At 41.1% G+C, this 72,089-nt stretch overlaps 1 protein-coding gene across 1 annotated transcript; it reads right to left on the bottom strand.

Moving 5' to 3' along the window:
• Positions 1-17,343: 17,343 nt before the first annotated feature.
• LOC143346388 (uncharacterized) lies at positions 17,344-65,662 on the bottom strand. Its single transcript, XM_076774443.1, has 5 exons — positions 65,212-65,662; positions 59,181-59,446; positions 40,066-40,260; positions 29,488-29,645; positions 17,344-20,619 (listed from the first exon to the last, which is right to left on the bottom strand). Exons 1-5 carry the CDS (start codon positions 65,214-65,216, stop codon positions 20,071-20,073), a joined length of 1,173 nt encoding a protein of 390 aa, XP_076630558.1. The 5' UTR covers positions 65,217-65,662; the 3' UTR covers positions 17,344-20,070.
• Positions 65,663-72,089: the final 6,427 nt, after the last annotated feature.

Raw genomic sequence — 72,089 nt, 5'->3', positions numbered from 1 at the left:
TGGTAAAAGTCAACATTAAGTAAAATAATTCAGTTAAGATTGAGAGTCCACTCAAGGGTTAAGAACAACGAAGACTGGAAAAGGACTTGAGAAGTCTGAAGAAGACTCTTCAAACGATCGATACAAGAATCAACGAATCGCCACTCCCCAAATAATTGTTTCGTTATACAATAAAAAAAAGGAATTGGTTTTTATCTAAAGTCAACGTACGAAGAACGTCGATCCTCGAAAGGAAGAGGTCGAATTTTGCTTCCGGTAGCGGGATAGAGGAACGAGGAGGCACACCACGACACTACCTGCTCCGTCGGCTGCCCTTTGTCGGCGGAGGCTCATTGTTGCCACAGTGGAAAAACGTTCGATGATTCCGTTTCGATCAATGACACGTCGGGTGCCCCCCTGGCCACGATCGATTGAGTTTCCTTTTTCTCATTCATTGCCCTGAATACGTATCGAGCGCGGAGAACAAGAGGGGCCCACGAGAGAGGGATACGGAACAGAATATTATTTCCTTTTTTCCTTCTCTCCGATCGAACGAACCCTTTCTGGACGCGAGGGGGCCCCCGGATTCGCCAGATAAACAATCCAAACTCTCTCTCCCTCCGTTACATCAGGATTTATTTCTCCTTTGTGAGGAAAGGAGGCCAGTTTTCTTGAACGTTCGACACGCGCGATAGAATTCGGTCGGCGAACGTTTTCACGGGCGTTTCAACCATTGGATAATCGATTCGATAATGGCGAATTACACGCGTGAACTTTATATTCTATTTTATTTCTCCCGAACGATGCTTCCCTCGAATCGGAATAAAATATTAATTTTTGGTCGTCTGTGCACCACTTTTGTTTTATTTGGCGAATAAAAGTAAAGTATAAAAGCACCTCGTTACGATAGTCTCGAATACAAAATATTACTATAATTTAAGAAAATTAAAACATTTTGTTTTCCCGTGTCTGGAACGCGGTATTTGATCTTAGAAAGGGCTCGAAATGATTTTTATCCGCCCATCGAAGTCCTTCTGCTTTATTTTAAAGTTTTACACCTCCATATAGACTGATATTATATTTATATCGAACACTCTGTATTCTGTTCTGTGCATGAAACGCTACTTACACGCAATAATTTCCTAATAAAGAGTGAACCTTGACAGCATTCAGGGTTGGAATAATCGTTCTAATTTCCCATTAAACGAAACCGTCGAAGGAAAACACAGAAGAGTCGGAGTCGAACGAATGCATGGGTTCGAATAACGCAGCGCGTTGCGTTTCAGAAATCCCGTGAACGTCTGAACGAGGTATTGGCATTGTCCGTCGACCCATTAGAAAGGAACAAGTAGAAAAAAGAAAAGGGTGGTCGGGGGTGTACCGTCGATGGAGAGGGTGAACCGATCGAAAGATTGTTTAGCGGTACGCGAAGAACGAAGGAATCGAAGATGGATATAGCGCGCGAATAGGTTCGCTGGCTGCGTTCATTAATCAGGAAAGCCCCTTTTGCATCCGCCAGTGCCATAGAGATATCGATTGCCTCGGTTCAGCGGGGTCTATACAGCTACTTAGTTCACCTAGGAGCGCCTCGAATGCGTCGACTGAGTACGCCGGATTTCCAATAAACGTCATTAACACTCGGCGAATCCGCGCGTTTATCGCGAACCTGACGTGTAAAATTTGCTGGCTTAGACACGACCAGGGGAAGACGAACGATTGAAAATTAATCGCGGGTCCATTCGACAGAAGCGAAACCGAATTATCCGCGTCAATAGCGCTCTCGAACTTCTTCGATTGGATCGAGACGCGATCGGCTCGGTAAAAAAAAATATTCGAGGATATTCTGTGCGTAAAACCGAGTCGAAAAGGTGGTGTAAAATTTTCTCGTGGGACGCACCGTTTTTGAGAAAATCGATCCTCAAACTTTTCGGGGCACGCGTTTGCGAACGCTCGACAAACTGCGGGAAACGCCTTTCGGTGTTTCGAACGCACGTTTAATGAACGAAGAAGTTTGGTTCCCGCACGGGTGGTGCGTTGAATATTCGAACCTTCGAGTTGAAAGGGACAAATAATTATTTTAAAACCTAGAACTCTATTTCCTTCTAATTTATATTTTAATCGAAGAAAGCGATTGTTTAATATATTCTTAAATCACTGTTTCAAGTGTATGTAAAATGTGTGTCCGGAAATATAGGTATCTGTAAGAAATAATCAAGAATATTGTTAGGCTTTAAGTTTCCATTATAAATTTTACATGCTTCGAAATGTGTCCAAGCCCTAAATTCGCGAAACACAATGCTAGTAAATCTTGATTGGAACAAAGTTTGCGTCCCACAATTTCGAACGAAAAACGAGCAGAATGGTTATAGCGAAAAGGGTTACAAGGCCTGGCAGTTCTCCATAGAAGAAGAGTGTCCATCGATCGTGGAAGACCCAGGACAATCTTCACGGACACCCCCCCCCCCCCCAAGTTCATCCGTAGTTTTGCATTATCCCCATTACTGCTGATTCACACGTCCTCCTTTGTGGGCTTTGTGCACCGCGACAATACGGGACGGGGCTCCTCTTCCTCTCTTTTTCTCGCGCTTAGAAAATACGAATGGCCCGTAAGAGCGAGCCGGATGACAAACGACGCCCCGACCGTACCCTATCGACCTGATATAATATGCGACTTCGTCCTGGATCGTCCTCCGATCCTCTTCTCTTTCACGCTTTTCTTTTTTTTTCTTTTTTTTTATCACCCCTGCAGCTCCTAGCGCCTCTATCCCGAATTAATTGTAATTAGCGACATTTGTTCGCGAACAAAATCACGGGAGATGCTGGCGATAGTTTTAGACGCGTCCAACAAAATAGCGGTGGCCACAGAAATCGCATATCTCCTTCGAGACATAAGATTAGATCATGATTTAGTGTACTAAATTCGTTTGATAATTGTACTAGACTGAAGAGTAAAATTTACTCGTGCAAGTCAGTAATAAGTAAGATTTCTAATTTTGTGAAAATTATCAAAACGTCAGTTGTTTGAATTCGTATAAAAAGTTTGTATTGAGAATGTGTAAACAATCGATCGTCAATGCTCGATATATGTATATTATAGTAAAGGTATGGGATCACGAGATATCTTGCACGCTATTTTTAAAAACATAGTTTCGAGAAAAATGCTTTTCTAGTTTTTAATTTTGTTTTCTTGCCCACTGCTTAAATTTTAGCCTCTTAGAAGTCCGATCTAAGAGATAGGCGATTCGACCTTCTCTGGAACTCTTAAACGTTCGTTTATTGGCTATTCGTATCTTTTCTTCGTCGAGCGTGTCGCGTATTGCAGCAGCTGGCTTTATTGTTATATTCATAATACTCGTAATTAATAGTACACTATCAAAACCTGTTATAAATACTGACAGTAATGTAAGCAGCAATTTTTGCAATGTCTCTACGCAAATTTTTTGAAATTAAATAACATATTGTTCAAACTCTTTGATTCTACTAACTTTTGTAAGAGGTCAAATTTTCTCTCGTACAACTTTTATTTTCTTTTCCCTCGCATATTAACTTCTTTTTGTACTAAAGTATTTTAGTAAATGAATAAATGTATTAAAATACAGAGTACCTATCTCGTTCCCCTGTACAGGTGGTCTTGCCGGAATATCCCCGACAATCAAGTATCGTTATAAACTCTGGTTTCGATCGTCATCCTACGAGTTTCGTTCCTTTAGCGTGGACTCGTTTTGTGCTCTCCCGCGTCCATAATGACAGTAACTTCGTCCTTCCTTCTTGCTCGTTGTTTCTCTCTCCCTTTCTCCCGTTTCCTTCTCTCTCGTCTGTTCATTTTCACCGTTGGCCTATCCACTTCTCTTCGAAGCGATCGTGACTCTGCGCTACGATTGTTCACCGTTCGATTGCACCCAGGTGGCCGACGACTACAAACGATCCGCGTTTACGCGATTACGAAACAAAGTTTTCGGTTCCTGTTACTCAACAACGCTCCTTCTGGCCCTTTTCCAGCCTGTAATGAACAGAGCCCTACCCGAGAAGGTATATAAGGCCCCTGGGCACAAAATACGGTCCATATGGGTCCCGGGGACCACGATTTCACGCGTGAAACTATTTCCCCGTTTCTTTTCGTTCTCGTGATTCACAGAGAACATTGTAAATAAGAGACTGTAGAGCTAGTTTTTGGAAGAATTGTATGATTTTGTTTCGTTTTATTAGGTTTGGTTGAGATTTAGTTCACATCTGTTCACTTCTTTCGTATAGCATTTCGAGGAGCAGGAAAAAGTTCACAATTCACGGAATCACGGTGTCTAGGGAGTTCATTTTGTGAATCATCACTCATAACACACGTTTGTGAGCGCAAATAGCGAACAACAGAGAAGAACAACAAATTCTTCGTGGAGAATCGAGAAGAGAAATCCTCATTTGCAATATGGCGACATGAATCGTAGAAAGAAGCGAGTGTTCCGTCCTGAGCCTTCTAGTGGACTCATCGATAAAAAGAACAGTCGAGGAGCGTGTCTCTTCTAGGTGGTCCGTCGAGTACTTGCGAGAAAGTTAAAAGCGTGGCCCTCTGTTCGCGAGTGCGGGAAGCTTCTCGACGAGCTTCTGCTTCGAGAATCTTATTAAACTCGCCAAACTATACAATTTCGACAGCGTTCTTTGAAACGCGGTCGTTTTTCGGATTCCGCGTCCTTCGAGGCGGAATGAAAGTCAGCTGAATAACACCGGTGGCCTTCGCTAGACACCCACTGAGAGTTATTAAACGGTCCACAATGCTTGTTGCTGCGTCACCCATCTCTACCGGCATCCGTACGAAGCCGCCACGGCACCTTCAGAAGCCGTAATCAAATTCGTCGGTCGATAATTCGACGAGGCTCGCCGCAGTGAACGAAGAAGAAACGCAGGCACTCCCGCTGATCGCGTTCCCCGGCCGCTTTGTTGGGCCCCCCCTGCGAAAATGGGCTTCTGTTTCTGTTCCGGGGCAACAATGAGCCCAGATACGCCGATAGGTGACGAGTGGAATCGCGTCTGGTAAATTAACGCTTGACCGCTGCCGTGGAACCGATAGACATTCACGTCGAGAGCATTTTTAGGACGATTGATGGGATTGAAATTATAAAATCGAACTGGTCAGAGTCGGATTTTTTCACTTTTTTCATTTATTTCACGAACTCTTGTTTTCGAAACTCTAAATTTATCTGAGAATCGAACGAAACTGACTCAACTCCATGCAGGATCTTTTCGAGATAAATTTATTATAAATTATACAGGGTGTTCGGCGACCTCTGGGGAAAATAGAGGCCAAAGTAAGACAAAAATCACGAATACCAATTTGTTACTTGAGGCTTCGTTGAAAAGTTATTAACGTTTACAGTTTCGCCTGTAGATAGTGGTTCTCTTACTTACTGATGCATCGACAAGCTTACAGTTTTCTGAGTGAGAACAACTATCGCTTACACGCAGCTGTTCTACAGGCGAAACTTTAAACGACAATAACTTGTTAACGAAGCCTCAATCAACAAATTGGTATTCTTGATTTTCGTCTTATTTTAGTCTCTAGAATCACCTATTAAAATTTTTCCCAGTGGTCGAACATCCTGTATAATTTGAATTCTTTCGATTAGATGAAATTGGAACCAAAGTAAAGTCGACTTCCGCCGTTCTTCGTCCCACGCCCTCATTTAGCAGCGAAACGTTTGCGGAGTACCACGAAACACGCGCCCATTCGCGATAAACAGAAACTTTCAATGCGTCTACCCTTCGAAAATTCGTTTTCTACGACCCAACCCCCCGCGGGCAGATATCGTTGCGTCGGTGCACGAACGATCGAAAGGAGGGTGTCATTGTTGCCGGCCGTGCGAACAGCTTTTAAATCGCGAAAGGGCCTGCCGCCGCTCGCGAATTCAATAAAGTAACGATTCACGCCGTTATCTGGATCCCGCAGATTGGGGTTCCGCGCGTTGATCTGCTCGATACGTGTGGCCGGATATAACGAGAACCGTTATGCACTTACGCCCCCCTCGTTGTTTCGAAACAAAACGGGAAAACGCGCGATGCCTTCTGGACAAAAGAGAGAACCGTGTTCGCTCGGAGCAAGATACGGAACGTTCTTAAAATAATTCTAAACAATTTCTGTTTTGGTCGTCTTTTAACTTTCGGAGAAAAATTTTCCTTTCAACGAGGATACAGTAGACCGGTGATTTTCAAACTTTTTACGAAACGCCCCTTCTAAAAGGAGAAGATTTCGAGGTCTGAGATGATTATTTACTTGTCTAGTACGCGAAACTACTAGTGCTTTATCTATATTTGAGCCATCGTAAGAAGCGGCAAACCTTCCTCTTTAAAATGGTTTTCGGTTTTTGTCGATGCGACTTTACGTTTTCGAGAGATCGTAAGTTATGTAAAAGGTATTTTTCTTCATTTGATTATCTCTGTCTCCGTCTGACGCGTCGTGTCGTATGTCTTTGTTGCACGTGAGTCGTGACCAAGTGACCTAGTTTCGGCGTAGTATGTTTACTATTTTCACGCGCGCGAGTTCATTGATCTCAATGAACGTAAACAAACGCTTCGAACCCTTATATCTCAGGAACTAGCCACCGCATCAACTTGAAACTGAAATCGCTATATCTCCGGAGCTAATAAAGCTATCGACTTGTTTCGATGCTCATTTTAAAGGGCATTTCATCCTCTATCAGATGACTATACCAACGACTATAATTTATGCTGCCTTCTATGTTTATTTTGTCATTTTCTTTGACTCTATGCACCCAAAGAAATTTCAGCAAGAAAAAAAGAAAGACTGGTCATTTGACCGGTCATGGTACGACTGAATATACATGAACTATCGGTAGGTTTAGTGTTAAAGTTCTTATATCGAATTTCAGCTGACTGGGATATAAACGGCGTACGTACAGTTGTTGGAGGCATGGAACTATAATAACTCGTTGGACATTATGCAAGGATTCGCGGAGTCCGTGATTGTAAATATCTGAATAGAATTAATTACGCGTTAGTTTGCAACGTCGCTTCGTAGATTCTCGATTAAAGGATTCCGAGGTTCGCGAATTCTAAATCGACCGTCGACGATCGCGTCGGTTCTATCCTATTAACTAAGCCAGTTCGTTTGTACGGTCACGTGCGAGGCATCGATCCCTCTTTTTCAATCCTTCATCCCCCGACAACGACCGATCCTTCGAGGATGAGTCACCGCGTTGCGATGTCGATTCGTCGCTGCCCGCTCGGTAATCGACTCGGCAATCGATCGTTTAATGCGACAGAACGGCAATCAATAATCGACTGGACAGCTTAAAAAATTCAGCAGAGAGAGAACGAACATGTCCCGCCGACCTAACAAGAGGTTGTTATTGTTCGCACCTTTTGTGGATAAAATATTCAATAAAACGCCGGCAAAGGCTGCGGTTTATCAAATTCACCGGGTTCGTCGGAAAGAATAAAGCGCACATATCTCGACTATTTCACGCTGAATTTATCTCGCGACCGGAGATCATTTGTTCGATATTAAAAATCCAGTTCACGACGATCGGTACGAAATTGTTTTTCGTTATTAATATTTTTATCGGCGTTTTCTTTTGTATATAGAACTCGCGAATAAAATAATTCAATTAATTTGTTGTTCGAATCTGACCAAACAACGACAAATAATATGGAATTTTCTAATACATTTACAATGCGTACGTTTTGCACGATTCTGCAATCCTGATTTGAAATTACAAATAATCCTGACGGTTAATCGTGGTGTAGCCATACTTCGCCACACTGTTATCGGTAAATACCGTTCGCCAGTAGCGGGAATTAATTCTATCGATCGTATCGTATCGAATCTATCGCTGGCTAGGTGGGTCCACGCGTTACATTAATATAGATTCAAGGTTTGTGTGTCACTGGAGAACCTGCTGCATTGTGCAGCTACATTCCACCGACGGAGACCTCTTCGAGCCCCTATTCTCCAATTTACCTTCGTACTTTCGGCCCCCGCGTTCTCCATATCTTAATTCGACGTCCATTTAGATGGAAATTAATGTTTCGAAAAAAATTCTTTCGCCGGATTTACGACTCGATCAGATCCCTTTTTATCGTTTCGTGTTATTTTATCGGGGAGGTTAAGGAGTGGACGATAGAATATTAAAATGAATTAAAAATCTACGATTTTTAATAACCGCGTTCGAAAATTTAATGGATCGAGAATCAAAATACTTTAAAGTAATTTGTATACAGTAGGAGAATTCGATGCTTATTTAATTTCATTAACTTGAAAACAGCAAATTTGTTGATAGAATTGCTGGCAGAAATATATTAAATTTAACGGAGACTATTTCGATTGATAAAGATTCATTCCAACAAAATTGTAGTAATTAAATGTTTGCCATTTCATCTGCAACAATCAAGTAACCGATGGACGGACTATTTGAGCCAAAGAAACGTAAACCGTGGTGGAAATTATTCGGTATCTCCGAACACGTGCTAAAAATTTAATATATTATATAATATAACGTTATAAGAACCACACATCTGATATTAAAGAACGAACGAGATTTTAAGTAGACCTTGCACAGTCAGAAAATGAGATTTTAGTTTCGAAAGCATGTTTGGTCGTTAAAAATAATAAAATATTTCAACACGTTTGAGAACAAAATTTTTAAAACTTATTCAAACAAAAAGTGACGTATGCACGCGTCTATTCTTCGTTTTAAAATGCTTTGTAGGAGACTTGGAATTGGTACTAAGTGTTAGACAAAAATTACAACATACTGTATCGTGAAAAACAGAGTTTGCAACAAAACATTCCCAATCGAGGTCGATTTTAAACGGCATGGAAAATGATATCGAACGATTTGGAGGAGCGAGAAAATGAGACTCACCTCCTGGTCGCGGTGGATGGCATCCACGTACGAGCATCCGTGCAGCGGGAGGCCACGACCAGGTGTACTGGTGTGAATAGGCCACCGGCTAATTTACATACACCGAAACCGGCGTGCCGGCTTCTCGATGGCCTGGAATTCCCGCCAACAAAGCTCCTCCGTTTTATCCGGCGGGTGTACTTTACCCGTCGTCTGGAAAAGAAGAAATTCGCTACCTGTTAGTTTCGTTGAAAAAGGACAGCGCTCCTCATTTCACCGCGCCAAATTTCTGTCGCGCAAATTGCATCCGAAATTTTCTCCCACTTGGCGCCTGATAATTAAATTTATCTTGAAATTACGATTTAAAATTAATGGAAATTCTATCCATTAAACGTTACAAGTTTGTTCTTTTCTCTCGTAGAATAAGAATCTGCAAACAAAAATATGGATTTCCATTTTTAAAAACAAGGTTACCCCTCATATAACCTTGAAAGTGAAATAAAAAATAAATAAAATAGTTGTGTTTCCCCCTTGAAACCAAGTAATTTTTCTCCTTAACATTTTCAACCCATGTAAATAAAAACCCCCATCCTGTATCTGCCACTGTACGAAGCAGCAGAATTTTCGATCCGTCAGGCTTTCGTATCGACGAGAAAAAGTGAGATTTTTGCCCAAAGGATCAGGTGTACGTTTGTAATTCGCGATCACTGACATTTTTTCGCCCTCCTCCCCCTCCCCAGTCGGTTCACGGTCTCTGCTTAATTCGAATTGTCACGCACGTGTCGTGGATCGCCGCCATAAATCGCGAGTTCAACACACTCGTCCACTGCGCGCAGATAAGAATGTAGGCTTATGCAAATGCACTCCAAAGATAAAAAACTTTCCACTTTCCATCTCGATATTTCATTATGCTTCTCGGTCTCCATTAACTACTGCTGAGTACGCGGAACACCGGAATTAGTCGCGCGAACAGGACGTTCGACGATTCTACGTTTCCTTATGTAATACTGGCGCTCGGTAAACACGATGTTAAATACGAATTACGTTGATACGTTTGGTTAGTCGTAATAAGATCTTACGCGTTGTTCTACACTCATCAAATATTCAGGAGTCTTACCCACCTACTAGTTTCTCGCACGCGTCTCTCGCTTTAACCATCTTCGACGTTCTCTCACCTGTCTCGTATTTCCCTCTTGCAGTTCCCTGGCATTCAGATGTCGCAATTACGCTGTACGGGAACAAGTAGATCACGAACTAAGTATTTTTGGTAATGGACAAAATATTGGGAAACAAAAGAGTAATATGAATTCACTTATTTTTGTGTAATTATCTCATTGGGTTGATATAGATACACCTGCTTGTTATTACAGACTTCGATTGCACTACTTTTTTAATATCTTCACGAAGATTCACTAATAAATATTACAGTTGCAAACGAAAACGATCGATATGAAAAACTGCGTATCCTTTATGTTCGTCTATCGTTTCGAATACAAAAATAAATAATAAATCAGTTACGAGCCAACACAATTACAAACAATCCAACTGTAGAAAAAATGAATTCTGCGTGGCTACGATAAATTGAAACTGAAAAATAAAGTTTGCTTTTAAGACAAGCTTTTTACAAGCGTGAGAAAGATTAATTGTCCCTCGAGTGGATCGTGTTGTAATCGATCCGGTGGTACAAACGATCGATATGCAAGCATCCCCGACTTCATGCCAAGCGACCAATTCCCTGGGTTACTATTACTGTCGATTAAGGGCGGCGAAGCGCAGTTATGGCAAATGTTTGCGCATCGATGAGCCCGCGGCCGCGTTGCTGCCGCCAGCGACGATTGACTCGCATAAACAACCACCCGGAACGGATTGCCAGCTCCGACGCCCACCTGCTCGAAATAATTACACCGCAAACAACCGGACGACCGCTCCGCTTTTGCCGAGATTAGGCGATAATTCGTTAAGCACGCCCCGAGTATTATTCCGGTATTGTTGACCGTCTGGTCTCTTCTGAGAGAGTTAAGTTGTCACAGAGCTCGATATTACAACGATGAAACAAACAAACAAACATTTGACGAGCAAATAGTTATCTGAAAATTCCAGTGCTAAGAAATAACAGAGATTTCATTATAATATTGAAGCCAAAATATCAAATCTTGTCCCAAATCTTGAAACATTTCCATTAAAGACTATTTTCGATGAGTACTAAAATATTGATTTTAGAATAAGTTACGAAATATTCCCTACTGTGTCAAACGATTCCAACCCCTTCGCTTCGTTTATCGATTAAAACAATCTTTTCACTCTGGAGATTATTTTTGCCTTCAATATAAGTAAGTCTATTTCTGAGAGAGTTATGTTGTCAGATTATTCGAGATTACAAAAGATGAAACAAATAAACCAGCTGACGAGCAAACTAAACGATGACGTTAGTTATCTGAAAATTCCAGTGCTAAGAAATAACAGAGATTTCATTATAATATTGAAGCCAAAATATCAAATCTTGTCCCAATTCTTGAAACATTTCCATTAAAGACTATTTTCGATGAGTACTAAAATATTGATTTTAGAATAAGTTACGAAATATTCCCTACTATGTCAAACGATTCGAACCCTTTCGCTTCGTTTATCGATTAAAACAATCTTTTCACTTTGGAGATTATTTTTGCCTTCAATATAAGTAAGTCTATTTCTGAGAGAGTTATGTTGTCAGATTGTTCGAGATTACAAAAGATGAAACAAATAAACCAGCTGACGAGCAAACTAAACGATGACGTTAGTTATCTGAAAATTCCAGTGCTAAGAAATAACAGAGATTTCATTATAATATTGAAGCCAAAATATCAAATCTTGTCCCAATTCTTGAAACATTTCCATTAAAGACTATTTTCGATGAGTACTGAAATATTGATTTTAGAATAAGTTACGAAATATTCCCTACTGTGTCAAACGATTCCAACCCCTTCGCTTCGTTTATCGAATAAAACAATCTTTTCGCTCTGGAGATTATTTTGTCTTCCAAAATAAATAGATCTGTTTCTATAATAGAAGCTTCTGTATAGTAACGTTCAGGATAATTCGGCTAGTTGTAAGGGATACGTACAAGTTTCGTATTAATTTACGTTAATGTTTATCTCCAACGATAACAACATGAGAAACAAGATGGAAATCTTATTATGGAAAAGGGTGAGAAGCCCGACCTAGGGTACGGTGTTTGCCATACACTCTAACGCGCAATATCGCGGATGTAATTTCTTCCGGTGGCACCCCTGGCACGCTGAAAGGAACCAGAAAAAATAACGGGAGAAGGAAGAGAGCCGATCGAGTCGATTCTCGAGTGCAGGGCTGAATCCGGGCGACGAGGTTCCCGCCAGCCTCCGCGAACAATGGTCAACGATTAATTATACCGTTCGAGGCTCGTATCGAGATCGCTCGTGTAAAACGACGCGTTCGAACTGCTGCGAAGCGCCAATCAAGAAATTACGCGAGCAAAAAGGGTTGCACGATTCAGCGTCGCTTTGTTGGCTTGCTGGTGCAGGCTACGCCAGAAGGAAACGCGAACCGTTTTGCCAATAAATTTTTAACTCGATCGTCAAAAAATATCATATTTCTGCCTAAATGCTCTGTTTTTAAGTTTTAAATTTCTCAAATGCTAATATTCAGGGGTTGCACACAATCGAAGTATCGATTCCGGTTCTTTTATGTTTTTTTTTTTCCTTTGCGAAACTGTAACGAAATCGATATAATATTATGAAGCTTGAATTTTAAAAATTTTCTCGCTCAAAAATTGGATATACAATTTATAATCAAACTTTTGCTTTCCACGAAATAATTTTCACTCTTCAAGTTCCAAATATTTCGATGATGTCCTTTCCCGAAGTCTAATTACAATCCTTATGAATTTTCCAAATTTAAAACAGAGAAACAGAGCAAACTTGTAATTTCCGTGGTTCCCTTTAACGAGAAGAATATTAACCGTTGCTTGGCTCCGCTATAATTCGCTCCAAGTTCGCGGCAAACATTTTTTAGCTATTTCCCCGCGCATGGAACGGCAACGACAGACCGCTGTAAGCGCCTAACGCGATTACGATTCTAATTTTTCATCTTGCTGATAGCTCTCGAGGACAAAGGCGCGCTCGTTGGTACCCCGATATTTAAATTACGCGATCTCGAAAGTAATTAATCCGTTAGTGCGGTGAAAGTTCGAGTCGCGTTCGCGCGCAAGATCGGAGAAAAATCGTCGACCGGAAGTAGAGGATTCGTCGACGCGGTTGCCACGACGAACGGAAACACGCAAAAGCAGGCTTGGAGATCCCGATGGCGGAACCACGTTAATGAGAAGCTGCGAGGTGGTGGACGAGCGCTGCGACTGATTTACATTCCGGTTAAGTGATTTAAGGTAACCGGTGAAAGGCACTCGTTCAGCTCTCCTCGTTGCTCATCGTTCTATAATGAATTTAATGAGAAAACCGTCCGCAGCATCTTTCTGAACGCGAATAGGAAAGAGAGAGACGAAAGTGGGAGGACCCATCGAGGTTGGCTGCTGTCGGTCGATTTCGATCCCGATCTCACGGAACTGACGGAACGTATAATTAGTAATTAAATTATTCGTCGTTACCGTCGAGCACCGGTAGCCGAATCGTAGACAATCACCGTCGATTTATAGCGATTCAGACGGAACCTGTTCCACGTGGACGATGACGTTGTCGGGCTACGTCTACTTTATTGCTACTTTTTTGGCTTCCCAAGGACCTTTAGCACGGATGTCTCTTATCGAGTGTTGTAACTCGTTTCGATAATCTGACGGAGTCGTACGATTTAAATCGTGTATCGAGTGTCTCGCGAATTATAAAATTCCCCTCGCAGCATATTTTCGTCTAACTCGAAGAAATAAAGATTCTCGCCAAGAGTTTAGGGGCCCAAGAAAAATCCAGAGCTTCGACGAATCACCCCTGAACGCGAAACCTTACGAATCTCTTTTAAGGAAAGTTTGCACGGTCCACTTAAAACTCCATCGACGACGAAAGTTCCCCGGAGTCCCCTCGATCAAATCTCTATCAGCTCGTCGGTAATCGGGAAGCCCAGAAAAAACGAAATCCAAACGGGGTTTCGAGAGAGCCTAACACCTCTGGCAGCGGGCACGGGTCCTTCTATGCGGAGCATTCCAAAGTCAGCAGGTACTAATGAAGTCGTGAGAGGTTGGCCAAGAAACGGTGCAGCGCGGTTGAACGTCCGCTCGAAGGCTCGACCGTGGCCGTAGGATAGAGAAGGAAGGGCCCCGCGGCTGGATGATTTAGATTCCACCTAAACGATCTGTCTAACCGGCGGAGGAGAAGAGGCCCCCGGCTGACGTGCGTTCGGGTCGAGTTCATCGCTGCTCACTCGGTATAATGGATTTAATGAGAAGGTAGCCACCACCTTCCGGCCGTCCTTCCTCCTTCGGGACTGCTACGGGGGAGCGTGTCCCTTGGCGTGTAAACGCGTACGCGTGCTGTCTCGGAGCACCGACAGCATAATGGCTCTCCGGAGATCAGAAACAATGGCGCGGCACTCGAGAGGATAATGACGGTGAAAATTGTCAGTTTGTCGTGGCAAGAGGTGTGCGTAAGTCGGTAATCACCGTTCTCGTCGGCGCTGCCTCGTTATCGCTGCCCTGAAGGAGGCCCGCGCTACCGTGCAAGTTGTTCTTTTTAGCAACTTAACGCGAACAGAACAAGCCAACACGTCGATGTTTACACAACCTCAAACTAATATATTCTATTCTTCCAAAATAAGATTCACTAGACACACGACATTTGCATTTAAGATTTCTACATAAAAACCCTTTTAACCCCTTGCCGTACGATTTAATTTTAAATAATTTGTCAAACCTATATTATATAATTTTGTCTAAATTTGTCCGTACAAGAAAAAGAATAGATTTGCTTTATGAATACTCCGTAAATGTAAAAATGTGTTGATTTTAATACATAAGACTTGATGACGAGTGAGAAGTCTTATTTTTTATTTTCTAAAACTTGTAATCAAGAACTTATAACGAGTCAGACTCGTCATTGTACGGCAAGGGGTTAATAATTCTCCCGATTGTGAAATGGACGATTCCTTTATCAAGTATTACAGTGAAACACAAATTGAAGCAACCTTAGCCTGCCTCAGACGCCACGACATTAGATGGCCAGTCGAGCACTTGCGAGAGAGTTAAGAGCGTAACCCTCTGTCGGCAAGCACGGGGATTAACGCGTCGTTTTTCGTACTTTCGCTTCGGACCTCGTTGATCGAATAGAGATTGTAATTGTAATTCGTTGCTCTCGCAATTTTTACGACCAGTTTGATTTTGACATCAATTATCCCGAGATTGTTTCGCATGGATGTACTTTGGTCCCGCTTCAATTTCACGTCGTTGAAGATTGAGATGTCAAAATTTGATTATCCCCGTTTGTTTATCTATTACGATAGCTCGTGTCATACAATTGCGATCGAGTCCTGTTCGAGTATCGTTTCTGATAAGTGGATATGCATGTACGGATAGGGGGGGATTGATGAGATCCGTTGACGCGAATTGATGGAGTGTCTCCTCATCTGATGTTAACGATCATTTCAATGATTCATTGCTTCCAGTCTTGCATGTAATTCTCTTATCGTTCGAAATGCATTATTATCGTTGTAGACTCTGTGTTATTATACGCATCGAGGCCCGAAGCGATCGCCAGATCCGTCGTTCGGTTGACCACGTTGCATCTCATTATAGATTAAAATCGTTGTACACGATACGTCATCATTTATTGTAAAATCAAGAAGGAGTTTATTCCGTGTCGTAGAATTGGACGAAAGCGCGACGTCGATAGGATTACAGAGTAGATCGATAGAACCTCGTAACAATGTGTCGATGAGTAGAAAAGATGATCGCTTCGCGTTAAGCGTCATTGGAAACGAGTCTTACGTTTGAGACAAAAACAGATCGCTGATATAATTATGTATTTTGATTGCTCCTTTCCATTCAATACCGTTAATATTCAGAAATTCGTAAATAATTATCTTGTTCCTTAATTTTTCTCAGCAAGTGTACTCTCTCGAATTTCATTCCAATCGCCGTGCAAGGGTCACTTTTAAAACTTCCCTTGAAAAGGCACGTCACCTAAAGACTGTTTCCACGGAGGTCGTCGCAGAGGTGGAAACGAATGAATGGCTACTGTGATCGCAGCTGTCGCTTTTCGAATTTCGACAATGATCCACGGTTCGAAAAACCTTCCATGTTTTTTTTTCCATCGCGCTTTCTTTCGACCAGCGTGTCAGATTTCGATGGACATTGTGCCCTGTTAACTTGCCAGGACGGCGTTCCTTGTTTTCGGGGATCTCCGCGAGCTGTCCTCGAAATACCGATCTTGGATTTCGTGCCCGACGTTCTGGACCTTGAAGGGCATTGTTCGGAGCCTGTGAATCGGGATGGTACGCGTCCCCCTCGGGGATCTATTGGATCGAACACGCCTCTCTTCTGAAGTGTGAAAATCTCGCGGTTCGGGTGTGAAAGAAACACGACCATTTAGAAACGTCGGCCGAACGAAGCAGGCCAATGTTTAATTTAAGACACTTCTCAAACTTCACCTTTCCATTATCCACCTTAACAAGGAGAAATTTTTGCTAGACTTATGTAGCAAAATATAAAATTATAAATAAAAATTGTTCCGTATAATGACCCTTTTGATATTACTCTATTGTTCCTAGATCCTTGTAGCTATCTGCCCATCTGCAAATTTTTGAATATAAAAATTGAAAGTGAAATGGAACTTACTATTTTGTAAATATACTTTAAAATAAGTTTGATAAAAATTTATATTTGAAAGGGTTTAGTAAAACCAAGCAAAGGTAATTGAAGAGAAAGTATTGTGATTTGAAAAATGTACAAAACCTATGCAAACGATCGTTCAAGAATAAAGACAAACGTTGAAAACAGAAAGATCTACGAAAGGAGTAATTAAAATTGAATTAAAACATTGAAAATGTAAAACGGGTTTAGTAAAACTATACTCATAAAGGCTGATTCAAGAAGTAATAAAACATAACGAAAAGGTTAGGGGACCTTTAGAAAAAATGGCGAAACCGTAGAAAATGTTGAATATGTACGAAAGAGTTAGTAAAGCCACGCAAAAAGCGTGGTCTAAAATAAAAGAAAAACACTATTTTCCAACAGCAGTTTACAAAACCTTTGGAAACGGTGGTTCGATAGAAAAGGTAAAAGTTGGAAAGGTATGTATGGAAGATTTGTATGGGAAGCAATCAGGAGGAACGACAAAGAAACGCCAAGAAAACATGAAAAAATAGGTCAAAGGTTTATAACATCTATGAAAAGAGCGATGGAACGAAAGAACTGGAAATAGGGACAGGCTGAAGTGAAAGTCGTTTTGAATGTATCGAATTTATACGCTTCGACACGACAAACCGAACTGGAAACGAGACAGGGGTCGGACGAACGATTACACGGTGTTCGGGCCACTTTCCAAGGATAATACTTAACGTTTATTTTGCTTTCTCACTTACAGTACAATATTTATAGGTTACTTCTGCCGCTTTAAATGTAATACTCGAATAATCGGTACAGTTTAAGATTTATCGTAACGATACAAATACAAAGGTTACACGTCGTACAGCGGGGTGTGTGAACGTTTCGCAAAAGCTCCCTAAATTCTCACAACGTTTCTTCTCTTTCTCTCTCTATCTCTCACTCTCACTCTCGCGAAACATCTATAAAATCTCTCTCACGTGGTATCGTTCAACAGAACGTACAAAAAAAAAGAAAAAAACAAAACAAGGAAAATCAACCGCCAAAGTACTAAGTATTTTCGTTCACGGGGAACAAACAAAAAACGAAAATGAACGAAGAGTCGGAGAGCGAAAAACGATATTTTACAAACGCGTTTTCCGACGATGGACAAGTTTTACTAGCGTCACCGGTTGCTTTTGCACGTTTTCACGCGGGACTTTCGAGTCCCGGCGATACTCGCTCGATGATCAACGTATAAAACAAAAGATTCGAAGGCAATAAATAAGCTACGAGGACTCGTTAACTCGAGTTAAAACGACGAACAAACGTTCGTCGCGCCGTGTTCGTATCAAAGGACAGAGGGGAGGGTTGGGACGAACGCGTCGGGCGAATTATCGAACGATCGCCGTGGAAAAACAAGAAAGTGAGGAAAAGACGAACTGGGGGACCGGGGTACAGGGAATCTATATACAACGATTACGATTCGAACGTTCGCGCGGAAAACGCGTTATCCTTTCCGGTACCGGTCGCGAGAAACACCACTCGTCCTTCGAGTTCCAAACAATACGCCACGAACGCGAGTTTAGACTTTTAAATTCGTTTTTTCACCTAAACGACGCGATCGAACAAAATTTCATTCTTAAAAAATCGCACCATCGGGCCACAGTCCCGCTTGTGTAATTTCAATTATAACTGAACCCCGTTAAACAAAAAATAAAAGAGAAAAAAAGAAATACTCGTAACGATTATCAGATTCTACAGGAAAATGTCAATTTTACGGGAATTGTCTTTATTTGATTTTTGATGGACCACATTGTGCAGTAGAGGGTTAGATATTGCAACAATGGAATTGTGAAGAAATATCCACGTATATGTCGTAAGGTTATTACGGAGAAAATAATTCGACCCGTAGGGGGGCGTATACACACCTAAGGCTGTAAAGAAAATCGAAAGATCTTTCTGTGCAAGTTTCATGAAATTGTCACGAATACAGAGCTTTGGAAAATTTCAAGATCCATGGTGAATCGATGTTGATAAAGAAAATAAAAAAAATAAACTGACCGTGAAGATAATTGATAACCTGATCGTATATTATGGCTTAACTATCCGTCGAAATTGTGGATTTGTTGAAGATATGAGAAAGATATGAGATGGCACGAAATTTCAGTTCTTAGAATAATTGAGATCAAGATAGAACATTATAGAAAAAGTGTAGGTGAACAATCCCCAGGTGACCAGTTGCCTAAATTAATCGGTGACGAAGTACAAATACTAAATTCAGGCTCAAATAATTAAAAAACCGGCAAATTGGAGCAGAGCCCGATAAATCTCGGACTTCGTCCAAATCCGTCGCTTTCTGGACAGTTCTAAGCTACACATCCCTAATGTAAAAAGTTCGACGAACACAGAATCTATCGCCGAATAATTTTTCGCGTCGCTTAGGTAGTTTAAAAGACGTACAGGCGTTCGATCGCCTCGATCGCATCGCGTCGTTTAGGTGGAAGAACGGGGGTCTAAGACTACCGACGAAGAGGACGATCGAAGCAGGAGGTTTTCTGGAACGACGTGGGTGACCTGGAAGATCGCTGAGAGATCCCGAGAACGAACGTCGAGAACTGGAATGCTTGGAAGGAACCAGGATACAAAGGGACGTCGGGTCAGGGGCTGGAGGAAAACCGTTTTCGAGCGTCGTGCGCGATAATAATCCTTGCTACACTATTTACACAGGGACTATGTACAATTCTCTTTATAATTTCGTCCTCGAGCGACGAAACCTATGTCTGATAAATAATCGTTGCGTCAGACTCCACGCCCGGGGGTGATTAGAACGGAGAGTTTCGATTTCGTTGTTACTTTCAACGATGTGCACCGTTGCTGGCCCTGTTTTCGCATCGCCGTGGCCCAATCGTGAGGTGTTCGTTCTTTCCGGTGTGCCTTGACAGGCTCTTAGGATTCAGGATATCCTTTGGTCTAACGCGCGACGAGAGCTTTCGTCTAAGTCTGTCGCGTCGTTTTTTAGAAATCGTTGGCTCGATTCGGTGTAGACTACCTTCAACTCAAATTTAAATCTCCAAGTTACAGTTTTACCATTTACTCCGATGTCACTGTACGTACCACTGTTTAGCAATTTAACCACATTAGTAAGCAGAGAAGATCTTACACCGTTCCAAGGCTCGCACAGACTGCTAACACCGATACCTCAAGGATTCCCTCGTCCTACTCCATGACTTACAAAACAACTTCCCTCGTTGTAAACATAAACAAGAACAAGGAAGCCTCCTACCCCGCGATCATCTTCTTTCCGAATGGTAGCTTCCGGTTCTTTACCATTTAAAACCCTGTTTCCTTTATCGAACAACCTCTAGGTCTTCAACGATGTGGCAGCCAACATGCTTCACACCCAAACACCTCCAGAACGCGACGCTTTCGGACCGGATTCTAGGGCAACTGCTCCTCGAAAATGGATCAGAGCTATGTTCTGTCGGGTCAGAAGATGACAGTCAACGGTCGTCGGAAGGACTCGTTTCCAGGTGCGGGAGCCGTTTGGTAGCCGCTGTACTGACTCATCTGAGGTCCGAGCAGGCCGCTACTTTGAACAGGGCCCGGATAATAGGCCGGTAGACTCGCCCCGGGACTCGCGGCCGAGGAAGTAGACGTGGAACTCGCGCTGGACGAACCTTGCTCAGTCCTCTCGTGCTGCTTGTTCATGTCAGGCGACTCTGCTGCCGGCGACCTCGTCGAACCGCCTCCGCCCACCACGCTACCGGGGCTGGACTCCTCGTAGAGCTTGTTGTGCTCGTAACTGGGTCGATTGTAGTCGGCTATCGTCTGTTTCTGGTCCATGTAGAGCTTCGACTGCTCGAAATAGGCCTTCGCCGAGTCCAGGTAGCTCCGGTCCAGATACGATTTCGGACTGGAGTCCAGGTACTTGGGGTCGGAGTACATGCTCATCGTCAGGGTGCTGGGCGGCATGTACGCGGCACGGTACTTGTCGGCTTCCATGGAATACTTCATCGCATCCATCGAGCTCACCACCTGGAACATACAAAAGAAACGGTCGAGTTATAATATTTGTTCGATAGCCACTCTGAACACAACCTCAAATTAACCCCTTCCCCTGGCATTTAGCTCGACCAAATCCGGACCCAAACGGTAGGCGTCAACGCGCGGTAAACAGACCAGACTGATGCTAAACTGTTTTGTAACAGACATTATAAGAATCGTGACCAACTCTTGTGGCGTACTGATAGGAACTAAAACTCAATTACGATCGTGATTTGCTGTCCGCGAGCCTAGCTCGAGATGTTTACGTTTGGGCTGACTTTCTGTTCGCGAGTCTGGCTCGTGATATTTAGGTTTGGGCCAAAATCTTCTATAATTAGAGGAAGGCCCTGTTTAATGAAACTACATGTGTCTGTTTTGATGCTATTATTTATTTAGAGAAATAATTTCTCCAGAATGATTTGAAACTTCTTAATTTTGCCGAAAAATTCCTGCACCTTCTCGAATTTTTTTCTAGAAAATAGATAGGATTTCAGGGGTATGTATATTGACAAAAATGATTATAATCGACCCCTGCAACTAAAAATAATTTTTTTAGAACGATTTGAAATTTTTTTTTTTCTTCGAAAAATTAGGCACCTACCCCCTGTCGATTTTTCTTGAAAACTCGTTTCTGATTTTTAGTAATTTTGTTTGACGCCCTATAGAAAAGTTGCTAATACTTTTTTATAGGTAACCATGAGCTCTACTTCAGAAAAAAGTTTCATTGAAATATATTCACTATTATAGGAGTTGTGGCCGTTTGAGAATTGGACCATTTTTATGGCGTTTTTCTCATTTTGCGGAGTCAAGGACCAACTTTTCGAATATTTTTACGATTTGTACATATTCTCTACCAAAATACGCGTAGTTTGCTTTTTTAAACATTAAAATCGTCCAATCCGTTCAGAAGTTATGACGTTTTAAAAATTCGCATGAAATTTCGGGGTAACATTTCTGGCCAGAAATGATAGTTTCGTTAAGGAATTTTTTTCTCGAAACTGAGTAGGATTTCGGGGGTATGTCTGTTGACCAAAAATGCTTGCAATTGACCCCTGCAACTAAAAATAATTTTTTTAAAACGATTTGAAATTTTTCAATTTCGCTGAAGAATTTGTCCACCTACCCCCTTGTCGATTTTCTTTCATGTGATTTATGTGCTGATTTCCATGGAATATGCACAGATACGCATGCAAGTATCTGAAACGCACGAACGTAACATATTTTATTCGAAATTAATCCACAAATAAAGCCTTAATTCGCACTCCCTGGACGAAACTGCCTCCCTGAATTCTAGTTCCACCTCGAGTTAATGGATCCCTTGTCACGTTTCCCGGCCGCCAATCAATTTTAATAAATCCATACGGCAAAAAGGACGAGCTCGCGCGGCAGAGGTTCCGAAATAGGAGCTATTCGGAACCACGGGCACAAAGAAACGCCACCGAGGGGAACGCATTCGACTCGGTCCGGTCTGCAAATCGCGAAATCGCCGGATCCGCGACGACGACGACGCAGACCCACTTGGAGATTTGTTCTATCCGGAGGACAAAGCTGCCAATGGCTATAAATTTCATAACGGTGTACCAACGAAAATCGCCACGAGCCAGAAAAGGACGGAGGTCCGGCCGCGTGAAACCGCGACGAATACTTAAAAAGGAAAGAAAGGGTTATTCGTGAAGAAGAGAGCGCGTATTCCCGATTCTATAATTCGTGGACGAGGACCGCGCGGGACCCTTTGTCGGATCGTTAAGCGGCTTTGTCCGGATGATTTACATCCAGTCTTAGCCGCCTCGCTCGTCTCTCCTTCTGGCTACGTCCAATTGATTACCGCTCGGTTCCTCTCGCCTCAAAATCCTCCTGCGAGACTCGCGAATCGGACCTTCGCCGTCCCGACATAGCCACGCTGGCCAACGATGGATCCGGAAATTAAGTGTTTCTCACATTCCTCGACGCTTGGGAACATGCCGCAGATTGGTCGCGGAGTTTCGTGTTATTTATAGAATCACAGGTGCTACTAGCGATTTGATTCATCGATCTTTTGAGTTATCGCTCAGGGCAACTCTCTCGGTTTACGAACCGATTTTCGAACGTACCAGCGTCTCGATTTATTAAATATTTCTTCGAGTTACGGACAAAGAAACGGTGTCGACGTATCTTAGTTTTTAATGAAACTCTATGAGGCGATTATCGCGATTGGATCAACCTATAACTCTCTATAAAGTGTAAAACAGGGTGATCGAGAACTCAGAACTTTTGAAGATATTTCATTTTGTATTTTAAAACCTCCCCCATTAAAAAGATCTTGGAAGCCTGAGCAACTCCTACCGCTTCAATAACGAAACTTCGGTTCAATTTTGTGTCGGTAATATGTTGGGCATTCAGAGTCTAAATCGTTATCGTTTTCTTTCTATATCGTTATTCTATTTGACATACACTCTGTAAACCTGATCAGTTCGTTTCAAACTCGACGTCCAATCACTGTATCGTTGCCAATTCGTTTCTTGATCGCCCACTGAATCTCCACTAGTCCCTTTCAATATAAATGTTATAGATCGTTCAGTCGCCGAATTGCTATCTGTTCATTTAGCCACAACCACTCTACTCGGAGACATTTTGCATTATAATGCAAAATCTGTCTCTATTAAAATTATCCAGTGTAACCATACAGCCAGTGGGATACCCAACATAGATCCCATTGTACACACTTTTGTGAGATACTCAACCATGACACAGAAGCCCACTCGATAAATTTACCACAAGATTGACTCGTTAATAATCCATTAAACCAGCCACAGTGTTACAGAACATTGCGCACAGAACTGTTTACTAGAATCAATTACACTAGCTCAGTTTGCGATTAAGAATCGACGAGTATTAAAATGGTCTCAACTCGGGAAGAAGATTAAATATGATATATGTTGTCGTTCATAATGTGCAAAAAAAATAGAGTTTGTAGAACACGAAATGCAGAATTTAGAGTTTCACCATTTTTGGCATCGTTTTTAGAAGAGCCATTAAACGAGAAGCTACGGCAATCATAATTTTTAATATCTCTATAATGCACGAGTAAAAAAAAATTACAAAACGAATTGAAAAAATGACAGTCTAGACAGCGATGGTCCTCGATCGACGAGAACGAAGAAAACTGACGTTACGCAATAACGTGGACCCAAGTATCTTCCGAAACGATTCGTTGCATACTTCCCAATGACCACGAAGTTTACTACGGAAACTTTCTAAGTACCAACGAGAGAGAGATTACTCTCCAGGAAAGTTGCTTTTAACTGCACCGTGGGGGTAGAATGCACATAAATCCGAAGAACAAAATCCACGTTTCAATCGACTCCGGGCTCTCCCAGCGACATTACTCCAAGTCGAATCCATAAGGAGGCAATGTGGGTGAAATATTGACGAGCCGTTGCAACAATGGCCCCGGTTGACTTTCTCGCTCTAGCCAACCTTTCTGGCCCGGGGAATGGAGAGGAGCCATTTAGAAAATAAAGTGCGCTCCTAGCAAAAGACATTCCGCATTCTGTTTTTCTCTACCCATCTCTCTCCTTCGTTCTAGCTTTCCGCTTTGGTCTCTGTTTCTCCCTGCCTGGTCCCTTCGTCTCTCTCCGTCTCCGACGACACATGGCAGCACGGAGAATAGGCGCTTTTGTGAATGAAAACAGAAGAGAAACGGTACGACGTTATTGTACGCTTGAACGGCGACACCGTGCTGGTGCACGATAATTAAGTCTTGCCTGACAAGGCCTAGACGACGACCACTGTAACGCCCAGAGCAGCCGACTGGGGCATTTTATTTTTTTTATACACTCGACACTATTTTGTCGGATAATGTTCGTCGCCACGCGAACGTTAGCGAGGGAGGTATACAGAAAATTGCTGTTATCTCTATTAGGCTCGATCGAATTACAAAAATGCTAGGAATGAGTGAAATAGAGAGCATTGTTCAACAGATTCTAGAATCGTTCAGAAATTTAAGTACACACGTAGTTTCTTTTTTAGTAAAGTTTAAAATAGCGGAAGCTGATTTAGAACACATTCACCAGCGATCATCAATCTGCTCTTTTTCTTCCTCATTTTTAAACTTCTTTTTCTCACGAAGTTTGATTAGTCTTATGTTTCAAGAATTGGCGAACAATATCGAGCGAAAAAGTAGCGAACATTAGATTTTCACGAAAGAAATAGTTCGATTGAACACCATAAATACAAGATTCTATCTCGACGGAAAATCTTTGTAATATACTTCCTGGACAAATTCAATATTAAACATAAGAAATTAACGTCGAACGCTGTTTCCTAGATGTTCATAAATTCGTAACAAATCCCTGCGCGCTTGCAAGCAAAATTCACGGAAAGAAAACACCGTAACTACAGGACTAAAACTCGAGAGGACATTTTTAAAACGTCTCGTACGTCTAAAGGAATCTAGTAGTGTACATCGGCAGGTGGATCCAAAACGTACGTAAGAGATTAACGTCAAACACCATTTCTTAAATGTTCATGAATTATTAATAAATTGCGCGTGCTCCTCTGAAAACTCGCAGAAAGGAAATTATTCAACCAAACGCCATAAATAGAGGATTCAAACTTAACAGAACACCGACGAAGTTATTCGTACGTTTGCAAGAATCTAGTAATATACCTTGGACGGGTATCCAATAACATACGTGGGAGATTAACGTCACCACTTCTTAAATGTTCGAGAATTATCAATAAATTATACGCGTTTCTCTAAAAAAAGGATATTATTCAACGGAACATCGTAAATACAGGACTCCGATTCGACGGAACATCAGTGGAAATTACTCCGTACATACTGTAAGGATCTGATAACGTACCTCGATAGGAATTCAATAACATACTTAAGAGATCAACGTCGACATTTCCTGAATATTCATAAATTCGCGACAAAACCCACCGGATGGAGATCGTTCACCCGGCCATCGTAAATACAAGATTCCAACACGAATATCGTAGTTCCTCATTTGGCAGGTGGATTAACGTCGAATACGACTATCGAGCGTTCGCATATTATCGATAAATTCCCTATTCCTTTCGCGATATTAATTATAATTCGTGTTCTAAGACTTGAAAAATTCAAATCCTCGGATGCATGCGCTCGGTAGAGTGGTCGTGACCTAATCTTTCCTAATCCTATCCGTTTCGAACGAGTCTATCAGGATCCGCGAACGTTTTCTTCTCTTTCTCTTCGAGACTCCTCGTCGGATAACAACATGTAGCGTCCCATCGGAGGAAGCGATCCAAGAATAATCTCCGGCATAGATCGTCTCTAGTCGGTGGATCTCCCCGAAACGGGCAGTGGCAATGACGGGGGCCCCGTGACGGCGATGACGATGCCGTTTCGTTCCAAGGGGACGATAACAGCACCGCGTTGGAATTCTTCGCTCGTGCTCGCCGGTTCGCCAATAATAGTCGTGCTGTATCGCGTCGGTGCGTCGTTCCAGACGCGTCGGCCATTCAGCCGTTGAATGCAGAAATAACTAGCTATCTGTTTGTCTCCCGTACCCAGCTGCGGAAATTCATACACAGACCACGGTCTCCGGTTTCTGTTTGCGAAGCCACCCGGGGGCCCCTTTGTTGCGACAACGAATGAAACGTACCTACGCTCGTCCTCCGCATCGTCCTCTTCTTTCTCTTCCTATATCCTCTCTCGCTGCTCCTGCTGCTTCTCATCAGCGATCTATCTCCCTTTTTTTTTTTTTACCCCTGTCGCGTTCCCTCGCTTTCATTCGGGCCCTGCGGACGATCTAGCCTAGCGAACCTTGCCGGAGGATCGAATCTCGATCGGCGACATCGTTTCCAGCTTCTCGTTCGAAAACTTCTACTTTAACGGCTTGGAATCTTAAATATAGACTGATTTATTTGATAGAGTGGAATCTTATTATTGTCGATTTGGAAACAAAAGAGATATAGATTGCTATCTGTTTATAATAGAAGTGCTTTTAGGAAACATAAGAAATTGAGGTATCTCTGACGCAAAGAAGAACACTGTTATATCCTGTTATGTCATCCAGGTAAATCATCGGAATAATCGTCGCTCGTTTAAGGGTGGAGTAGATCCATTTCATTGAATTTTTCTGGTCGAATAATTTCATTAATTGAGTTCATTGATATTAAAATAGTCGTAGAATTCGAGTCTCAATCCTCCCCCATTTTACTCCAATATCCTTCTCTGCTACAATTTTCAAACCCACTATATAAATATTAACCAAATATTAAATTCATACGTGATCCTCTGTTTTAAAACGTATCGTTCTTATATTCCTCTACACTTTGCCCTACTTTCGAGATTAGATGAAACAAAGCCTCTTTGGACAAATTATAGACTGTGTACTTCCGACAACGGTCTTTGTTTCCCAATATTCTGTCTGCGGAACGTCTTAGAAGATCGTAAAATGTCATCGGCCGTGATTAATCCGAGTGGAAGAAAAATAGACGAGCGGACTCGCGGCTCTGAAAAAGATTAATAAAATTTTGTCGGGGCGACGCGATCCCAAAGAGACGCGTGAATGCAGCGATAAATCTCGAGATTCCCCGATCGGGTCTCTCGACGTCAAATTCCGCTGAATAGGGACACGAAAGGAATAACCGCGTGGGTGGCTCTTTTCCGTCGGCATCTCGATAACGCTCGTCCCTCCAGAGTGTGTCTTACGTATTTTTCGTGTCTGACAAATCGCAATCGTCGATGCTCCCCTTTCTCCGGCGGACCGACCCCGTTCTCCAATTGAATCGTGCATTGTCGTCCTAACGGTCGTTTCTTCTTAATCTTTTTCGACGAGAACGGTCAATCCTTTGCCGCGAAACTGTTCGATCGTAACCAAATTCGTCTATTCCGCGAACACGTAAAATTTTGGTAATTAAAATGTCGAGCGACGAATATCAAATTAAAACATTTTGTAAATTGTTCTTGTAAAAATGGATGAATGTCAAGTATGAGTGGAGTAGACGACTGTTTGATTAAAGAAATCTTTAAATAACATATACCAATTATTTGAAATTGATCGTGCAAAATAACGCGGCAAATAAATTTTAATATCGGTCGTTTCATATTCGTTATATTTTTCGATAGTGTATTTATTATGTTACAGTATCCTTAATGGTATTCAGAAGTTTGCAAGAGCTATGGTTTATTTACACCAAGCGTTTTAACGAATCATTGTATGACCCGAACGGAATGTCTAATAAGGGATACGAATATCTGCCATAACACTCCGCGTGCTAGGAATAATTGTAAGAATAAATATGCATCGTTTGGTACCATTGCCATCTTAATTTGTTTTGTACCTTCGCCAAATTTTTTTATCAAAGAACCGGTAAACTAATTTAAAAAAAAACAAACGCTAGTTGCACAATTGCACAAAAAATTGCACTCTGAATATTCATAGGCCCACAGTCGGTTAATACACAAAATCACACGATGAATTTTAAGACTTTAAGTTCTATCTACGCGTGTTTCCTTTTCTTCTTTCTTTTCTTTAATGATTTTAAAGTTTCCAGCTATTGTCCCGCGGAAAAGAATATCCCTATGACCGTTGTTCGAAACGTTATCTGTCGTCGATGTTAGAACGCTTCCTCGTTTTAACGGTACCGCGAGCGTCGATTGTGCAAACGAGCGTGCCCCGTTTCGCGAAAGAAAATGCAACGTGCCCCGAATCCGACCACGAGATAAACTAAAACGAACCTTTCGCCTAACAATGCGCAATTAAAATTCCGCGCAACTCCGTCCGCTTTGTCGCAATCCTCCGACACCCACTATTCCCTTCTTATCGTTCTGCGTCGTTGCCATCTAACCGAGAAAGAAAACTCGGAATCCAACGCGGCGTGTCTTCCGGAAACTCGCGTCACCTTCCGTTTCACTTCGCGCCGCGGGCGGCGATCGAGATCGATGCGGAAATCGCGCCAGCGATCGTTTCGATAGGGCTGCAATTATATTCGCGCGTTTCTCTTCGATTTGTTATTTAACGAATTTATAGTAGAAACAAAAAGGATATGGTGCAGTGTATTAAAATAATTTAGCAAATATGGTTCTTTCGGTATTACCCATTTTATGGGTGCTCGAGTAATATAAACGAAGTTTGAATTTTCTGTAGATATTCCGACATTGTGTACGTACTTAAAATAAGTCTGTTAAGGATAATCCTTGAGACTCTAGAGTAATTCCTATTGTGAGATCGTTTTTATCAAATGAGTGAGGTTATGTATTTTGGTATGTAGTAATGTATATTCAACAAATTCAACGAATATGGTTGTTTCAGTCTTACTCATTTTATAGGTACTCGAGTAATATAAACGAAATTTGAATTTTCTGTAGATATTTCGACATTGTGTACGTACTTAAAATAAGTCTGTTAAGGATAATTCTTGAGACTCTAGAGTAATTCCAATTGTGAAATTGTTTTTATCGAACGAGTAAAGTAATGTATTAAGAGAGTATGCAGATCGGCAAGAGTGGGTGGGATGAGTTGATGAGAATTATATGGAGCTAATACGTAATGTAATGTTGTAAGTACGCAGGAATGCTAATATAGTGGTGAGTGAAATCTTATTAATATTCATCTTCTATTCTATTCCTAAACAACAACCGTTAAACCAGTAATGGAGTAGTGATAAAATTGCAAAGTATACAAACGATGTTTACCGAATATTGTAACTGAAATGAATTACTGGAACTATTAATTAGTTAAATAAGGAGAAATTCGGCAGGTTGCAATACTAGTTTCGACGTCGCCCGAGGGCGCTATGGACGAAAGGGTTACGAGAAACCAGCACGAGCATCGTGAATGGCTCTCGTTAAGCGAAACGAGTATTTATTTACGAGAAACGTCGACTCACCTGAGCAGGTGCCGCGAGGCCCGCGGACATCGCCGCTGCAGACTGCTGGGCAGCCGCGGCCGCCGCTGCCGCCATGCTGGCCGCAGAAAGAGAACCGTAAGCCGCGGCGGGACCATAATACGAGCCCATTCCTGCTTGTCCCATACTGCCAGCCATTCCTGTAACAGAACATTCAAAAACATCATTCTTCCAATTCGTTGAAAATTAAGCATCCTATAAAATTTATCAATCCGAAGCGTCGAACGTTACAGTTTTCCACTTGGAACTCTTTAGAGGCGAGGATGCTTTTAACTTCTGAAAACATTCAGTTTCGTTGTCTCGAAGTCTTGATTACTTTGAAATTTTGCAGATACCTTTACTATAATATATATTGGACATTGTACAATTTTTGTACAAATTCGATGAGTCAAATATAAATAGCCATTTTGATAATACCTAGAGCATTGTTCGAATTTTTCTCCCAGGCAATCTCATTTGTTAGAAATTCTCTGCACATTTAAAAAAAGCTCAGATGTTGTTAAAAGCCTAAACAAATAGTATTTAAAATGATAATCAACACTGTTTCCTTATGGTTCATAAGCCACAAAACTTGTATCAAATGTTTCCTTTCTTTCTGTTGTTTTAAAATGTGAGTAATTTTTGAATGCTTTAAAGTGTCCTAACCCCTGGATACTAAAATTCATACAACTTTCACATGTCACATGGACAGTTTAAAAAATGACTACACTTAATATTGTAAAGAAACCACGAATTTAGGGGTCGCGACCAAGTCTGTACGTTTTATTATACACGCTGGCGAACATTTTATCGTGTTGAAATTTGGCTTTGAAACGTTTACAAACAGGACACACGGTGCCAGTAACATTGACAGGCGTGTTTCGAGCGCGAGACAAGCACGGTCCGTTTTCCCTAAATGCACGCTCGACAATAACGCAATCGACCGAGGCGATCGTTCCTTCATCTTCGATTTCAACCTTTCGACGATCGACAATGCCAATGATTAACCGAACAAGCGGGCATTTTCGTCGAGATTAATATCGAGAGCCGCGCGTTCCTCCGCGTGCAAGAGCGCCGGCTTATCGATCATCGTCGTCGAACGACGGAAACGCGGCGAAAGAATACCTATAGCAACGAAGCTCCATTGTCGAAGCGTCGTGAATCTCTGCGGTGACGAAGAAACGTCGCTCGGTGCCTGGTTCGGTCCTTGGAAGAAGGTCGGGGATGATTGGCGGCGAGATTTATGACCGACAACGAAGAATTCACGCGATTATTAATTGCGCGATTTTGTAACCGCCGCGTTCCGTGGTCTTAGCTTTATGGAATTAATACAAAAAAAAAAAAAACACGCCATATGGACGCGTTGAAACGAATAGTATTAATGTTTTCCCCCAATCTGAAAAGAATTCGGAAGTCTTTTTTGCGCTTTAATACTTTTCATACTTTGGAGATGCATATGTCTTACAGAATGTTTTAAAAATACTATTGTAAAATGTATTAGTTTAGAGCTTTAAACATCTGTAACTTTTTTTTATTTTAGTTATAATAATTACAGCCCCTGAGTATTGCTATTAATATTATTGATATCTGTGTCTTAAATATATATTTTTAACTTCTGTTACGTATTTCAATCTTGAGTTAAGTTCTAGGGGTGCAAGAAAAGAAAATATTATTTAAGGGGGTTTCTGTGGTAAACAGAAGGATGAGAACCGCTGGTATGAATAATAAACGAACCTAATATTATGTACAGTATGGATAATAAACCGTAAGATGAGAGAAAATTGTGCACATGTTCTAGAACGGACGACAAATAGAATAAGACGGTCAGACAAGAATCAGTCAGTAGTATGTAATAACATCTAAAAGATTCGTTCGAAGATTGTACTTATTTGATCTTATTTATCAATTTATGTCTCGTTATCAGCGTTAATCAATATTTTACCATAACATGTTTCTTAAAAGTCAAATCCATTTTGAGTTATAGAGAGTCTATGACGACATTTCCTGCACTCGCCAACAGAGGGATACACTAAGCCTGTACCTTTCTCGCAAGTATTCGACCGACCATCTATTCTAGGATAAAAATCTTAATCTCACGAGCACTGAATATACACCATCGTTCACAGACTTTATAAGAATCGATCCTACAGAAAGAACAAATATTCAATATTTAATTTTACAAATTCCTAACCAAGCGACTGGCTCGTATCTTAGACAAACTCCTTCCTCCAAACTTACCATTTCAATTCCTAAGGATCGTAAAGAACAACCTGATTCAAGTCAATTACATAATCGACGCTCGTCTTATTTTTGTTTGTCGAAAGTTTATTCGCAGAATCACAGAGGGGAACAACAGATGTTCGACGGATCGAGACCTCGCATAAACACACACGCCCCCTCCCCCTTTCCGTCAGGGTTTACACAGATTTGTTTGACGTTCCGTCCTCTTCATTGTTTTCATTGTTTCCCGCCTCGTACTGGATTACGTAATTTTGAATTTCTCCGCGGCTTGGCGGGTCAAAGAAAAACGGGAGGGCGGAACAATCGCCGCGAAATTATGATCGTGAATGGCCCCCGGGGCCGGAGGGCGAACGAATAATCGATGCACGAAATTTCCATTTGCCCGTCGCGCGGGAACAAATAGTACGCGCGAAATCGACGCCGCGACCAGAATATGTATCTCGATTCCGACGAATTTATCGAGATTCTGTAGTGATTGGATTCCAGTTAACTGGAGTTCACTTTTTCGAACGTTCGACGAGTTTGGGGACCATTATTGGGGGCTGGAGAACCGACAAGTCAGAAAGTCAGACGCACGATTCTCTTCGAATTTTTCTTTCGCGTTGGTCAATGGTACTTTAACGCAACGATTTTCAACTGGGAAGTTTTATATCCAACGTAATTTTATCCCTAAGAAAAGAGAGGATTATCTTCATACTTTTTCGTTATTCTCGGAACGTTCGTTACAAACTATTTCTGAACTTGTGTCGAACGATGTCAAACGTCAAACTATGGATAAACCAAGAGTAATTTTGGTAAAATTACCAAAGTAAATTAACGTTTATTTTCGATATCACTGACTGGGTAGTAAATGTTAAATTATTTAAGTCGACCATCAATTTAAATTTTCGTAGCGATCAAACCGCGAACAAACGACGACAGTGAAAAATATAAAACATAAAATTGCAGATACAACCAAGAATGAATTAACGTTTATTTTGAGTAGCGCTGGTTAAAAGTGAACGTTGAATTGTTCGAATCAACCTACATTTTTGTAGCGATCAACCTGCGAAGAAACGACGACAGTGAAAAACGTAAAACCACGCAGAGACCAGCAGTAAATTAATGTTCGAAAAAAAAAAATGAAGCGGTCACGCGACGGCTCCTACGTTTATTTTCGAAAACACGGGTCAAAAGTCAACGTACACAGCGCTGTATCTCGTGGATCGGAGCTGGAAGGACTCCGGTATAAATCGTCGAATAATTCCCTTCGGCGCGGAAGGGTAGCGCTTCGTGAGCACGATTCATTGGCTTTATGCACGCGAGAGCATAAACATGTCGCTGGCTCATTATTTATCGAATTGTCTTAGTCCACGGCGCTATTACGCGCGAGGTCGCGTACAATTGCGCCCGGGGTTCTTCGACGGAAGCACGTGACTACGATTCTGATTATAAATTCAGAAGGAAAAAGAAAAAGCGATCCATTTGGGAGGCGATCGCGACAAAAGATTCCGAAAAATTTACGCGCGTCCGCTGCGTAATCGTCGCCCTTATCGTTCGAGTTTTCGACGGAGGGTTATTTTGGTTAGTTTTTCGTTCGAAGAAACATCGACGCCGCTTGATGGAAGAAGCTTGTTACATAAGAGTGGTTTAGAAGCGTTGCATTAATTAATGTCAATATATCGACATGCGTTTCGAAAAGCAACACGCTTTGTTTGTCTTACAAAGGACAGCACAGTTCAGTTTGCTAAGCTAAGAAGCACATTTCATCGTTTCTTACGAATATTAGCGTGTTTCTTCCGCCACGAAAACTAATGTGCAGGGTGTTCGGCCACCCTTAGGAAAAATTTTAATGGAAGATTCTAGAGGCCAAAATAAGACGAAAATAAAGAACATTAATTTGTTAATGGGGCCTTCGTTAAAAAGTTATTAACGTTTAAAGTTTCGCACGTACTAAATTTTTTTCTAGAAAGTGGGTAGGATTTCGGGGGTAGGTCTATTTAAAAAAAATTATTGTAATTGACTCCCGCAACCGAAAATAATTTTTCCAGAACGATTTGAAATTTTTTAATTTTGTCGAAAAATTTCACACCTCGAATTTTTTTCTCGAAAATGGGTAGGATTTCGAGGGTATGTCTAATGACCAAAAATGATTGTAATTGACCCCCGCAATCGAGAATAATTTTTCCAGAATGATTTAAAACACGTGAAATTTCAGGGAAATCATTCATTCATGATCAGACATTATATTCTCGGTAACGAATTTTTTTCTCGAAACTGGGTAGAATTTCGGAGGTATGTGTATTCACCAAAAATGATTGCAACTAATCCCCGCAACCAAAAATAATTTTCTCAGAATGATTTGAAATTTTTTAATTTAATTTTTTAATAACCTTTTGACGAAGCCTTTGTCAGCAAATTGATATTCTTGATTTTCGTCTTATTTTGGCGATCTGGAATCTTTCATTGAAATTTTTCCCAGGGGTGGCAGAACACCCAGTATAATAAGAAAACTAAAATTGATTTTATTTAAACTTTTATATTTGGTGTTATGTACTCTTATTGTCTCTAGTAAAAATATTAATTTTTTTAAATTTCTTATCTTATTGTAACAACCGATACCATTACTCACAATTAACGTACTCTTTAATCTATTACATTTTAGTTTTTGTAAATGGATTAAAAAAAAATTGATAAAAATTTTTTATATTTGCATAATAAAATCGGAATGATAACAGTGATACTAATAATAATTTCGACGACTCGTCTAGCTAACTTTCAACTATTAGGCAGTCCTAGAAAACGCGTGTTTCTAAACCTTAATTTATTAACTGATAAATACAGCAAACCTTCGTTTCATACAATGGTGATCTATGGGTCTTTCGCCATCGTTCTGAAAGCAATGGCATTTCTGTGCAACACCATGCGGGTCCTTTGGATGCAAAGTACTACGCACATCCGTGTTTGATCGTATCGTAATTGCTGAACCATCTACCCGCTCAGAAAAATATGCTATCGCTTCGCAAAAGTGATCCAAAGTCTGAACTATTCCCAGAAACCGAACCGATCGAACTCCACTTTCTATGAATTCCTCAGTCTCTACAATTTTAGTTCTGTGGAGAAAGAGAGACATGCTCCTTGTTGTTGATGAACTGTGCAGATATTCGCGCCTAATCCCCTCCAGAAACTCATCTTAACGATTTTTAACAATCACATTGTCTCTGTGTTTCTTTTTCTCGATCTTCATCATCTAATATATTATACTTATGGTAGTACAGCTAATTCGGTTCGTTGACAACTTTCGATTTCTGTATAGTAGCAACACTCTCTCTTTCTCCCTTGTAATATCGTTCGTTTAAATTAATTCGCGTTCGATGCATCGCTGGATTAATTTTATTATCGTGGATAGGGGCCCCCAAGTAAATACTAAATTGTATCTCGAAACAGCGACGCTATTTATCGCGAATAAGGAAAGGACGAAAGTAGGAACGCGACCGAAAGTAGAAATGGCGGTCTCCCCTTAACTTACGCGCTTAAGTCACTATCTGAGCGAACGGAAACCGCGGTCAGAAATTCCAGCCTAAGCCGATAATTTATCCCAGCCACCCACGCGCTTGTCTTATGCGCGTGCCACTGTGCGGGAACGTGTTCGCCAACAGTCACAAGAAAGAGAGAGAGAGAGAGAGAAAAAGGGTTCGCGTAGGGCGTCAGGAAGAACTGGGAATAGAATCGAGAGTTAATTTTCGTAAAGCGATTTTTATCTTGAAAATCTTGGAAACGTGCGGTTCAGAAGAATAGTAATAGGTGTAAATTTTAAATTGACTAGATCGACGCGCTATCTCCACGAACAAATTAATGGTGTGGAGTCGCGTGAAAAAAAATAATTGATATGCAAGTTATTAAAAGACTGATGTAATGTGATTAGAAACTGTTTATTGCGTTGTGATATTGTATATTGATACCAGAGAGACTCGGATTTAAAATGTGTTAGTCGGAGGCGTCGGAGTAACCGCCCTTGTCGGAAAGCGCAGGGATGAGCTCGCGTGGGGGTCGTGGAAAATTCCACTGCGAAAAAGTCCTTGACTATGCCCAAATATGGGCACAACGACGTTTTATGGCCATGTCTGGGCCAACGCCGGACCCATCGTTGTACCCATCGCGCTACAATGGACGAATTTTGCTGCGTTATAAAAATCGCATGTTTTTTCGACTTGAGACGCAACATCGACCAAAGCGATTTTAATTAGTAGAAATTTTAGAGCTTACAAAATTTTAAGCAGTCGAAGTAAAGTATGTAAATATAGTGATAGTCTAATTAATCCTTTGTCGTACAATGACGAGTCTGACTCGTTACAAGTTCTTGGTGTCAAGTTTCACAATCGTGAGGCTACTCACTCGTCATCAAGTCTTGTAAATTAAAATCAGCACATTTTTATATTTACGAGATATTCGTAAAACAAATCTATTCTTTTTTCGTGGCCATTCCTTGTACGAACAAATTTGAATAAAATTAAATAGTATACGTTTGACAAATTATTTGAAATTAAATCGTGTTTCAAGGGGTTAAAAGCTGCTCAGAAATGTTTTCATGTCTCTGTTATTTTTAATATTGTAAGAAATATTATTAAACAATTTCACGGAAATTTGTAGGTGCAAGAAACTCCGAATTCTAACAGAAAGTTAATCGGACAAAGTACCGGTGTCGTAAAAAGGAAGTAAAGGGACCAAAAATTCGCGGAAGACGAAGATAGGAGGGGAATAAAGAAGAGAGTAAAAAGATAAGAAGAGTGGACACGGAATACGACCGATAAATCGTGGATTACCGATCACTTTTCGAGGTGTCGCGTGGGCGTAGAAATAAATTCCGGCTTTAATCGGGCCGTCGCCGTTGCCGGAATTAATAATTTTATTCGGTTGTGCTACAGAAATGCGGCGTAGCGCTCGTGAATGAACAGGGGACGAGAAACAAATTGCGACGTCTATCAATTAACGAATTAACAAAATCGAAATTGGACGGTCACTTCGAAACAGTAAACGAAGTAAAAATCAAATTATTAAGAAGTGGGGTTAAATTGAAATAAAAAAGTATTATTTCTCAAAAGTTCTATCGTTTTGTCCGACCAACGTCACTTACTGCTAACATTAGTTTCTCTTCCTCGTTGTATAAATGCAAGATTTAGCGTATCGACTTCGCAAGAGCGTGTAAAATATACAGGGTGTTCGGCCACCCCTGGGAAAAATTTGAATGGCAGATTTTAGAAGCCAAAATAACACACATTAAAAAGTTATTAAAAAATTAAATTAAAAAATTTTAAATCATTCTGAAAAAATTATTTTTGGTTGCGGGGATCAATTACAATAATTTTTGGTGAATACAAAAACCTTCGAAATTCTACCCAGTTTCGAGAAAAAAATTCGTTACCGAGAATATAATGTCTGATCATGAATGAATGATTCCCCTGAAATTTTACGTGCTTTAAATCGTTCTGGAAAAATTATTCTCGGTTGCGGGGGTCAATTATAATCATTTCTGGTGAATAGACATACCCCCGAAATCCTACGCACTTTCGAGAAAAAAATTCAGGAAGGTGGACTTCTTCGACGAAATTGAAAAATTTCAAATCGTTCTAAAAAAATTATTTTTAGTTGCAGGGGTCGATTACAATCATTTTTGGTGAATAGGCATACCCCCGAATTCCTGCGCACTTTCGAGAAAAAAATTCTTAAACGAAAATATAATGTATGGCCAGAAATGTACCCCGGAAATTTCATGCAAATCTTTAAAACACCATAACTTCTGAACGGATTGGACGATTTTAATATTCAAAAAGCCAAACGCTGCGTATTTTAGTGTAGAATATGTAGTAATTATAAAAATATTCGAAAAGTTGTTCCTTGACCCCGTAATGTTAGAAAAAACCCATAAAAATGGTTCAATTTTCAAACTGCTACAACTCCTATAATAGTGAATATATTTCAATGAAACTTTTTTCTGAAGTAGAGCTCATGGGTACCTATAAAAAAGTATTAGACAACTTTTCTATAGGGCGTCAAACAAAATTACTAAAAATCAAAAACGAATTTTCAAGAAAAATCGACAGGGGGTAGGTGCCTAATTCTTCGACGAAAAAAAAAAAATTTCAAATCGTTCTAAAAAAATTACTTTGGTTGCAGGGGTCAATTACAATCATTTTTAGTGAATAGACATGCCCTCGAAATCCTGCGCATTTTCGAGAAAAAAATTCTGTACGGGCGGAACTTTAAACGTTAATAACTTTTTAACGAAGCCTTCATGAACAAATTGGTATTCTTGATTTTCGTCCTATTTTGGCCTCTAGAATCTTTCATTACAATTTTTCCCAAGGATGGCCAAACACCCTGTATAATATCGGAGAAACCACTTCAACAGCCATTGCTCTTGGACTACTTCTATCAGCTCCTCTCGGGCGACCAAGCCTTTGTCGTGTCACTCTTTTCATTTTGTTTGAAACTTGTAACTAAATAAACGACCAACTAATAACTGGAACACACACGTTACTAACAAACAAGAATACTCAACGAAAACGGATGAGTCCTTTGCAGGGTTTCTTTTGTAATTTTCTCAAACGTCCTTTCCGTCTGGAAACCCTTTTAATTCTGTTCCGTTCTTCTTCGAATATTTCTTCTTTCAAACGTTTCGGTAACCAGACAACCAACTCGACTACCTTCAAAGGCCACATCCAAACGTCAACGCCAACCAGGACGCACGTTTACGTTTCCGATGGCATTCTTTGCATCCATTAAATTTAGGTATCGATTAGGGCCAACATTATTTTATTTACACAACGTGAAGTAATATTCAATTTGAGAACCAAAACTTTTTAATGGATTCCGACATATATTTATCTTTTTAAATATACAAATTAGCGAAGTATGCTATCATCTCGTCTGGTAATGTGGCCTGGCAACCACGTACGGATCGAGTCTGTCACGGTTAATATTTGGCGATCGAGACACGCCCTTCGTTCCCACGAGAGCGAAGAGACGAAAAACGACGGAGCAGTCGGAACGCGGCTGGCAAGAAAAACTGACCAAACTTGTGACGTAATCGATGAACGCAGTTCAAACGCAAGTGTTCGTCGTCGACTGTTTGCCCAAGTGCATATTCGCGATAATAACTGGACGGTGGGTGACAGAAAGGCGCGAAGGAACGGGCCTTTGACGCGAAACGGGCAACGCGTGAACCATTAACGAGACGCTCGAGAAAATGGCAGAGGAAACGAGAGTCGGGGCGAACCTCGAAGAAATCGCCATTATAAGACTTCCGACCACGGATCCCGGGGGGCATCGCCGGCAACAATGCGGCTGAAACGCGAGCCGAAAAGATAAGAATATCAAAGCCCTACCAGACGAACTGTTCTTTAGCCATTGTGCTTCGCCGCAACTGACGCAACACACCTTCAGTCCCCTGGCATTCTCTTGGATCCGCGAGGATCGATTCCGCCTTGTCTTTTCGTACCATAATCGCATTGTTTCCACGATATCGTAATAACGGACCAAACCCGGGACAAATAATTGCGAGGAACTCCCGGGTTCTTTGGTAATTATGGCTCCGAGAGAGATTGGACTCGGACAAAACTGAGGCTACCGATCGATCCGGACTCGGAAAAATGGAATATCGACGAGAAATGTAATCGCCTGGTTAAATATGGAAATAATTGAATTTATTATATGAGACCTCTGGGGCTTGGTTCGATGTCAGCCCTCGGCATCCTTCCATTGTCTTACTTCGAACGATATATTTGGTGTAATTTCGTGGTTAAATACGAAAATAATACAAATTTATTATACAGAGTGTCGCGTAACTGGTGGTACAAGCGTTTCCAAGATATTCGTAAAACTCTGCACAAAACTTAACCACTACTACCAAAACAATATTAGTCTTCATACAATGATTTAGAGTTTGGCTTGGTCAACGTGTAAAAAAAAATGATACGATCCCATCCACCCACGCAGCCAACGTCCCTTTTCGTTCGGTCCAGCTATTATACAAATTTGATTGCCACTGTTGGTAGCCATTGCAAATTCAGTGTAACACTAAGGAAAGCATTTTGTAAATATCTCGAAAACTAAAGAACGTGGGTTACACGCGTAACAAAAACTTGTTGTCAATTACTGAAAATTCTTATTCAGAAAAAGACACGAGTTAAATAAAAACTTAATTGCTCGATCGAATAAACGTCACGAATGAATTGCTGTTGGTGTTATTAGTTTGAATAAAAGTTTGCCCGTCGTTGGTTGCGGCAGTGTGTTTCCCAGCGGGTAGTTTCAGCGTTGCAAAGTTACGGTAATAATTTTGTGCAGCTGAAAAGGCTGACTTACCGGCTCGAAGCGCATCCATGGGCACACTGGGGTACGGAATACTGTAAGGATAGCCCTCCTTCCGCAAAGTTTTCGGCTTTCTTCTGGGCCTGTATTTGTAATCGGGGTGTTCCTTCATGTGCTGTGCCCGTAACCTTTTCGCCTGATCGATGAACGGCCGTTTCTCGTCCTCCGTGAGGAGCTTCCATTCAGCGCCTGGAAATAATGCGTTTCGGTAATTAAAATCGGCGAATTAACAAGCTTCGATGTTCGAAAGTTTCCACCTAGGTTCGGAGAATTTTTCGAACGAAACTCCGACAGAAGGCAGAATTTTAACAACTGGCGAATACATATTAAAGAGAAGAATCGATTGTAACAGAATTCTTGCGAAAATTTCCTTTCAGAAGTTCGGCTACAAGAAACTTTTATAACAGTTTGAACTTTCAAGCCTCGACACTTTTATCGCATTCAATCCCGCTCGGAGCGACACAAACCCACGGTATAATACTGGAAATTGAACCTCTTCCAATAGAATGGGTTCTTTTTTCGGAATTGAAATAAAATAACTAATTGCCACTTTCTTATAAATTTTCATTGGCTTCGAATGAAATTCCTGTCTTTTGTGGACAATTCTTCGTTTATTCGTTACATTTATTAACTATGATTATAAAAAAATTTTCTATCATTGGTTTAACTCGATTAGTCAAAGCAAAAGAATAGAGAATTTCTTTTTAACTTTTATTTTCAAGCACCAAGCTCGAATCGTGTAATTTATAAATGCTTTCATTTTCGAGTTTACGATTCGTTTGGGTTTAGTTTTCTTGTAAATTCACGTTGGCTTCGAATGAAATTCTTGTCATATTATTCGTTACATTTATAAAAAAAATTTTCTACCATTGGTTCTATTGGAATTATAGGATTATGGGACGTATGGTTTAAATTATACAGCAATATTTAACCCTTCAAGCAGTTATCTCACATACGGGTGCGCAGAAAGGAATCTGCTTCACTGGTGTTTTGTAAAACTGTTTGGTGGAGATGACTTTCAGATTATGCAGAATCCGTTTCTTTCCATGATGCAATAATTTTTCTTATATTGTAACATCGCAGAACCTTTTTCTTTACGTCTCGAAAATTCTGTTCGACATTGGATATTCCGCGGCGTACCCTCGCGGAAATAATTTTTTATGTTACCAATAGATAAGCGACACAAATATCTTTTACGACCCGTTCAATTTCGTCGGTTTTCAGTTTAGTTTAATGAATCTATTCGAGGCAATACAAGTTTCGGAAATTTCTTGTAGTCACGAATGACTTTATTATATTAGTACCTTTTTAAATATTACTTCGTTTTCTGTACACACCATAAAACTATCCGGAATTTCCAAATTTCTATTTGATTAGTTCAGTAGTTTTTGAGATATTACACAAAGGAGGTTGTGGCGTCACCTCCTATGCTCACCACCAGAGGGGTTGCTCTCTCATAAGCGCTCGACCGACCCCTCGGTTGCTATTGTATATGTATACACTCCTTGATCGACTTCTCAATATCCTAGTCGTCTAAGGCAGGGCCTGCTAGAAAGCTTTACTGATGAGTCCACTAGCAGGCCCGGACGAAACGCATCCCCTCCTTTCTTTTTCTGCCCTCCTACGATTCTCACGAGCCGACTCAGCCGAAGCGAAGCAGCGCCACAAGGTCCTTAAATCACCGCTTGAGGGGTCTAATAGAATTTCTCTTTTATTATATTCGTGAAGGTATATCTCAGAGATCTGTCCTCTATGAGATCTATGAGTTCACCCGCAGAAGAAAAGCAAGAGTGAAGCGCAGTTCGCCCTAGCGACGAACTCTTATTTTTGTATAATAAACACCATGAGTTCGTAGAACCTATGGCCGAAACTGAAACGAAACTTTAGACATATACAGTCGTCGCTGGAGGATTTTTGTCACATTGTGAGACGGTTAGGAAATCCAATAGGTTCAATTCAATTAGTCAAAGCGAAAGAATATATTTTCATCGAAAGAATCGGTGGTTTCTGGGCAACGAACGGATCTCAAAGCAACAAAATATTTATAAATAAAATCGTTAGGAAAAGCGGCGGTGGTCGTTAAAGCACAAGGAGCGACGCGTCGCGATCGAGTGACTCTCGCGAACACGTGTTTGCGGTCTGTATGAAGCAGTTTGTAAACGAACGATAGGCACTTGGATAACGCGTCCGATCAATGAGTATAAAAGGCATTTGGACGCTGTGTTTACCCGGTGAAACGGCCGTGTTGTGTGCCGCCGCCGGCAGAACCAGCCGTTATGGCTGAATTATCGACGAGCCCGCGATCACGCCTCATTTAAATCCGACTCGTTGACGATTGTCCGCGCGGAAAATTGCATTTGCATTTTCCCAGTGAAACTCCATCGAGCGACTCGTTGTCTGTATCGTTCAAGACGATTGTTCCCGACGCGTCATCGCGATTCACATGGAGGGGAGGGGGGGGGGGGGGGGCACGATTAACGCGTTACGTACAGGTCACGACAATTCTCGTATTCAGCAAACCGAACGTCGAGAAAGGGTTACGAGACTCCACGGGTAATTCAACCACCGTGCACCCTTCGAATAATAGCGGAGGAAAATAATTCCAGTTCGCGAGAACATCCAAACAGTCAACGATGTCGTTTAATCCTCTCATTTTATTCGACTCTTTTGCGTGAAATTCTATTTAATCGATAGGAGGTTTCCTATCGAACAAAACCACTGATTTATTTAAAATTAAACGTTCATTAAGTGAGGTTTCTGTCAACATTCACATTCAAAGAAAATGTTTAGTTTGACGCGTTCTTCTGGTAAAAAAAATATTCTGTGATATTTAACTATCTTATGGATATGAAAGTGAAAAGAGGATAAGGGATGGAACGATCGCGGTAACTCGTTTCCAGCGACCAATTTTCGCGTTTAACCCGTTCGACGAGCGCGCGTAGAGCCTCGAAGGGAGAGCGCGACAGAGAAAAGGGAGTCGTTTGCCCGAAACAACCGATGTTTTCGCGGCAAAATGCTCTCCCGCGTCTCCCTCCTCCTCGTGACTCTCCTCTTTCCACTTTGGCGTCGTTGTTCCTTCGGCGGTAGCAGGTCGATTGTTTCGCCGAGAATTAATTACCACTTGTTGTTGGGGTGCTAGCTGTAGCAGAGCGGACAAAGCGCGAAGCGCTTGCATTCTCGAAACGGAGCGCGGTTCAAACGAGAACCGACGACGCTCTGCGGTACGCGCGACGCCGACGCCACGCGAAGTCCGTCCTCTGCGGTTGCACCGCCGAAAACAAAGGGCGCAGAGGTTGCGCCAAACTCGCTGTAACAATGGTCGATGGTGACGCGACGCCCCAGCGTCTTTCGAACGACGATGTTTGATCCTGCCTACCGGAGGATTGGGAAGACCACGGGGTTTTCATCGAATGTCCTTTAATACGTTTGAGTTCCGATAAAAATTACGCAGTTTGAAGTTTTGTGATAGACGGTCGTGTACATAATTTAATAATTTTTAGATTAGTTAAACGTATTGTGTTGGAAACTGTTTGACCAAATGGTACGATTTACTTGAATTTGTCCTTTCGAAACAAACAAACTAAAACGAGTGGTAATTATTTACTTTAGGGGCCTCAACTTCGATTTTGGTGTTTGTAAAATATGTTATAGAAAATAAGATTCTGAACAACTTTTTCCTATACATGTAACCGCCGCACGGCCTTAGTTTCCGAGATAATCGTAAAATTACATCCGTGTTACCACATTGAATTTTGCGTATACGCACGCGTTCGTAGCAACGTTTTTGAAAAACAAACTCACTTTTAGAGAAAATTATATGGCGAAGAAATAGTAAGACACACCAAGTAAATATTTAATAACAATGTTTTGCTTACACTTCAACATTGAACACTTCAAATCAGGAGTGACTAGATTACTTATAGATCAATTTTTACTATTATACGATGCTATGAAATAAATTCCGGGAGTGGAAGTTGCTAAAATATTCGGTTAAAATTAAACAGGAAGCGAGACAACGCGAATCCCAAAGAGGAAGAAAAGAATCAGGCCAAGGAGAGGCGCGCGACAGTAATATCAAGAACGAGCACGTTCCAGCGAGCACACAACGGGTCTGTCGAGGAATCGCTCAAGGGGGATGAAAGTTCTCGATACAGAGCGGAGATACACTACCGGAAATTCGAGGCGCACCGGAGCAGATACGAGCGAGAGAGGATGGGATTCACGTTGCCCGATGGATCTTTTACTCTCCTCGTTATTGTTGCTGACAGCAGGCAACAACAATGAAAAGAGTTGCTTCGCTATAGTGGAGCACATACAGAGAAAGACAGAGAAGAATGGCAAGAGCGGGCTAAACAATACGAACACGTGGTGGTTCACAATGAACTTCGCGGAACGTTGCGAGAGAACGAGAGAGGAAACGTTGGAATCCGAGATGTTTGTCTTCCGGGACAATGTGGAGCGCTGATAACGCATTCGAGTCCAGCGACTGGTGTCGGACCATTCTTAATCCCTGTTCCAGTCGTTTCCGATACATTCGGGGAATATGGAAAGCGCTGAACATTTTCGGGATCGTATTTCTTCCAACTTCCGTTTCCCGTTTAATATTAATTTTAATACTATAACTTACCAAAATCCATTAACAAATCTGAGAAAAATGTAATTTGATCACGTTTGCCACGATATAATTATGTGAATACATTTATAAATACCGTCTAATTGCAATGTAATTATATTTTTGAAAAGCTTGTAATAACTGTTTAATCATATGTACTCGCCGACAGAGGGCTACGCTCGACTTATACCTTCCTCGCAAGCACTCGACTTACCACTGAATGGTTGCCTTATTGATGGAGTTCTACAATGGCGGGGAGAAAACCGCCCCCTCTCTTTGTATAATAACTAAAATTAGCTTCTAAAAAGCATACATTGTTCACAGACTATAAAAATAGATTCCACAGAAGGAACAAGTATTCAATACTTGATTCGGTGATTGATCATAACCATTTTTAAGCCATTTTTAAACCTAAATGACGATTCTAAACAAGTGACTCGTAGCCTTAAACAGACACTCGTCCTTCCGAACTTGCTATTTCAATTCCCAAGGACCGTAAACAACAACCCTTAGAGACTCGGTCGGTCTCAGACAACAGAGGTACCACGAATTCGATCGATTCTCGAGGACGTCCGGCCGCACATGCACCGCCAACGAAAGGGGTTTCCTTTTCCGCTGTTTACATTATAGCCTATCCCAATCGATACACGTTTTCCCGTCTAAAAGGCAGGTGCCACGGACGAACAAGGGACCGGGTGGAAGGGGGGGGGGGGTGGAGGCGACGAACGGGGCTGGACGGGGGTGGAGCCGGCGTATTTGTTTAGAACAAAGGCTTCCCGGCACTGGCGGTATTAGTAGGTAGGTATTCTCGGCCAGTACTCCTTCTTTCTCTTTCCATGCTTTCGGAGGGGACCCACGACGACGACTACGACGTCAACGACGACGACGACGACGACGATGACGATGAGGACCGAGCTTAAAGCACAATGGCGCCTGCTTTTCAGTCCTTTCGCTGGCGAACAATGCCGTTTATTTAACATCGTTTAAAAGTACAAAGCCTGTTAATTAATGGACGGGGTCGAAGGAGAGAAACGAAGCCGGGAAAGAGGAACCAGAAGGGGGGCGGCGGAGAGGACAGCCATGGCGACGGAGCCATTGCTAGCGCGGCTCTTACCACACCACCGTCGCGCGCTATTGCTCCGGCATTGCTATTTCTGAAGGCAGCCGGCATTATTTAGTCCACTGCTGCCAACCCACCGGCTGCTTTCTTCCCTCGTTCCTCTTCTTTTTACTCGTCCTCATTGTCGCGGGGGAAAACTAGGCTACTACCGCCGCTACTACCCGGCCACTGTTTTACTCGTCTTCTCGTTCTTTTTCGCCCCTTCTGTCCCTCAGGTTGTTTGCATTTTTTCTTTCGCGTGTCTTCGTTGTCGGGGGGAACGCAACGCGCGAATATCCGGCCCCCCACCACCCCCACGCGTTTGCTCGAATGTTTTGACTCGTTTCGAGGGAAAGAACCACCCCTCGGTGGCTTTTTAAATCGTTAATTAAGGGAGAACCACCTAATGCGTAACGCTTCCCTAAGTCGTATCTCTTATATAAACATCTTGCATTAAATATCTAAGTGAAATAAAGTTGTAACTGTTACTTAAAATTTGTCGATGATTTCGACTTTTTTCTATTAATTTTGGGGAGGTAATTTTTATTTCAAAGAAATTTTAATTTCTGCTGGAGAGTTATGCACAATATTTTCGCTAACGTGGTTTCAGGATTTCCTTTAATGAAATACTATGGAGAATTTAATTATTGCAGACACATGTTGACCTGGCAGAGAGTCAAGGACATTTTATGGGAGCTGAGAAACCAGGGTTCCTGCCATTTATCCTCGCTTTCTTCCGGTCAACACGTGCTTTGCAAATGTTACGAAAATTTGGAAGTATTAGGTAATCTGACAGTGGGAACACGATTATATATTTCTAACTCAGTATATAAAACGAAATGTTTGAAATCTGTAAAACCTGGTGAACAAAATACTAACTCCAATGTATTAATCGAACGTCAGAAGCTTGAAAAGGGTCAATTTTTGGACTGAATCGCAGGACAAAGAACTAAAAGAAAAAAAATCTTCAAAGACAGAATTTTACATTAAGATCGTAAAAAATAAACATTGGCGAAAAGTTTATGGTAATCTGTGATAGATTTAAATTTGTAGGTATACTTATAATGTAATTTGCTTTCATATCTCGGTTTTGATCAAAATGCTTGCATTCTCTGTTTGTTCTAAAAAAGAGAAGTACACGCACGACACATTAAGTTAATGGTCAGTAGTTGAAAAGGGTTGACAGCTTCTGCGTTCGTTCTAATTTGTCTCCGAATAAGAATACGAAATATAATGGGCCAACTGACAGTGAGCAAAAAAGAACCGAGAGTCTACGTTACTTTCGTCTTGCTTTTCTCAAAGGCTTCCGTTCTGCTCGACTTTTCGGAATCGAGATTAAGGCTTTCGATAAACTAACGCTTTCTATCGGTCTACAATCGTAAGTACAAATTTTTATATCGTCGCGTAGAGAGAAAGGATCATTTTTACTACGTTTCTGAAGCACGTCGACGTCGATTAAAACCGATAATTTGCAATATATTATGTTAACAAATGGTTATGTAACACACCTTTAAGTTTTTTCCCCACTCTTATTAAGTTTTCATAGATAAATATAAGATCGAGTAGGTTATAAATATATCACATTTTCGATACGAACAATCGGCGATTTATATCGCTAGATATTGCTAATGCAACACGTATCTGTCTAAAACATTTAACAACACACCGAGACATGCAATTCGTTTGAATTGGAATGCATTGTACGCCACGAAAAAATTACTATGTTACAAGTATAATAACATGGTCTATTAATCTGCAATGTGCACAGCTCATTAATACAACCAACAGTCTTTCGCGTAGAATAATAGATCGTCAAGGCTGATAAGCAGGGCATTGTTTCTCGTCAACAACGCGAACCACGTGGATCTATCATCTAGATAACATTGCTCGAGACGCTAATTTATACCGTGCAACATTTCTGACGAGGCATAAATTATTTCGCGATCGAAGAAAGAGGAGAGCGATCTTCGACAAAGAGGAAAAACCATCGATGGTGTTTCATTGTTTGGCCGTTCGATTGCCCGTTTCCATTAATTGTTCGATATTAATTATAAGTTCAGACGCGTGCTTCTACACTTGTAACAAAGTTATCACGTTTTACGTATAAATCATTCTACGTTTTCCAGGAAACCAAATAACTTGTACGGTTGATTTATAGGGGGAATTTTGCTTTCTTTTCGAGTTACATCGAAAGGGTTAAACCGTGTCTGTTTTAAATTTTTGTTTTTAAATTTGAATGTATCGCAATACTGTTCTTTCCTATAAATTCATATGTAATAAACGAAGTAGAAGTTTACGAATATCGTAGTATGCCATCACCTTTTTATTACGGTTCCATCGAAAGCATTTTCCAGCCATTTTGGAAGAATTGCTTCTGATCCACTAAAAGAATTAAAGTGTGTCTTTCTCTAATAATTTTTCTATTAAAATTCCAATGGACCATAATACTTTCGTTTCGAATAGATCCATACCGTAATAAACGAAGCAGAAGTTTGCAAATGTCGTAGAACGCAACCTTTTATTAGGGTTCCATCGAAAGCATTTTCCAGCCATTTTAGAAGAATTGCTTCTGATGCACTAAGAGGGTTAAACCGTGTCTTTCTCTAATAATTTTTCTTTTGAAATTTGAATGGACCGTAATACTTTCGTTTCGTATAGATCCATAGCGTAATAAACGAAGCAGAAGTTTGCAAATGTCATAGAACGCAACCTTTTATTAGGGTTCCATCGAAAGCATTTTCCCGCCATTTTGGAAGAATTGCTTCTGATGCATTAAAAGGGTTAAACCGTGTCTTTCTCTAATAATTTTTCTTTTAAAATTCGAATAGACCGTAATACTTTCGTTTCGAATAGATCCATAGCGTAATAAACGAAGCAGAAGTTTGCAAATGTCGTAGAACGCAACCTTTTATTAGGGTTCCATCGAAAGCATTTTCCCGCCACTTTGGAAGGATTGCTGATGATGGTCCGCGATCTGCTTGAGGAGATCCATCGCGCAGGGGAGCTTTCCAGCCCGGAGAGCTTAAAGCTTGCTCGGGGACGATCATTTTTAATCACGCGAAGACAGAGAACGGGGACAGAGGGAGGGTGGAACCAGAGGGAGAGTGGCGGCGCGTATACCTGTGTGCAGGCGTTTTGTGTTCCCTCCTTTGTCGCAACGTCTCCCATTGTTCCCGCGATTCTATAGGATCGCAGTGTCGGGGCCCTCCGCGAATTGTTTTCTTCGCGAATCTTGCGCGGAAAGCGCCGTCCGCTCTCCTCTCTCGGTGTCCTAGACACCCGATTATGTCCACTTTCGTCGGGATTACGTGGCCCCCGGAAACCCCGTTCGTTCCCCCGCCGCGCCTTTGTTCGTTTCCGAACCGTTCCTCGGCGTTCAATTGAATTTTCGACAGGATGGGAAACTTTGTGTCGCGCGGTTGTATCGCCGGCGACGGAAACAATCGGAAGTTACGCGACGAGGCGGCAGTCGACCGTGAACGGAATTAACATGCGAACAGACGTCGCGACGCCCGAAGACGCGGAATTCAACGCTCTTCGCCTCTTCACGAAACGACGTTGCAAAATAATTTTTTTTTTTTTTTTTTTTTCAAGAAAAATTCGACGAGATATTGGGTCCTTTTATTATCGGTGTATTCCGTTTTGAGGTAGAATATGACAATTAAGATTGTATTTTATCAGATTCAGCCCATCGAGCTGGAATTAATAGAATTATTTCTATTCGTTGTGATCGAATATGGTATTTGAGCTTAGGTTGAATTATAATATAAAAGGCAAATAACAAAAAAAAAAACAAATAATGATATCACAGCTAGTATGAGAATACTACAGCTTTGTGTTATTATAAAATGAAAAACTAATATAATAAATAAAAGTAAGCATTCATTCTGGAATCCGCTTACTGTCTTTGTGTAAGATATTCTGTAAATTGCAGTGCAAGTAAAAGCGATGTGATCAAAAAACGATTTTGATCTTGACAATCAGGATCGCTTTGGTATTTGAAGATCAACGACGATCGTTTTAGATGGATGGTCGTATCTCGGCTATTTTCTGAAATTTTTTAATCGACGAGCCATCGAATTCCTCTCAAAAGATACATCTATAAACGAATAATTGCAACTATCGAGAGAACAATTTATTTTGCTTATACGGAAGGAAATTGAATTCTTATTTAATAGAATCGACGCCCATATAATTAGATAAAGCTTCGCGTTTTTCTTTTGCACCGGAAAATAGGGCGAGATTAATGGCCGACCCAATGCACGAAAATCCGTATCGCATTCTTTAACGGAAGAGGTTCGTAGCGCGACGTTATTCCGTTCGCCGGACTCAATTACTCAGAGCTCATCGCGAGGACAGCCAGACGAAACGACGATCCAGTCGTCCCCGCCATCGATCGCCGTAATTTCCCCCTCGTGTGCAACGTCCTTCCTTTTCCATTTTCTCGCCCATCGTCTAAAATACCCGGGCCTATTGTCGCGCCGGTAAAAACGCACGAGAACGCCACGCACTCTTACAATACGAAAGAACGCGTGCAAAAACGCACACACGTATGCGCGTTTATGCGCGTGGAGTCTCACCGACAAAACGAAGAAAGAGGGAGGCAACGAGGGGTGGGAAAGAAAGTCGACAAAGAGGAAAAGGTGGTGGATCCGGCGTATGTGGGTGTATTTCGTCGGCGCGTTTCGTGTACAAACACGAAAACAGGGACGCGGAGACACACGGCGCCCGGGTGGGAGGAGATAGAAAGGGAGGGAAGAGGAGACTTGAGAAGGTTGGAGCAAAGCTTTCATCGTAATGAAGTATTTCTGCCGGTTCCCGTAGCCTCTCTTCGTCCTCCCGAGTTCTTTCGCGTGCGTTAAAGAAACGACTTGTCGGTTTTGCGCGCTCATCGACGTTGAAGCGAATGGAGCACGAGGGAGGGACAGGGAGAGAGGACATTCATCCTCCCGCGCGCCGAAGGACAACCCCATTTAACCCTTCGAGGCGAGCACACGGAGCCAGTCGGGACTCCGAGCGTTTTCTACCCTCCTGGCGACTCGATTTCCCTTCTTCGCGCACCAACTTTCTCCGACTGGTTGAAAATTGCTTCGACGTTTTGCTGCTTATCTCGTTAAACCCCTCTATCCTTCGCCGGAGTGATAAATTTAGCACGATATACAGTGCAAATTATTCTATTATTTATTATACGGGTACAAATCCATTAGTGTACGAGAGAAAATATAATATCTTTAAATAAAAATAATATGCAGTATATGCAGCGATGCTTGGATAACTGCGAGCCATTTTCGATCGGATAAGTGAACGGTAATCATCCCCACTACTGAGAGAGGACTCCCTTCGACGCACGACGTTCAACGTTGAGTAGTGTAACCTACAATACAGGGTGTTCGGCCATCCCTGGGAAAAATTTTAATGAGGGATTCTAGAGGCCAAAATAAGACGAAAATCAAGAATACCAATTTGTTGATGGAGGCTTCGTTAAAAAATTATTAACAATTAAATTCAAAAATTTCAAATCATTCTAAAAAAATTATTTCCGATTGCAAGGGTCGATTATAATCATTTTTGATGAATAGATATACCCCCGAAATCCTACCCAGTTTCGAGAAAAAAATTCGAGAAAGTGTGAAAATTTTCGACAAAATTAAAAAATTCCAACTCGTCCTAAAAAAATTATTTTTGTTTGTAGGGACCAATTATAATCATTTTTGGTCAATAGACATACCCTCGAAATCCTAACCATTTTCGAGAAAAAAATTCCTTACAGAAAATATAATTTCAGGCTAAAAATGCTTCCCGTAAATTTCATGCGAATGTTTAAAACGTCATAACTTCTGAACGGATTGGACGATTTTAATGTTTAAAAAAGCAAACTACGCGTATTTTGGTAGAGAATATGTACAAATCGTAAAAATATTCGAAAAGTTGTTCCTTGACACCGTAATGTTAGAAAAACCCCATAAAAATGGTCCAATTTTCAAACGGCCACAACTCCTATAATAGTGAATATATTTCAATGAAACTTTTTTCCAAAGTAGAGCTCATGGGTACCTACAAAAAAGTATTAGACAACTTTTCTATAGGGCGTCAAACAAAATTACTAAAAATCAAAAACGAATTTTCAAGAAGAATCGACAGGGGGTAGGTGGACAAATTCTTCGACGAAATTGAAAAGTTTCAAATCGTTCTGGAAAAATTATTTTTAGTTGCAGGGGTCGATTACAATCATTTTTGGTGAATAGAGATACCCACGAATTCCTGCGCACTTTCGAGAAAAAAATTCCTAAACGAAAATACAATGTATGGTCAGAAATGTATCCCGGAAACTTCATGCAAATCTTTAAAACACCATAACTTCTGAACGGATTGGACGATTTTAATGTTCAAAAAGCCAAACGCCGCGTATTTTAGTGTAGAATATGTAGCAATTATAAAAATATTCGAAAGGTTGTTTCTTAACCCCGCAAAATGAGAAAAACCCCATAAAAATGGTCCAATTTTCAAACAGCCATAACTCCTACAATTGTGAATATATTTCAATGAAACTTTTTTCCAAAGTAGAGCTCATGGGTACCTACAAAAAAGTATTACACAACTTTTCTATAGGGCGTCAAACAAAATTACTAAAAATCAAAAACGAATTTTTAAGAAAAATCGACAGGGTAGGTGGACAAATTCTTCGACGAAAAAAAAAAATTTCAAATCGTTCTAGAAAAATTATTTTCGGTTGCGGGGGTCAATTATAATAATTTTTGGTGAATAGACATACTCCCGAAATCTTACCCACTTTCGAGAAAAAAATTCAGCATTGACGGAACTTTAAACGTTAATAACTTCTTAACGAAGCCACCATCAACAAATTGGTATTCTTGATTTTCGTCTTATTTTGGCCTCTAGAATCCCTCATTAAAATTTTTCCCAGGGGTGGCCGTACACACTGTATAATGCAAACATAAAACTTTTTCTATTTTTGTTTATTTTTTAAATGAAACTTTTACCAATGTATTTCTCAGAGTTTTCCAATTTGCTTTTAGAAAATACAACAACTTCGAACAAATTAACTCCTTGACGTACGATTTAATTTCAAATAATTCGTCGAACCTATACTATTTAATTTTGTTTAAATTTGTTCGTACAAGGAATGGCCACGAAAAAGAATAGATTTGTTTTATGAATACTTCGTAAATGTAAAAATGTGTTGATTTTAATACATAAGATTCGACGACGAGTAGCCTCACGATTGTGAAACTTGACATCGAGAACTTATAACTAGTCAGACTCGCCATTGTACGGCAAGAGGTTAATATCGTCATAAGTAATAAAACTTAAGGTGTAAATAATCTATATAAAAGGGAATTTCAAATTTTCTTATTTACTCGCCAGACAGCGTGACTCGTTTCGTAGGAAATGCAACCGACGAAACTGGAGTATCTTTCGCGTATCGTGGCTGCTCCAGAGGAAGGAGATTCGCTAGCCAAGCGAACGGAGAACATCGGACAGAGAGGATCGAAAAGTTTTCGAACAGAAACGCGCCACGTTCGCGCCGGTTGCAGGAACATCCAATAACCAGATTAGCTTCGACCGTTTCCCAATGGACCGCTTACTCGACCAACCGTCCCGACGCACCCTCAATCTCCCTTCCGGTATAGTTTTCACTCGGAGGAAGATCGTGAAACGTGTCGAACTGCCTGGCTGAAAGATAAACGCTGGACGGTCATCTCCTAATCGACGTCGTAAAATTGGCACTGGACACGCGGCTATCAATGACGTTTCACCGGCGACACGTCCACGCCAATGGCGATTCGCGCGTGCATCTTTCACGCGAAACGTTTCTCCATTGACAAGGAACGAGTTTGCTACCGATAGCTCGTTTCGCGTGTTATATATTGTATATAACTAATTATAAATATTTCACGGATTTAATTTCTCTACCCAAACACGCAAGAGGTTGAAAGAGGATCAATGGCGTGGACGGGCAAAATTTTATTCTATGTATGCATCTACTCGAAATAATTAAATTACGCGACTAATTTAACCTTTTCATTATTATCATTTTATTCTTTTTGTATTACGTAAAATTTAAAAATTTTTCAAATTATTAAAAAACAATTGAACGTTCGTGGTAATATTCCGTGTAGCTTATGTAGCAAGAGTGATACATTTCAGACTTCTATAAATTGTAAACGAGACTTTAGCATTAACAACTTTTCATTTTCACAACTTATCAACTTCATCGGCTGATATTCTATATAACTTTCGCTAATCCACTGTTCGATTGCTCGCATCAGAACTAGAATTCAACTTTAAGAAGCAGTTTGTATTCAGGATTAAACTGCATTCTTTCAAACTGATCTTCCCCCGTGTTTCGTAGGTAGCATTTGCAACAGAAGCTTTAACAATTCATAAATTTGTTACTTTATATTCCGAAAAGAAAGTATAATAGTCGAGCCTCGTGTAATAAGGGAACTCGCTAGCTTTTGCTACAAGTGAAATTTCTATTTAGAAGTCGTTTCGTGTCGGCCCGCGGGCGTTCGTTTGCACAGGCTCGACAAACACAATTTGCTTTTATATGATCAACTGCTCGGATGTATCGGTAAGAGCTGCAAGAGCACGTGACGACCAACGCGTGCACACGACTACACGTTCGGGTTAGTTGGACGACTGAAAAGTTTGCACTCTGTTGCAAAGTAAACTAAACGGTTGGTCAACTGCGGTGTCAGCCTTCGCGAAGTTGAACGAGTCTACACGGTAAACATTACAATTCCTCGCTACTGTACTTTTCACACTTTCCTTGGTTCTCGGCTAATCGATTAAAGTAATTTCGTGATCGATTTAATTCGAAAAACCGTTATCGGCGTTATCTCAATTCAAACCAACTTGCGACACGGTTTCGAACAGACGACGTTACCCGGGCAAAAGTGTGGGCTTCCGGTTAATGAGCACAGCAATTAATTCAGATTACGACCAACGAATTGTTTCAATTTCTCGCCCAAACAAACGTCGAGACACGGAAGTCGTTTAAAGAATTTTTGTTGATTGTATATTCAAGCTCTAACAATATGATATCCAGTTATGCGATCATAACTGTGTCTTCCTCCTCTACTAAGATCAACTAATACATTCATTAATGTTCTTCTTGTTTGACTCTTTAGCAAGTTTAAAATAATAATTCTTTAATATATATCAGTATAATTGTTTGAAAATTTATGTAATCCTCCACTACTTCATTGTTTTTTAAATGCTTTAAAGAAAAGATGATTTCCATTTACCAATTTAATAAGAATCGACATTAAGTAAAATAATACAGTTGAGATTGAGAGTCCACTTAGGGGTTAAAAAGAAAACGTTCTGAAATTATACAGGGTGTTCGGCTACCCCTAAGAAAATCAAGAATATCAATTTGTTGATGGAAGCTCCGTTAAAAAGTTATTAACGTTTAAAATTCCGCCCGTACTGATTTTTTTTCTCGAAAATGCGCAAGATTTCGGGGGTATATCTATTCACTAAAAATGATTATAATTGACCCCCGCAACTGAAAATAATTTTTTCAAAACGATTTGAAATTTTTTTATTCCGTCGAAAAATTTCACACCTTCTTGAATTTTTTTCTAGAAAGTGCGTAGGATTTCGGGGGTATGGGTAATGACCAAAAATGATTGTAATTAACCCCCGCAACCGAAAATAATTTTTCCAGAACGATTTGAAATTTTTGAATTTAATTGTTAATAACTTTTTATCGAAGCCTCCATCAACAAATTTGTATTCTTGATTTTCGTCTAATTTTGGCGTCTAGAATCCCCCATTAAAATTTTTCCCAAGGGTGGCCGTACACCCTGTATAAGAGGAAACTTTGTAGCAAGTACTAGAAACATAACAAATAACATACTCGCTAAAAAGCATCACATTTTTAACATTATAAATACTAGAAAGAAATATTAAAGTTTTACAATAGCAAACTTTGGATATAATATTATTTTAACTCGAAAACCCTAGGATACCAGTTTTCGAACAAATGGGGAGATTCATTCGTATTTTGGCGAGGATTTTCAGTGCAGATTATTATACGCAAATAATATCCTTGCGTTTCCTAAAATGTACCATTTCATTCTCCGAGGGGTTTCCGTGGGGCTTGATACAATCCCGAACGCCTCGCGATCAAATATCCTATTTCCACAACAATATATTACACCCTCGATTCGCCTCCCCCCGAACCTTCTGGAACGGAAGCTGGCTCGCGAGTTAACATTTTCCCCGGAAACCGCGAGGAGGCACGGAAGAAAGCGGACCACGACATTCCAGCGAACGAGTCGAGAGTGCTCGGCAGAGTACATCGGTTCCTCGAATCTTTTGTCGTCGTCGTGACGGTCGTTGGGGGGGTGTAGGGGGTGGGTTGGGAGGGCGGCGGAGGGCGGATCGCGCGGAAAAGGTAGCGACCGTGGCTGGAGGAGTGGTGGGTCGTTCAAGCGGAGAGGGACAGAGGGTTGCAGGATGAAATTTGCAAATGCTCCGACAAGCCAGCCATGAGAAGAAGAGAGAGAAAGAGAAAGATAGAGGGAGGGGAAAAAGAAAGAGATAGAGAGAACGAGAGAGAGTAGAGTTGTATATCAAGCAGAAATATACGCAGTGGCAGGGACATGGCGGTAAAAGAGCGACGAAAAAGTGTCGCTTCGACAAAGGGTGCAAGCCGGAGAAGAGAAAGGGGGCAGGAGGGTAGGTGGATGACGAGGTGGAGGAGGAGGAGGACCGGTGGGAGAAGCGAGAGGAGCGCCACGAGAGCGCAGGGGGTGGAATCCCGCGGCGGAGGGAGGTGGCTCGAGCGTGCGCGCATCATTTTTACCGAGGAGCAGGCACTTCCCTTATTCGTCGTCGCCGGGGGAACGAGAAACCGGGGGAAGAGAGAGGAGCCCAGGCGAGGAGGAAGAAAATGACGGATAAAGAAGCTTCGAGGGGAGCCGCGGGAACCGGGCTTTGTCGATTCCCGGGTATTTAACGGAAATACCAACCGGAATACCTTCGTCCCCCGTTCGTCTTTATCTCCTTTCTTCTCCCTCGGTACACTCGTCTGTATCGCGAGCAACGAATAATTCGAGCGCGTGTCGAGCGCCGCCGGACCGTCGAGCCACCGTCGGAGAGCAAAGCAAGGAACTTTGAAAGGGATGAATGATGCGACGAGAAGAAACCCAGGGCGCAAACTTCGATGTGTGTTCACCAACGAACGTGATCGCGGGCGAGCTGTCGTTGGATAGTCGAAAAAATCCGATTAATTTCGTGTGTTTCCCGAACCATCGTGTTTGTTTTCTTTCTTTCGATGTTCCCGAGTTGCACGAAGAAAGATTCTTTTTGCACCGTCTGGGAGAATTGACACTACTTGTCAATTTCAATTGAAGTAACTTTAAATTCGTGTGTAATTTAGTGAAGGGTTTTTTTTATTATGAACAGTATTTGGGAAACGTATGACGAAAGAAGATACGTGAGACAGCAGGAGGAAAAGAGGGCGTTTTATCCTGGGCCTGCTAGCCAAGAATGTATATATAGAAGTAGGTGACCGGTCGAGCACTTGCGAGAGAGCGTAGACCTCTGCTAGCAATTGTGGGAGGCGTCGCCACACACGTGTTTGTTATCCTAGTGCGCTTCGGGTTAATTTAATTTAAAGGTTTTGCTTGCTCTTTGAAAGATTGGACACTTATCTTTGACTATTATATTATTTATAGATTTTATAATAGTCAACGCTGTGCACACCAGAAAGTTATATTCTTAAAGGTAAAATTCTCCAGTGGACACCGGTCGTTAGGCACTACCAATTATATTTTCTCAACCGTGAGACGCATTTTGTCGGTAAATAGCTGTGCTCGATTTGTTAAGGATATTTTTGCTAGAATCGTTTTCTTACGCAGCATGATTTACGATTCCTACGTTCGAGACGTTTAGATTTTACAGAAGCAGACGTGGAAAGTCTCCGCATGAATAACAATCTGGTGTTTCTTGGTCGGTGCAATCATTTACAAGATCTTAACTGTTGATTTATGCAAATTAAGAAAACTAAACAGTTAGTTTATGAAATTACAGCCGTGACGCCCGTGACTAATTGAGTATACTGATGTCTAATGTTAGCAACTAAGTTCAGAGTGAATAGAAACACGAATAAAGCTGAACTCGTAGCAAACTGAACAAAGTTACGTTACGAATAGAAATGGAAATGCAAACGGAAGATAGTTGAATACCAAATGAAACACTCGACCATCTTCGACGATTCTTTTGTGATCTGGTGTAAGCGTTTCTTTGATCGAGGATGACTAAGTGATGACGGAAGTTATACAATGTTCAACAAATATAACTGTCTAACAAACGGATCGCTAAAGATATGTTAATGATTGTATTGCTATAACCGAGCGAACGTATCTGCTGCGACAGTAATTTCTAGTCAAAAACAATTTTTAAACAGTTACACAACCGTAAGGTGATTATCGTCCAAATACTGTTATCAATAGTGTAAATGAAAAACGTCATTTGATTCTTAAAATTTTCACCAGTTACCATAGAATAAAATTCCATATTTATTTGATTAAAAACTGGCATGCATTTTTCGAACGTAAGGAATTACATCATTATAAAATTAAAAAAAATCGAATTTCCTATTATTTACTAAATTGATATATAGTTTTGAAAATAATATCTCGTCTGGACGTAAAATTCCCACTGTCTCGTGAATCTAATTTACAATTTTAAACTCGTTTTTCTCAAAATGACAGCTTTAAGGATTTTAATCTGATCGACTTTCCTCAGAAAAAAATTGTGAGTCATTAATACCATTTTAAAAGGTACGTACTGTAATCCCTTAAGGGAGGGAACCACTGTGACGGATTGAAAAAATCAAAATTTTTTTTATCTCATTTCAATGTTGGGGTTTTAATAATTACCCCCTAAAATATTAAAGTGAAATTCGCAAAAGTGAGAAAGTTGCAGAAGATTTAGTAGATGTAGAAAGCTTGAAACTAACTGCTCTTTACTTCGGGACATTAATTTAGAACTCTTTTATTATTTGTACTGTGGTAAATGTTTCATACGAATGGAAAGTGTTTTGATCGAGATAACGATGTGAATTATGAGTATTTAGTTTAAAGCGATAAGTGGTATGAATGAAATGTACTCGTTTCTAACAAATTTTTTACCTCTCGCGCTGGTTCCTATTATGGCTACAATACTTAATATTTTCATACGAAATTTTTACAAGAAGTAGTTCAAGAAACGTACTTTCGATAACATCGAGTATTTATCAGAAAAAGTTTCACTGTTACCTCCAAAATAATTCTTGAAAAATTGCCTTTATTTTCAGTCGTCACAGTGATTTCTTCCCTTAAAGCGACAGTCAAAAATTTGTAAGAAAAGGGGACTCACCGAGCCTCTTGGAAATCTCGCTGTTGTGCATCTTGGGGTTCTCCTGCGCGATCTTCCGTCGCTGGAGCCGGGACCAAACCATAAAAGCGTTCATCGGCCTCTTGATGTGCTCCACCTGCGCCTTCTTCGTGGCCGGACCGAGAGGGCTGCCGAGGCCAACCCCCATGGGGCCGACACCCCCGCCACCAGGAGGCGAAGTGCCCGACATGCCCTGCATACCGCGCAGGGTCTCCGTGAAGGAGCCGTCGCACATGTTACCGCCGGCTCTGTAATTAAACGCACCCACCAATTAGTAACTCCGCGTTCGCGGGACACGCCTACGCGAAAACAGCAACCTCCGTAGTCCGAGTGACCGATGGAGAGGAGAGGAGAGAGATCCTCGAGGGCACAGAGTCCATTGTTTCGACACCGGCCACCACGTCGCGGACAAACCCTCTGATTTACGACCTCAGTGATGTTATCTAGGATATTTAGTCCGCGAGTGTGTCTTGGGAATTGTTGGGTTTTGAGATCACTGACCACGGGGATCGAGATTATTTGGCAACCGGGGGGTAGGTTTCAAATTAACCCTCTGTTTTACTGTGCAGTCTTCGGGACAAAAATGATAGAAATATGTTGTTAAGAAAAGGAAAACAAACCATAGTTTTGTCCATGATTGCATTCGTTTCTAAATAAATAAGGACGTCCTTGGTAGCAACTCGAAGAGCGTCTGAGGGTTAAGTTAACCAATTTCTTGAGAGAACGCTAGACGAGTAGGAGTGAAGTTTTGAAAGGATTTGGAATTACTGTCGTGTGTGTTCTATAATATACACATCGTAAATCACAAGATTTAACTCTACGAAAGAAATAAAAAATTAGAGAAGATTGATAATAGTTTAGAAATGATTTCAAAAACGTATTTCTTGTGACTATAGGAAAGAAGGAAGGTTAAGTCCTTTGGCTTATGACGCGTCTATGTTTGTGACAGGATCGAGTGGTTGTTTCAAAGATGGGTTTTGAAAGTATCCTCGACTGATTTGTCGAGTGAACGTTAGATAAGCGAAGAATCGAGTGTCATGAATGGAGAATTTTTCAATTCAAGTCAATGTTTTTACAGTATAAACAGCGCAGTCTGTTAGGTTTTGAAAATGCAGAAAGGGAGTCGAAGAAAAGACGCGTTTTCGTAGTTGTTTGGGAGAACGGAAGTAGTTCTAGAAACTAGGTGAATCGATTTCTTGAACGATCGCAATAGATCAAGTTTAATTGGCACGAATGAAACTTTGAGGGAATTTTGAAGTCAATTCCGTGTTTCCCCTCCGATATTCCAATCAGTCATCGTATCCGTCGAATATCGTGATCTAGGTTATTTAATGCAGGTTAATAACAGCTATTACCTATTACCATATAAAAGTTACTTGTTTTTTTTAAATAGAATAACATTCTCTACGTCTCCGTCCATCACAAAATCATTGCCACCATATTACATGCCCCTTAAAACTAAGCAAGTATTGTGTCAAACATTTTCTTCTGTTGTTAAAAACAAACGAGTTATTCAGGTGATCTGTTTCAAATGCCCCACTCTGTTTAAAGTAATCACATTAGTAGTTTATGGATAAATGTTTCCTTGCATATTAACAAGTCGAAAATTGTGAAGAAGTTGTCAGAACAAAGTCGATACCAATGAAGGAGAATTGAAAAAGTTTTCAAATTAACAGACTTATTATTTCTATAATTATACTCTCCGTTCGAATGCAACAAGTTACTGCAGAAACACACGATAAATTATGTAGAAAATTACAAAAGAAGCTTGTTTTTATTTATTAAATTTATAACTCGAGAAGGTGTATATTACTTTATATGTTACATTTATCGATACGTCGACTGCCAAGCCGATTTCATAAAACTTTTTCTAACCATTACATTGATACTTTCAACAGAATATTTTTATTTTTATTAATTCGACAACTAAAAACCATCAATCATCATATAACAACTGAAATATTAGTCTTCTTCATCCCCCATTTTCCTCTTTTGTAGAATAATATTTGAATTTAACTAGAATTTTAGAATAATATGAGCGATAAAATCGAAGAAGAATTGTATATTTCTAAGTAGCAATGAATATTGAAAAAGTGTGAGTTGACAAAAGTAAAATATTTTTACCATCAAAAGTACAAATCTAAAAACGTTGACGATCAGAGAAAGCAAAGAAATGAACATAAACTACAAGCCCTTAGTGGAATTTTGACCGATATGTACCAACCATAATTTCTTTTCCAAAAACTTACGATAACTGCATATTAAAATTGGTTCTTTTTGATTGCCTGTGTTTACAATTATAATAAATTCTGATCAATTGCTTTCATTTTAAAATAAAGTGTGTACCCTCCTGTGCAAGATTCATACAAAATGTAATCGTTGTAATATCATTATCTCCTAGAAGGAGAAATATGAACTGCAAAAACATTTCCAAGAAGAATAGAATCGTCGAGTTTCTCAGTACAAATTAACCAACCTATTTAAACAATTTCTAGACGAAGTTCCTCAAGAATTTACATACTTAATGACACCTAAAGTAAAATGATTGACGGTTATAAATTGAACATTTCGCGTGTAAATCGCCAAAAATAATAAGAAAACGTAATGTTTCAAGAAACGTAACTGGGATTCTTCGATACGAAAATGATAGTCGGTGACAATTCCCCAGAAATCTCCGATAGTATTCCTCCGCGTAATTAGCCGAATACCGAGAGCGTCTAACCACAAAATCCTCCGAGTAAATCTCGTCAAACGTTTCGCCTTGAAGCGACTTTTCGCCGTCCGTCTTGATTTCCATAAACCTGCGCGCTCCTCCGGTTCGGTGGCTTTTAATTGTGCACCACCGACACGCAGAAGAACCGAGCGAGGGCACTCGTGCAGCCACTCCTCACGGTCCCGGTAATTGCTTATTCGTTTGCTCTTTGATTCGCAAGCAAATTAATCTTATCCTTTCCTCGTATCAAAGCCATTAACCAATCTCAGCGCGTCGGCGGCGGCGGCTCTCTCTCCTCCGTCTTTTTACCCTAAATGTCACCCTTCGTTCTCGTGCTTCGCCCCGTCTCTCTTTCTCTCTCCTTTTCTCTCCGCTTCGTTTCCTCGAGTCTCTATCCCGGGTTTCTCCTCTCGAACTAATACAATTACGCGCGGATCTCCTTGAGCATTCATTAAGAAGAGAAAAAAAAACCTGTAGTGGTCGAGGGAGTTAACCCGGGGGCGGTAGTTACGATTTTGTAGGGTTAGAATCACCCCTCGGGCCACCCTCGAGTGTCATTCAGACCCGGATTAATAGATACGTTGGTTAGCGAGGACGATGGGGGCGCGTGAGGGGGTGGAAAACACCAGCGCGCGGTTGCTTACGAGAGAGACCCCAAGAGGGTGCTCGGGGGTGGGTTCAACGGAGAGGAGAGAAGATGCTGGAAGTAATGGCTGTTGACAACGAGCGACGGGGGATTAGGAAGTGCTAATTGAATGTTTAGACCCCGTCTCGAACGACGCGCACGCGCGGCAATTTATTTTACGCGGCTCTAGTCGGGAATTTCTATCGCTAAAGGATTCGAAAATGGGTACTCGAGAGCGAGGAAAGATCGACTTCCGCTCTAATCGAAATCACCGACGCTGAAATCGATGTGGAAGTTGCCGATGGGTGTACCCGAAAGGCACGAGTGACAAATTTAATTGCGAAAAGAAAATATTTCAACGTATTATTACTAAGGAAATAAAATAATGTTATTGGGGGGAACATTTTAAATTGAAATTATCGTTGAGTCCATTTGTTATACCCACGCTACGTTTGTAAACGATTGTTTTAACAGATAGTCGAGTTATGTGTAATATAATATAACGTAACATTTAACTAGAAATAATGATACGGAAAGATTTAACGTTTGATTTGGTCAAATACGTCGGAACGAATGTATTCGGTTACAAGGGTAAATAATGAAAATATTTAGAGAGCTAACTATGAAAAGTTTGACTCGTTGGCAGTTGAAACGTTGAACTTCTACCGTATAATGTGCCGAATAAAAACCCTGCAAAATTCGTTGAGGAAATTTTACGTAATTTTTCAACGAGATTGAATGCTTATTATTTACCTCGAGAATTAATAAAATAGCAGGCGCATAATTGAGAAATAATTCCTTTTCGTAAATTTTGTGAAACAAAGGATTAACGTTAAGTTGGAAATAGCGAACCATCGATTATATTGAATTCGGTAAAATTTGCGGCTTTGAATATTAATTGGATCGTAGACGTATAAACGATTGAGAAATAATTTCTTTTCGTGAGTATTACAACTGGAATAAAGTTGTGAAACGAAGAGTTATCGTCGGGTTGAAAATAATGAATCGTTATAGAATAGAAGACAATGTTAAATTTGGTACCATTGTTTACTTTGAATTTTAATTGAATTATAAACATCATAAACATAGATAACTAAGAAAGAATTTAATTTCATACGTTTTGAAACTAGAATAATGCGAGTGAAATGGAGTCAATGTTAGGTTAAAAATACGAAGCTATTGCTTTCCACAAAATTGGGGAAAACAATGTTGAATTTGGTACTATTTTGGATCGTACGATAGCAGTAATAAACAATGAATGATTTTCTTGATGCTTGGAAAATTTGGACCGTATGTGCCAAACAAAAAAGTTCTTCAAAGAGGAATCTAAACCATTTCTTGCCTCATTATCGAACAGGATCATGTAAACTAAAGTTGGAAACTTTAAATCGTGGAAAATTCGAATCCTAAATACGGTGAATTGCTGAAGGCATATTCTAAACGTTTGAAAATTTCTAAACATATACAGTGATCAAGATACATTTGCGGAGTAGCAAACACTACAAAATTTAATGGTATTCTTTAGAAAGAATAGAAGGAAACTATTAGAGTGATTACGCAAAGCTGTTTTTCTTTTCGATCGAGGAAGAAACGGAAGCATGGATCTCCAATTTTATATTCGTATATCAATTTCCGTGAGAATTCGAATTACTTGGCATTCCAAACATTCGTGTAAGAATATCGGAAACTCTGGTTCGATTTCGAGCAACAGGGTCACTGTTGGTGTTGATAAACACCTAACCAATCTTATCTACATTCTCAAGTGTCAATTGAATCATCGATATTCTGTGAATGGGCGCGTTCCAAGCGACGAAATACCGACGGTAATTCGAGAACTGATGCGAGAATTGCGTTATCGAAAGAAACATACATTCTTGATAACAGTTTAAACGGCTTATTTTACATCAAAGTGAAACACAGAAGAACAGTATTTGGACAAGTTTAAAATTCTTGAAACCTAAACTATTTGGATATTGTCCAAAAGTACCGTTAAAGGAGACTTCCTATTATTCGTTCTGTTATTGGTGGAATTCTTCAAAGAACGAAGAGTCATTGTATAATATAAACATAATAAAGCACTTTCATTAAATATCTTATATAGAATTTTATACTATAAGAAATTATTTCATGGTTGTTTGCACCTGCATTTATTAATTCGTTAATGTTCGGGGTAAACGATAAGTGCTGAATCTGGAGAACTATTGGATCCTCGTAGAACAACATCGCGTACAACAAAGGGTTAAATAACAATTAAGTTATTAAAATAGACTCTCCGACTATTTCGAACACTGTACATCTTGCACAGATTATTTTAACGAAAGATCGAATAGAATACAAACGGTACCTCAGAGAGAGACAAGTAGACGACGAACGTTTAATTCTCTACATCGATTCTTTCGAACAATTATAAATAATCTTTCATTCGTTCAAAGTACAATTGTACAATTTAGATTAAAAATATTACCGAACAAACGGTACATCGAAATTTGTTTATCTTTCATTCGTTATTCGAAACGAGCATACCAAGTCATCTTCTATCACAATCACAACACCGTTAACTCCAAACCCAAGAACACAATACCGTGACGCACGAACCGCCCAAATTTCCAAACGTATTTAAACAACATCGAGACACTAGAAATCGGAGCAAACATTGTCTACGCTCGAGAACTCACCTCATAAAGTGGCCGGCGGCCCGTTGGTGCAAGTCCAGCTCAATTTTGCAGCCGTGGTCGAGACTCTCGTCTCACCTGGTCGTCTCGAATAACGCCGATGGGAGATTCTCGAAGGACCAACGCGCGGCCCGAACGTATCGCGTAAACGTAAAAACCAACAACAACAGCGGGGGAGGTCACTGCACTGTCATATCAGGCTATCCACTCGAGTCTCGATCACTGTTTTCCACGGTTTCACTGGTCGTAGGGCTTCTTTCTCCGTCGCTGTCGATCAGGCGTCCGCGTCGCGACACCTGTCTGCCCGGTTGATCGACGGCATCTCCGTCGGTTTGCCAAAGATTAATTGTCAGTGACGGGGGCGGCGGTGAACTCGCATGGAAACCGGACTCTCGAAGGAACACGAGGACGAACGCGACGTGCACGACGACGTTCAATGCGCCACCGCGGACGATAGTTTTGGGAGTGTGCACGCACGACCCGACGCCCGAACCCGATCCACGGCGCGCAGAACACAGTCCTACCCCCACCCCTGCGCCGCGAGCGGGAAAAGAGTGCGCGACCCAATGGCAGAGCCCGGTGGGCGGTGGCCACCAGGTAAACGCGGTATCGCTCGGCTCTCCCATTGGTCCGCGACCCGAGGCCGTCGATAACGAGTCCGACCTGCGTTTCCCGAGTACTCCCCTCCCTCCCCGGGTCGCTGCGTCTCCCTCAGCGACTCGTTTTTCCCTCCCGGGACGCGAACACGTCCACCCTCCCGCGTTTTTTCTTGTTCCGTGAACTTGCGACGGACGCCACGCGAATCCTCTTTCCGACGATCGACGACCGCGGCTCGCTTTCCGTTACAGTTTTCGGGACAAATCGCTCGCGCTCCGAAATCCTTCATCCTATCGGACCTCGCGTTACTTAAGAGGGGAAACCATTGTGACAGATTGAAAAAATCAACATTTTCTTTTTATCTCTTTTTTATGCTTGGGGATTATAAGAATGACCCCCTAACATATTAATATAAAATTCGCAAATATAATAAAGCTACAGAAGATTTAGATGTAACGCTTGAAACTAACTGCTTTTTATTTCGGGACATTTGTTTGAAACTCTTCTACTGTTTCTGCTGTGGTAAAGGTTTCATACGAATGGGAAGTATTTTGATCGAGATAACTATACCAGTGCCCACTTAAGTGTCCACGCTCGGGACCAGCGGCGGTCACTTAAGTGGGCAGGGTTACTTCTCAGAATTAAACGGAGATAAAGAAAAAGGATACAAAACCATATATACAATGTATCGATAACGACCAACCTCAAGTTACGCTCCATGTTCGAAGCCGCTTGGTTTCCAAGAATTGGTTGGTATAACCACGGACATTTACGTGGGCAAAAGTGTGGTCACTTAAATGGGCACTGCTGTACTTCGTGTTTATAAATTCTATAGTTTATTCGAACGCTCCCAATGACTGCTTCTCGATCGATGAACGTTTTGTTCCTTGAAAAGAGCTTCAAACGATGAAAAATGTGAGAATTTTTGGGGGGGTGTAAGTTCGACGAGCATGCTGGATATTGCAAAATTAAAACTTTGCTATTGTGACGCGTGATGCGTGCAGTCGAACGTTATCGTGCAAAAGTTGAATCCATGTATATAAATCAACGAATGTTGGTTTTGGATCAATTTCTGATGCATACCGTCAACTTGATGACACTGATGTTATTGTTTGACTTGGATTTAAAAAGGAGTAGCGAATTATACCTTCCACCGGAGTCGGCCAAAATTTTTATTGAAATAAATATTTTAAATAACGTGTAAAAGATAAACGTCTGTTTTTATATTTTTACAAATTTTTACATTTCCTCTTGTGGTCGAGTATTGAAAAACTATACCACTGACAACTCCCGAGTCTGACTTAAGACTTTTATATTTTTTCAAATTAAGATCCTCGAAGCAAAGTTTATTTTAAAAACAAGGAATCCTACGAAATTTGGTACTTTTGTTTCAGCCACACGGTATCGAATATTAAGTTGCATAAGGATACAAAAAATATTACATTATAGGAAGATTCGTCTTCATTTTGGTATTTTCTGATTCATTTGCATACATATATTCCCACGGTTAGTTTAATTTACGACTTCATCGTACATCTTCCGCCGATTGTACCTGCGGATGCTTGATGGTAGATCGTGCCTGAAAGAGACAGAAATATAGAGACAGAGTTGCGTCAGGCTGTGTATAGTTGGTGAAAATGGTATAAGAAACTCCATGGAACATCCTCGAGTGTTATGAAACTCGATATCGTCCTTTTAGTTACTCAACTTTAGATGTCGTTGATATTAAACTGCACAAAGATAGAAGGGAAAGGTACCGTTCTTTATGTTCTTCGCACTGTCTGACACTGATATTCTCGATCTACTTAATTTTCAACTTCACCATCTGTTCCATCGTAGATACGAGAGAGCTTTCCCTGCAGAATCGTGCACTCAAAAAAGAAGAAAAAAGAATACGCGAAGAATAATTTCTAATTCTTCACGATAAATAAATTCGACGTATTTATACCTACCCGATACACCGTAAATTTTCTCTAAATCGGTGTATCATTATTTCTTAGTCTACTCGCGAACACTCTTTCTAACGTCGTACTCAATTTATGAGTCCTCCATGTTTCTTCAATCGACTAGATGGTGATTAATCATGTGTGTAACAGACACTCTCAGGAATAATTTCTAATTTTCAGGGATAATGAAGATCGACGCGTTGTTCCCACGTAATACATCACATCATGACGCGCATAGTCTGTGAAAGCAATGCTTATCGAGAATTTCACGCAACATGCTCGATTGGATACCTATGTATATACTTTTGTTTCGATTATCAAACGCATTAGTCAATATCAAATTACATGAAGACGAATAGAAAAGATGCCACTGTTTCTCAGTCCACCAAAGTGTGTGCATATACTATTATTTGTAAATCATAATAAAACATATTTTTTGATACTGAATTATTGTATTAGCTCTAAAATAAGTTAAACTGCTCCATATTATAAGCCCATCTACCACGGGAATGGGGTTGGTTGGCTAACATGATATTAGGAAAACATTTAAATACTTTAATACGTGATCGAAAAATATAAACTGAAAAATTGGTCAACCAACCCTCCGTGATTCTCCGTCGTATCTGTTCCACGGATTCGAGTGTAAAATCGCAGTTCGATCGTCTTCGAGGGGACAGACGCGAAAGAGACAGAAAGAAGAATTTCGCGGCAATAATTTGCAATTCTCGTTGATAATGGAGACCTGTTTGCGTCCACGTAATACACCGCGTCGCGTCGTTGCACCGACGGATGCACGTCGGGGGTGGGTCGTGGCTTCCAAAGAGAGAGAAACGGAATCCAGGTACGCAACGAAGAAAGAGAAGAAACCAGGGGGTGGGCGAACTAGAGCCAGGTAGAGCTACAGCCACCGCTGCCACCACTACCGCCGACCACGGGTACCAACCGATCCAGCCCATGCGTGGTGGGGACACGACGTGGAAGAAGGTGGGACGCAACGAGATGGTGGCCGCCGGTATTGCCGAGTCGAATTCGAAAGAACGCTGCTAAGAATGGAAATAAGAAAGTGACTTCTCTCTTCGATACCACTCACCGACATCCCCCTTGCTTCCCCCGTCTCACCAACCCCTCTGTTGGACCACCACCACGATGCCAACAGTCGGGATCCCTCTTTCCACCGGTTGTTTCTCTCGCTTCCACCGAGAGAGGAGGACATTGTGCCCCGGCTACGACGCGGCCCACTCCTGTACAAAATGGTAGCTCGCGGCGTTTTGCTCTTTTAAGCGGCCGGATGGGGCGTCGAACGAGACATATATACCAAACACCCCCCACGAGCAGGTGTCCCGTGAGACGCGCTAATTCCTGGAAACGCGTTGGCCCGCCACGCGTCCTGCAATATGAATTCTCCACCTCGCGCCGGTGATACTTTTTCGGAGCACGATTTTTGTATTCGCTGGGAAAAATTGGCTGGGCAAAGGAATCTGGGCTCTGTCGATATCTGAGACCCTATTCTACTTCGTGGGCTAATAGTTCCACGTAATTGTCGCTGTTGATCAAAATAAACTCGAAGTCTGTTGAGCAAAGATCGAGGATATGATCTCAATTTCGTCACAACTAAATTTTATCTAGAATCGTTAACTCGTGCTCTACCAGCGTCACTTGTGCGCGTCGGTCTGTAAAATTGCTAATTTCACTTATTTAGAACGTTATACACGCATCCTACAATAATTAGTGATAATTGGTATCATGACTACCACTTGAGGACTAGATTCTACACATGAAAACCTTATTTTGGAGCTATGGCGAGTTGAATGAACTCTGCTTATCTCACTGTTAACAAATAGAGCCCAGTATCTGCTTCAACAATTCCTAGACAAATGGAAAGGGCACAATCAATGATAAAACGTCTCCAGACCTGTGTTCATTTGTTGTAAAGGTGTGTTAAAGAAGTAACTCGCCATAACTCGAAAACAAGCTCGAATGAGACGTATGTTTATAAGTAGTTTTTAATAAGTATTTAATGAGTAGAATTGGTCTGACCAAAATCGGTGCGCCAGAGTTTGAGTCGTTTGAGAATCTTATTTTATGGATTTACAGATATATCACCGTTCCTACAAAAAGTACCCACTTCCGGCCAATTTCAGCCTCGAACCCCGGTGTAACCGGATGGTCCAAACGAGGGCGAGCATGACCAACCGATTTTCATCGTTTCCATGTACCGGTGAAAAGGTTTCACTCGATTCCACCCTCTCTCGTCCATCGATCGGCTCTTGTTTATTCTCAAGTGCCAATGAGGGGTGCTGCGTCAAAGAGGGTTTTGACCGTGTTCCGCTGACCCCTTCCGTCGTTGATCTGATAATTTCGCGACTCCGTTCATTTTCCGCGCGATCAACGTGCTCGGTGAATTTCGTAATGTTGCACGATCACGCGAACACACAACGGGTGGTTTTACTTGGACCAGAACACTGCACAATTGATTTTTACGTATCAATTGTTGGCTTAAGCTGGACGAAGAGACTCGTGGATCCGGTTTGGCTAAGAAGATCTTAGTCAGGACAATGTGCCTGCACAGAAATCTGCTTTGGAGCTACGGAAAATCGGGGATTTGTGGAAACCGATCACCAGATTTAGTTCTCTCGGGCTTACATCTGTTCGTAAATCTAAAAAAATGTTCATACAATGACGGGGCAGCAGCAACTGTAGAAGGATAATTTGCAGATCTGTAATAAAGGAAATGTTGAGTTATAAACCCTTTCGTAACTTGTCCTTTCCTTTGGAACGCGCGAGTAACGAGCATTAAAAGATTCGAACGTCCCTTTCTACCCATGCACAAAAAAAATACACATTTTCTTAAAGTACGAATAAATATGCAGAGGTTAAAAAAGGCGTTATTAATAACGTTTGAGCGAATAGCGCAGAAAAGGAGATCTTTTTTTTAGTGTTTTAAAGTAAAAGACCTCCTTAAACGCGATGAGTTGCGTATTCGCGACGCACCGAGTTTGCCAATACGCGCTTTGTAGCAAACGTGCATGCTTGCTCATCGGTCTCCGTGCACGACCGTTGTGCAAAAGTACGGTTTGCGTGTAATTCTCGCGGAAAATTGTCGCGCAACGTTGTTAGGAGTCACATTAGCGACGGCCATTGAATCGTTCGCACGTGGGAATAATTGCGACGCGAACAAACGTGTTTTTATTCGCCTTTGCGACGTACGAGAGGGACGCGGGAGAAGATCGCGTTGTTTTATTTTCTGATTTTAGACGGAGGATCTCGTCTTGGTCTCCGTGCAAGCAAAAGACGTTTTTTTTTTATTTATTACGCTGTAACCTCCTATGGGATTATTAGCAGAAGTTTACATAGAGAAAAAAAAAAAATTACAAAAATAAGTACATGAGACAGTGAACTTAGTTGCTACTTATACAATACGTAGAACGAAATTTACAAATGAGGATCATGTTTCTTAAGGAATTTAAATATAACCATCATAGGAGGTATAAGTGTACGGAGAGAAATAGCTTTTAGAGCACAGCTGGTTAATCATGTCCGGTTTGCCAGAATCGTATAAAGGACATTGCTATATGATTAAGATCCTGCACTGGATAATTACATTGGCACCTTGTGTCTGGTGCAAGATTGATTCGGAAAAGTGATATAGCTAGTTGAAAGTGGTTAGAACGTAATCTGTTTGTAAAATAAAAAAAATCCCTAGGAAGGACTTTTCGGGTGAATCAAGGAGTTGTAGAATCGCTATAAAAGTGTGCAAAATATTTGGTGCCCTTGTGTGTCTGTCTCACAGTCTCATTCTTAGCCTCTCTTTTGAATACTTGAAAGTAGTCAGTGAAGGGAACCTGGAAATCAAGTGACGGTTCGAGGCGAGAAGCTTCTTTAAGCAAAAGACGTTACGTTAAGTCTATTTATTCAACAAATTTTCCGTTCAGTTTACTAGAAAGAAGCCCATGCTTGATCGTTTCAGGATTCGATCGTTCAGGAGTCGAACGGCTGATACGTTTACCTTGCACCGAAATAAGAATAAATATTCTCGCGTTGATGAGGCTCGTAGCAGTCGCACTGTTTATCGCGCGGAAGATTTATTTCCCCTCGGCAGCGCAGCACGTGCTGACTCCCCGTGCACGGACCAGGGTGCGTCGATATTGTTGTACGCGTCGTGGAACATGTAACGTATGAATATCTAATGCACCCCATCCACAATTAAATTCGGACAATATGTTTTGTTTCGGGAAGGGGCCCCGGTCCACCACCCTCGAAACGGAGAGGGGTCGTCTGCTCTCTCCCTTCGGGGGATCCCCGAACATTGAATAACGCCCTAAGTGTAAATCTCACGCT

Source organism: Colletes latitarsis, chromosome 10 (genome assembly GCF_051014445.1).
Source record: "Colletes latitarsis isolate SP2378_abdomen chromosome 10, iyColLati1, whole genome shotgun sequence".
Lineage (NCBI taxonomy): Eukaryota > Metazoa > Arthropoda > Insecta > Hymenoptera > Colletidae > Colletes > Colletes latitarsis.
This window is presented reverse-complemented; position numbering and strand designations above follow the sequence as displayed.

Bases quoted from the DNA above. Each gene is read 5' to 3' on its own strand.
- LOC143346388 (XM_076774443.1), bottom strand. The intron at 29,646-40,065 runs GTAAGTCAGCCT...GTTCTGTTACAG, and splicing joins CATGGATGCGCTTCGAGCCG to GAATGGCTGGCAGTATGGGA. The intron at 20,620-29,487 runs GTGAGTCGACGT...TGTATGTTCCAG, and splicing joins GCCTCGCGGCACCTGCTCAG to GTGGTGAGCTCGATGGATGC.